At 36.0% G+C, this 72089-nt stretch overlaps 1 protein-coding gene across 1 annotated transcript; it reads left to right on the forward strand.

Annotated features, from left to right (window-relative positions):
- The first annotated feature begins 13686 nt into the window (after positions 1-13686).
- On the forward strand, positions 13687-56063 carry LOC106826097 (UDP-glucuronosyltransferase 2C1-like). The gene is made up of 6 exons (XM_070505720.1): positions 13687-14476; positions 36437-36585; positions 40701-40832; positions 47769-47856; positions 49197-49416; positions 53567-56063. Exons 1-6 carry the CDS (start codon positions 13756-13758, stop codon positions 53844-53846), a joined length of 1590 nt encoding a protein of 529 aa, XP_070361821.1. The 5' UTR covers positions 13687-13755; the 3' UTR covers positions 53847-56063.
- The last annotated feature ends 16026 nt before the right edge of the window (positions 56064-72089 follow it).

Genomic DNA, 72089 nt, shown 5'->3' on the forward strand with positions numbered 1-72089 from the left:
TGCTCAATACTTCACAATATGTACATATATCAAATCACCACATCCTACACTTTACATATAGACAGTTTTACTTGTCAGCTATACCTCAATAAAGGCGGGAAAAAAAAGAAATTCTTCTCTATCTCATTACCCTTGCCACTGGATTTTTCCCTTTTGGTCTCTTTCTCATCTTTCCAAATTCATCTTAAATTTCACCTTCTTTGGAAGGTTTTCCTCCACCTTACTATCTAGCATGGTTTTCTAGGTTATTATTATTATTATTATTTTGGGAGCTAACGTCCGATATTTATTTACATATGAAATCTGTGTAATAGAGTTATGATGATATAGTGCATAACACCTGACAGCAGCAGGACATTTTGAGGAAGTGAACATTCAATACATTATATAACACTAGTATCTATACACATACTAAAGAATTTATTTTTTAGTATATAATAATTGTAGGGATAAACACAAAATATAAAATGCAAAATAAAAAGTATACCAAAGAAACCCTAAAATATAATATAACTCTCTCAGAGAACTATAAATGGAAGAAGCAGAAGAGGACCTTTCAATAAAGCAGAACAGCACTTCAATAAAGCACTTCAATAACACAATAAGCAGATTTATTGATATTGTTTTACTGTCAAGAGTCAGAGACATATGTGATGTACATTTTTTGTCTGTAATATTAAGTAAATTACATGACAAAAACCTGCCTATATAAAATTATTGATCTAACTACATATTTGTAACTTTTACAGTAGTCCCAGCTATTTTATAACTTTATCTCCTCGTGCTCTTTAAACCAGGCTTGCAAATTGGCCCAGAAAGCAAGCCGTCCTCACTTTTCCTTTATAATATGATTCTTCCCCATTCTCTGAGAATAATTTAGGAAATCTACATTGCTTACTAGATTCTTGGCCTAAATCTTTATCTATCACTGGGAGAGAAACTACTTACAAGGCTATTTTAAACACTGTTTTGTGTGCCTTGAAAATCACTGTGATGAACCCATCACTGCAGTTGTGTATCAAATGTGACAGCTCTTACTTAGAGCGGGCACACTGAGGCTGGTGCTAAGATAATTAAAAGTTCGAAGTAGTTTTGAGACCCACAATCACTTGCAATTTATGTAGTAAAATCTAAAACCTAACACCCTAAAAAAGGCAATATCTTAAACTGTAATTAGTTAACTCATTAATTTCTGTAACATACTAAATGGTTTTTTTGAATTGAGGAACTGCTCCTACTATTAAGAACTCTGTCATAAAGAAATAGTAAAAAATAAATAAATAAATGAAATAACCCTTAAAAACTCAAAATATTTCCCACTAAATACTGATATGAACATGTAACAAAGACTATAAAAAGTTATTCATTTAAATCTATGCAAACTCTTTTAAGCCCAAATATTGTTTTAATAATACTCATCAAGGACATACATGAGATGAACAAGGTACATTGAAAGAGAATATATTGCAAAACCTAGACAATAGTATTAACTCTATGATGCTGCAAATGTTTTGTAATAAAAATGCCTTTTCATTCCCGTGTGGACAGGGATTTTCCTTATGGCCATCTGTAGCTATTACTCAGTGGAACTCATTCTTTTGGATTTAATGAAGGCCATGCCATGTGTGAATATTTGAGGCAACTTCAGCTACAAAAGTTTTTGTGCACACTTTGCATTTTCTGTTTGACACCACACCGTCAAATGAATTACCCTTGTACCCGGGTTTATTCTCCTCCTCCTTATCTTCCCCAGACCCATTCTGCTTGGGCACTGGCTGAGGTTCCTTCCACTTGTGTACACTGAAGAGCTGCCTGGATAGAGAGACATGGGACATATAACAGAGGCCACCCTTGGGCTCTGGCAGGAAGAACCACCTGATTTGTGCTGCAGGATGTACTTATAGAACTGCAGGAGATCTTTTGTGGTGAAGCGGCACACAGCACATTTGTGAACCTTAAAAACATTTCTTTTTTACTTTTCCACCGATGGAGTAATACTTACTCTGGGAGCTCTAAACTCTAAACCCCTTTCTTCCAGCTTCCCATTTAGAATGGGATCTTCTGTTTCTGTTTTCTACTCAATTGTCACTTCTTCCATTTATTACTTTTTAGAATCTCTTGTTCTTATCTTTTTGAGTCCTCAAAATTTATAAGTATGTAATGGAATGATGATTTGTTTAAAAATCCTTAACAATAATTATTGAAAGATATTATAGACTGTGCTATGCACTGTTGACAGAGAGAAACTAGCCAGAAAGGGCCCCTACTCCTTTTGAGTCACAGTCTACAAGAGGAGATAGCAAAAACAAACAAACGGGAGCGGCCCTGATGCTGAGTGGTTAAGTTGGCGCGATCTGCTTCCGGCAGCAAAGGGTTTCGCTTGTTTGGATCCTGGGCATGGACATGTCACAGCTCATCAAGCCATGCTGATGCGGCATCCTACATAGCAGAAATAGAGGGAACTGCAACCAGAATATACAACTATGTACTGGGGGCTCTGGGGAGAAGAAGGAAAAAAAAGATTGGCAACAGATGTTGGCTCAGGTACCAATCTTTAAAAAAAAAAAAAACAAGGAAAAAATGATCACAAGTGCTGTAAAGAGAACAAACGGAGTTGGAGAGGTGAGACTAGATTAGATAAAAATTGTTGGAATGGGAGTTTAATCTGTCATCCTCTCCCCCAGGTTACTTTACCTTCTATGAACACAAGCATCGCTACCTACCACACTGTCTCACTGTAAGTGAGCGATAAGTGAGTTGAATGAATAAATGAATGAATGGATGGCTTACAAAATGTAACATTTGTTGAATGTCTTCAAATTTCACTGAACTGAGTTCTTTGTGTACATTGTCTCACTTTATAATCATAACAACACTAAGTCAACCATATTTTATAGGTAGTGATAGTTTTGACAAATTCTTCATTATTTTAACATGTTAGTTTTCTCCTTTCCTCCACCTGAATTATTTCTAAGTCTCTATCTACATGCTCCCAAGGTGGGCTTTTCTTAATATGTGAGAATTTAAGGAATAAGTACCTCTGGACATATCTCAGGTAAACAAGAAATACCAACAACAAAATCTCCAAGACACACATATGAAATATTTGTCAAAGAACAAATTAATAAAATCAACACCAGTCAGGATTAGAAAGACAGATGTAACACGTACATGGCATCATTATATCCATTTAAATACCAAAGTAAGGCTGAACAATACTGGAAACTGCTGTCATTGACAAGATGTGTATCTTGTAAGCCTCAACAATGTAATAATGATAATATGTCAAATAAAAATTCAGATGTGAGGTTTAAGAGACATGGAGGAGAGGTTGAGAAATGACTTTAGATGAGAAGTCATTTCCTATTGACCAAAATTGGAAACATTTGGAAATAATTATTCTAATCTCTAAGGTCAATATTTGTTCATAGATTTATATGTAAATTTTAGTTAGTGATTTACCTATTAAAGAAATATTTATCCAAAGCCTGGCCATTCTTTTAATTTGACTATAGTTTCTCTTTCCTTGAACATATTTATTTGAACCATTTAAACTAAAGTAACACTAAAGGTAATTGTTAAGAATTTATTTTCTTAATTATTTATTTATGTTATTTTTATTTGAAATAAAACAGTATTACAAAGTAAAATCAAAATGAAAAGATTTTTTCCAGTTTTACTGAGACATAATTTAAATATAACAATGTATATGTTTAAGGTGAACAGTGTGTAGATTTGATGTCTACAATTAAGCACTTAAGTATTACATTATGATCACCACTGTAGCACTAGCTGATACCTCCATCACCTCACATAATTACAATTATCTTTGTGGTGGGAACATTTAGGATCTACTCACTCAGAAGCTTTCAAGTATATAATACAATGTTATCAGATTTAGTCAAATTTCTGTACAAGATCACTAGAAATTATTCACCTTATAACTGGGAGTTTGAGACCAAGGCATGGTGCTCAATCATCAGAAGTCAAGCAGTCACAATGAAAAACAAGATTAGAGTGGTAGCCAGGCAAGCCAAACCCTGAAAAGCTATGGATATGGTTATCCAACAGGCAGCCTTAGGGACAAAATGGATAAGCCACTAGACAGAGCACTGCTTAGGCTGTATTACCAGAAGAGTTCAAGGATAGTCATCTGAAAGTTGAGGATAATTTCTCACCTAAAATCACAACCACTTGCCAGTTTTTTGAATTTGAACATTTTTAGACCTGGAACTGATTGACTGATAAAGAGAATGGGTCCTCCCAAGGAAGAGTCTTGTAACATCATTCTACATGTACGTGCTTATGATTCCCTCAAATCTTTCCAAAAGAGACAGCAGCATCTCTGGAACAACAGATGACTTTCTCAGTTCCCAAAATATCTAACTGAGTAGATACATTTTGTCTTTGGGACAAGTCTCAAAAGGGATCCTTGGCCTATGGGATAGAGTCTATCATAGTGGGAAAGGCCATACAGAAGCACTTTGCATTAGTTTCTTAGGGCAGCTGTTTCAAATAACCACAAACCTGGTGGCTTAAAACAGTAGAAATTTATTGTTTCATACTTCTTGAGGCAAGAAGTCTGAAATTAAAGTTTTATCAGAATGCTTTCCTTCCAGAAGCTTTGAGAAAGAACCCGTTCCATGCCTCTCTCCTACCTTCTGGTGGCTGCTGACAATCTTTGGTGTTCCTTCACTATGGCTTCCCTCTAATCTCTGTCTTCATGTCATCTTGCCTTTATTCATCTCTAATCTCTCTCCATCTTTCTTTTTATATGGAGACCTGCCATTGGGTTTCAGTCCATCCTAAATCCACAATGAAGTTATATGGACATCATTAGCTTAAGTATTTTGCAAAGGCCCTTTCCCCAAATAAGCCCCCTTCCATAGTTTCTGGGGATTAGAACTTGGACATGTTTTGGAGAGGACCACTGTTCAATTCACTATATCCTTTAAATAGCTTCCTCTCAGCACTACCCTTACCTTTCACTCAAAGTGCAAATAAAAAATAACATCACAGTTCCAAGGATAGTGGGAATTAAAGATCTTAAAGATTTAAAGGATGCGGGATGATAGACTCTATTATATCTCCATTAATTAATAGTCTGGCCACAGCATACCCAATGGATCCAGGACTCTGATAATAGACTCCCCAAAACTCTACTGAGTAATTGCTCCACTCTCAGCCTCTGTGCCAGATGTGATATCTCTGCTAGAGCAGATTAACTCATCTTCAAGCACATGCATGGTATGAGGCCATTGCTTTAGTGAATGTGTTCTCTTCCATCCCTATCTGGAAAGACAACCATAAATGGCCCTCATTCTCTTGGAGCACATACAATATACATTTACAGATTTGATTCATGACTATATAAAATAAACTTTCTTCACTTTCTTCTCCTCGATCATTTGATAGCCCAAAGAGTTACATATTCTCTCGACATCCTTCAGAAAACTGTGCTAGCCAAGTTTATTGATGATATTATGCAAAATAGAAAAGATGAGCAAGAAGTGATCAGTGTTTTGGAGTACTGCATAACACCCATGAGCTCCAGAAATGGAGAGATAAAGTCTCTTAATACTAAACTATCTGTCACATCAATAAAATTGAGATGCAGTCATCAGGTGTATTTGAGGTCATCCTTTTTAAAGAGAGGATAGATTTTCACATTTTGCCTTTCTCTCCACAAAGAAGGAAGACAGTCAATTGCAGGCCTTTTCAGGAATTAAAGGAAGTATATTCCATACTCCGGCTCATATACCAGCTACTATGAAAGACTACCAGCTTTGAGTGGGCCTCGAGCAAGAAAGAATTCTACTGTGCATGTAGCCTGTGAATGGCTATATTTACTAGGTAGACTTTATGGTATTAAAAATGTCACTGATGAGAGAAGATTTTATGTGGAATTCATGGCAAGTGTAAGAAGAAAATTACAACTCTACAGGACAATGCCATCAGGATTGAAGAATTACATGCATTTGGAAAAACACATACTGATATGCTATGGGGCACTGTTAGATGAAACATTCAATCATGGGACACCATGCTTACACTTACCAGAGAACATCCATCACAGAACAGGTAATAAACAATAACGTAGTAAATAACAACAAACTGACTCAACAAGGTGACGTCAGCCAGCCTCTATCATCAGTCATCCCTGTTCTGGACCCAAGAGCAAACTTGCAAAGTGTCCATGTTGGCAGATAGTGAGGCTGTGTATGGACCCAAATGTATGAACTCACATTTGCCAGAACTGATCTAACTAAGCCCACCACTGTATATCCAGAGTGTCAATTCTGCTAGCACTAGAATGAAACACTGATTCCTTGATATGGAACCATTGTTTGAGTAGACCAACTAGGGACTTGTGGCCCAGTTTCCTAAATTGGACCCTTTTCACTCTGGCTATTTACCCTGACAGGAATAGCCACATATTCTGAGAATGACTTTATGTTATTATTTGCTTGGGTTCTGCAAAAAGGTCACATTTCACTAAGCTGGAAATTTAGCAGTTTAAAGAATTGATAAGCCTGAAAAATATAAAATCAGTATTAAAGTGAAGATATTTAAGGCCATGTGTGAAAATTGGTTTTAACAGGTCAAAATAAAGCCCACTCCAAGTGGCTTAATTTTTTAGTAGAAAATAGTGTGGGCTATGCTGAATTTCTAAATTTGTAGATCCTATTCCAGATGTCTAGTCTCCTCAAACTCCGCTTTCTTTTTCCTCATGCAGCGATAACTCCAGTTTCTGATAGATATCTTGTTCTTGCGATGTAATCTGAAAACTGGCTACAGTCAGGTGGAGAAATCTTAGGGTTCATTTCATTATTTTCCCTTCTCTTGGTAATCATATTTTTTTGAAATCTAATGTTCATTATCTGAAAATAATTTATATATATAATTTACCTAGTTTTCTAGTTGTTTATGGCAGAGGGTTAATCTGGCTCCAGTTGCATCATCATGTCCAGAAATAGAAGTCAATACTTTAATTCTTAAGCAGTTCAAACAACTTGAAACATTCTTTGAGGGGACAAATTGAAGCAGATCCTGTTGAAGCTTAATAAAAAGGGGAAATTTTGTAATGTAGACATGTAGTGACTACTGAACTCATATCTGAGGGACAATAAACCTTTTTATTTTTTCAAGACTTCCAAAAATTACATGAACAAAAATGAACACTTTTTTAATATAAAGAACAAAATGATTAACAAGCAGGCCATAATGTACCAAATAATATTGAGAGAGTAATACCGACAACGGATGAATTCATTGGTGTAGGTCAAAGGCATTTAGCTCTTCTGTGGTTAACAACAAATATAATTCAGAAGAATGCTTGATTTAGGGGATTTTTAAAATAACATTCTAGCATTATTTTAAAATCTTAAATTTTTTCCAGCTTTATTAAAATAGAATTACAAATAACATTGTATTATTTTGAAGTGATTTGCTACACTTATATATTGCAAATAATTACCACATTATTATTAGTTAACACCACTATAATGTCACATAAATACCATTTCTTTTTGTGGTGACAAAATCTAAAATTACTTTACTTATCAACTTTCAAATATAAAGCAGTAGTCCTAACAATAATCATTATGTTGTACTTTTGATCCCCAGAATTTATTCATCTCATACTTTAAAGTTTGTACCTTTGATAAACAACTCATTTCCTTCAAAGTCCAGTCCCTGTAAACCACTATTCTATCTCTATTTCTATGAGTCTGGCCTTTTCAGATTCCACATATATGTGAGATCATACAGTATTTGTCTTTTTTTGTCTGACTTGTTTCACTGACCATAATGTCCTCAATGGCCAGCCATGTTGAGGCAAATGGCAAGATTTTCATCTTTCTCATGGCTGTTTAATATCCTATTGCATACGTATACCACAACAACTTTATCCATTCATGTGTTGATAGACACTTAGGTTGTTTCCATATCTTGGCCATTATGAATAATGCTGCAATGAACATGGGTGTGCAGATATCTCTTCCATGTCCTGTTTTCATTTCCATTGGATAATCCCAGAAGTAGGGTTGGTGAATCATGTGGTAATTCTTTTTCTAGGCTTTTGAGAGAGCTCTATACTGTTTTCCATCGTTGCTGTAATAATTTCTTTTCCCAAGAACAGTGCAGAAGTGTTCTCTTTTCTCCACCTCCACACTAACACTTGTTATATCTTGTCTTTTGATGATTTTAACCATTTTAACAGGCATGAGATGATATGCCATTGTGATTTTGACTTGCATTTCTGTGATGATTAGTAATTTCAACCACATTTTCATGTATTATTTGGCTATTTTTACAAATTCTGCGAAAACTATCTATCAGTTCTTCAGTCCATTTTTTAATCAGATTTGTTTTTTACTATTGAGTTGTGTAAGTTCTTCATACATTTTGGATATTGACATCTCCTCCGATATATGATTTGCAAATATTTTCTCCATTCGTTGGGTTGCCTTTTTATTTTGTTGATTATTTCTTTTGTTGTGCAGAACTTACTAGTTTGATGTGGTTCCACTTGTTTCTTTTGCTTCTCTTGCTTGTGCTTTTGGTGTCATATCCAGAAAATCATTGGCAAGACAAATGTCAAGGAGCTTTTTTCTCCAGGAGGTTTACAATTTGGGGTGTTATATTTAAGTCTTTATTATTTTGTCTTAGTTCTTTGAGTGGTGTAGTGTAGGTGTCCAGTTTAATTCTTCTGCATGTGGGTATCAAATTTTCCAACCCCATTTACTAAAGATACCATCCTTTTCCCATTGAGTATTCTTGGCTCCCTTGTCAAATATTAGTTGACCATATATTCGAGGCTTTTGTTTTCTGTGCTCTGTGTGCTGTTCCATTGGCTTATGTGGATATCTTATGCCAGTACCATACTTTTTGATCACTACAAATTTGTAGTACAGTTTGAAGTCAGGAAGTGTGATGCCTTCAGCTTTGTTCTGGTTTCTCAGGCTTTCTATGGCTATTTGATCTATTTTATCTTAATGCATATATAAGGATTGTTGTTTCTATTTCTGTGAAAATGCTTTGGAATTTTTATAGACATTGTATTTATATAGATGCTTTGGGTAGTATGGACAGTCTAACAATATTAATTCTACTGATCCATGTATACAGAATGTCATTTCATCTTTTGTGTTTTCTTCCATTTCTTTCATCAGAGTCTTGTATTCTTTTGTTTTTTATTCCCTTTGCTGAGTAAGAATAGCCCTGAGCTAACATCTGTTGTTAATCTTCCTCTTTTTGGCTTCAGGAAGATTAGTCCTGAGCCAACATCCGTGCCAACCTTCCTCTACTTTATATGTGGGTTGCCTCCACAGCATGGCTGACAAGTGGTGTAGGTCCATGCCCAGGATACAAACCTGCCAACCCAGGCCACCAAAGATGATTGTGCCACACTTAATAGGCCACTTCTGGCCAAAAATCTTGTATTTTTCAGTACCATGATGTGTCATTTAATGATAGAGATACATTCTGAGAAGTGCCTTGTTAGGTGATTTTGTCCTTGTGGGAACATCATAGGGTGTACTTACATAAACCTAGGTGCTATATCCTAGTACACACCTGCACTATATGGTAGTAACCTATGGGACCATCATTGTATATGTGGTTTGTCATTGACTGAAATGATGTTATACAGTGCATGACTGTATACCGATCTCTCATGTCACTTGTAAAATTAATTCCTAAGCCTTTTATTGTTTTTTTTTTTCTTTTGAGGAAGATTAGCCCTGAGCTAACATCTGCCACCAATTTTCCTCTGTTTTGCTGAGGGAGACTGGCCCTGAGCTAACATCCATGCCCATCTTCCTCCCCTTTACATGTGGGACGCCTACCACAGCATGGTTTGCCAAGAAGTGCCTCGTCCGCACCCGGGATCCAAACCAGTGAATCCCAGGTCGCCATAGTGGAACACATGCACTTTGCTGCACCACCGGGCCACCCGATATTTTATTGTTTTTGCTTCTATTGTGAATGGGAATGTTTTCATTATTTCTTTTACAGATGTTTCATAGTTAGTGTACAGAAACATAACTCATTTCTGTATGTCGATTTTGTATTTTGAAAATTTACTGGATTCACTGATTATTTCTAACAAAGTTTTGGAGGAAATTTTAGAATTTTATCTATGTAAGACATATCTGGAAACAAAGAAAATTTTACTTCTTCCTTTCCAATTTGGCTGCCTATTATTTATTATTCTTTCCTGATTGCCCTCGCTAGGACTTCCAACACTATATTGAATAAAAGTGGTGAGAGTGGGCAGATGTTTTCTTCCTGATTTTAGAGAAAAAACCATTAGCTTTTCACCATTGAGTATGATGTTAGCTGTGGGTTTGTCATATATGGCCTTTATTATGTTGACATATGCTGATTTTATACCCAATTTGTTCAGCATTTTTATCATGAAAGGATGTTGTATTTTTCAAATGCGTTTTCTGTCCTTACTGAGATGATCACCTGATTCTTGACTTTCATTCTAATAATGTGGTGCATCAAATTTATTGATTTGCTTATGTTGAACCATCTTTGTATCCCAGGAACAAATATCACCTGATCATATTATATGATCCTTTTAATATGCTGTGAAATTTGGTTTGCCAATGTTTTGCTGAGAATTTTGCTTCTATATTCATGAGGAATATTGGTCTGTAGTTTTCTTTTCTCTTTTGAATGAATAATTTCAAATGACATCTTTGAGTTCACAGGTTCTTTCTCCTGCTTGATTGAGTCTGCTGTTGAGATATTTTTCCATCTTTTATTTAGTTCATTGTATTCTTTAGCTCTGAGAATTCTGTTTCTTCGTCCTCGTCTAAACAAAATGGTCTCTTTAATTTTTTTCAGCTTTATGCCTGATTCTTTTTATAATTACTGTGTGTTGAACCTCCCATTTTGTACATATATTGTTTTCATGATTTCATTGTCTATCTGTGTTCTTTTACAGCTGACTCAGCTCCCTTGAAACAATTTAATTTAAATCTTTTTCAAGCAATTCATAGATTTTCATTTCTTTGCTTTTGGTAGCTGGGAAATTATTTTGTTTCTTTGGTGGTGTCATATTTCCTTGATTTTTCATGCTCCTTGAAGTCTTGCATTGGTGTTCACATTTAAAGAAGCAATCACCTCCTTTAGTCTTTACTGACTGTCTTCGGTAGAGAGGTACCTTCATCTGTCAGTCTGACTAGGAATTCTGAGGTTTTCTAAGAACTTTTCCAAGGCTATCACTGCTCCACACATCTTGTTCCCACTTGAGGGAGATTTATTCAGATTATACGCCTCTTCTAGAACTCATAAAGCCAGACCTAGATTTGAAAGCTTCCCATTTGCCTTCTCTTGGCCTGAGGCCTGAATTCTCCAGTTTATGAGAATTCTCCTAAGCTCACCGATTAGGTTCAGCTTTCTGCACTTGCTTACTAGCCGTCTATATACCTCACCATCACTCTCAGCATCAATGGGAGCACACATCTGGAGTCACCAGGATAATGGGAGTGAAGTGCCTGGAGCATGGTGGGCATCTTTAGGCTAGTTGAGGGAGGTCTGCTGACAAGGTGTCTCCAGTGGCTTGTGGGCAAGCTTTCTAATGGAGTCCTCAAATTGTTGAGTAGCAAGTACCATGAAATAGTTTGTAGCATCCTTTTGATGAGTTCTGAGCTCTGGCTATGATCCCAACCTCTTCTAGCCCCTCAGTCTTGCAGATCACCTCAGTAATCTGAGTAAGGCAGAAAGAAGTGTGCCTCTCGGGCAGCATCCTACATGACTGGGGAAGCGAGGCTTTCACTCACATGATCACACTTCCTGCTGCAGCAGAAATCACAGGTGACTTTCTTTTCTTCTGGCACCGAGTCATGCTGCCTTGGGGGAGAAGGAACACAGACAAACTGAAACTGTTCCTTTTACCCTCTTCAATGCATCTATTCTTGGAGCTATTTGTTCTATGCTCAATTGAAACTTCTCCATTGGACTCCCAGATTCCCAAAGTACTCTCATCCCTGGGTGACTGTGAAAATCAATTTTCTGTCAGAGGTATGAAAGTAGATAACGCCTATTCTGCAATCTGCTGATGTCACTCCAGAAAAGAATTTCTTATGATCAAAAAGCTCAAAGGAAGGGGGTATGGACTCGAAGAGGAAAGTGGAAAAACATAAGATTAGAAAAGTAGTCAGGATCTTGGGGGCCATTTCAGACAGAGTAGATTTTAACCCATAGAAAAAAGAATGTTATTAAAATACTTTGCTCAGCAGTGACATTCTTTAAAGTAGATTATTTTGAAAATCAGAAAAGTTCATGTGTGGAAAGTGGGTTGCAGATGTGTAAAAGTGAAAGTAGGAATATCAGAAGTCTATTGCAGTTAATCTAGGTTAGATATAGAAACAGCCAGGGTCAGATTGACGATAAGTAAGACTGATAAAGGAGAGGAGAATGATTTTTATTTGGGGATAGAATTTATAAATATGATGCTCAACTGAATAATTGTTCAATCTTAATTTTTATTATCCAGTTATTCTTATATTAATAAAAACAATAGTGTTATTATCATTATATATTCCTATTGATTAACTACTTGAGGAAAAAGATCAACTCTTTTTTCATAAAGGTTGGCACCTGAGCTAACAGCTGTTGCCAATCTTCTTCTTTTTTTGTTTCCTGCTTTTTCTCCCCAAATCCCCCCGGCACATAGTTGTATACTCTAGTTGTGGGTCCTTCTAGTTGTGGCATGTGGGACATGGCCTCAATGTGGCCTGACAAGTGGTTCCATGTCCATGCACAGGATCTAAACCCAGTGAAACCCTGGGCTGCCAAAGCAGAGCATATGAACTTAACCACTTGGCCACGGGGCTGGCCCCCTAAAATCAACATTTTAAACAAAACTTTATAGATGAAGTTATTGTCCTAAATATCATTGGATCCATTTCTACATGAGGTAGCAGATTCCAGGTATGGGGATCCAAATGAAATAACAGAATTTTACAATATAAAATGTCTGTTAAATTGAGAAAGCAAGAAAAATAGAATGCATTGCCAGAAGATAGGATAAGATTATTGTTATCTTCTTCATGACTTGTCTTTTTTATTCTACTATCTGTCTTCACAACACAACATTAATCTAAGGTAGAATCAGAACCTGTACTCATACCTGCAGTAATAGTAAAAAAAAAATTTTCTTCTTTTGCTCTTAAAGATAAATGTGATTTAGTAGAAAGAGCACTAAATTTAGCATTAGAATATTTAGATAAGTCTTCCCTCTGCCTTAACACCTCATACGGTGCACATATTTTCTTCTTCTGGCAGTAGACGATAGCCTACTTCGTGTCTAGAATATCTAGCAGAGTTATCAGTAAGAGAAATACTAGAGAGACAATTCTGTTCAACTGAACTTCAAATGAAACCAGACAAAAAGTTAGAAAAAATCCAGTCTTAATTGAATATGAATTACATGGTGATGGCTTTTCTTACATTATTGAGAGTTTAGATTTGTGTTTGTTTCTTTATTTTCATACTCTCTAAAAGAAGTGTTGAAACTCTGATTATGAGTAGTTCCTTCCTAACTCGCTTTATTGACTTTATTGGCCTTTTCTTTATCAAAGCAATTGCATTTAATTGCAGTCAATAACACAAAATGTGCTGTTCAAAGTTCAGCTCAACCTACTATACGTTGGTTGAGAGGGTCAAGAAAGATGCATTTGGACTGTGAACTTCACGCACTTGATTTAAACCCACATTTTGTTAGAGCAGGATCTGATCATGAAGACTGTGGAAGGTTTCTGTGTCCTTTTCATGCTGCATCTGTGTTTCCTCCACTCTGGAAGGACTGAGAAAGTACTTGTATGGCCCATGGATTTTAGTCATTGGATTAACTTGAAAGTTATTCTGGAAGAGCTCCATCTTCGTGGGCACGAAATAACCCTCCTAGTACCCTCATTTAGCCTTATGATGGATCATACCAAGATTCCCTTTAATGTAGAGGTCCTTCAAGTTTCAGTAAGTAAAGAAACTTTCATGGAAGAGTTCAATACCTTTCTCTATACAGCAAGTTTTGAACTGCCAAAACTTTCATGGTGGGACAAGCAAGTAAAACTGACGGAAATTTTCAAGAGATTTTTAAGGACACAAAAAAGTGTATGTGATGCTGTTATCACAAATAAGGAGTTACTCAGCAGGCTGCAGGTAGCTAAGTTTGATATCTGTGTTGCTGATCCTTTAAGCTTTTGTGGGGAGTTGTTGGCTGAGCTTCTCAATATTCCATTTATATACTCTTTTCGGTTTTCTGAGGGGAATGCCATTGAAAGACTGTGTGGTGGGCTTCCCACCCCTTCTTCGTATGTTCCTGGAAGCACAACAGGACTGACAGACAACATGACTTTTGTACAGAGGCTGGAGAATTGGTTATTGCACGTAATGAGTGATGTGATGTACTTATATTATCTGTTTCCAGAATGGGATGAGTATTATAGCAAGGTTTTAGGTAAGAGAAATTTGCATGTAGTAAGGATTCTTATTTTGTACGTAAAATGTAAATATTTATCTGAGTGTATAAAAACTTTAAAAAGGTATTTTTAAATGAAGACTCAAACTCCTGTGGGGCTTGGAGTAGTGAAATTGAAGTTAAACAGTGACTGTACTGTTTTAGGCCAAAAAAATGATTCTTTTGTTTTTTTTGTTTTAGATGTTACAGTACTTATAATATATTAGAGAAAGGGATATTCTTTATATTTATACATAAATACTACTTGTTGCTCCTAATTTTTTTAAATATCTGGAAAACCTACATCTAACAGTGTGATTTCCCACACCTTGGTCTCTTTCTCTCTTGTTTACTTCTTTTCTACACTTTCCTTTCTTTCTGATTAACTTGCTATTTCTTAGGCTTTCTGTTTGCCTCATATCTAGGCTTGGTTGCTTCATTGCAGGAATTCTCATGAAGTGAGCACAAAACTAGAAAGTAAATAAATATATCTTGGTTCATCTGCTCTTGTCTCCCAAAGAGGAAAAAAATAGATTTTTCTCTGAAGGACCATGTTTCCAGATTTTTTAACTTATCTCGCTTTTTTGTTGTTCTCGTTCTTTTCAAAAATGAATGGGAGGGCATCTGCTGAGCTTTGATCCTGAGCACAATGTTTCTCTATTTCAGCAGGTCTTTTACTCCTTCTTTTTTCCTTTCACATAATTGATTTTTTTATTTAAGAAAGTGTTCATAAAACTCTATTAAGAATGATTTTGCATAATATATTAGTTATCTTTGTGGAAATAGTACCCTGCCTACGTTATTTAGGTTCTTTCTTTTTGTGAGACATAATTGACACATAACATTATATTAATTTCAGGTGTACAGGATAATGATTTGATATTTGCATATATGTTCAAATGACACCACTGTAAGTCTGGCTAACATCCAACAACATACACAGTTACAAATTTTTTTCTTGAGATGAGAATTTTTATTTTTTTATTTTTTTATTTTTTATTAATGTTATGATAGATTACAACCTTGTGAGATTTCAGTTGTACATTTTTGTTAGTCATGTTGTGGGTACACCACTTCCCCCTTTGTGCCCTCCCCCCATCCCCCCTTTTCCCTGGTAACCACCAATCAGATCTCCTTGTCAATATACTAACTTCCACCTATGAGTGGAGTCATATAGAGTTCATCTTTCTCTGACTGGCTTATGTTGCTTAACATAATACTCTCGAGGTTCATCCACGTTGCTGTGAATGGGCCAATTTTGTCTTTTTTTATGGCTGAGTAGTATTCCATTGTGTATATATACCACATCTTCTTTATCCAATCATCAGTTTCTGGGCATGTAGGTTGGTTCCACATCTTGGCTATTGTAAATAATGCTGCGATGAACATAGGGGTGCAAGTGACTCTTGGGATTTCTGATTTCAGGTTCTTAGGATAGATACCCAGTAATGGGATGGCTGGGTCATAGGGTATTTCAATTTTTAACTTTTTGAGAAATCTCCATACTGTTTTCCATAGTGGCTGTACCAGTTTGCATTCCCACCAACAGTGTATGAGGGTTCCTCTTTCTCCACAACCTCTCCAACATTTGTCGCTCTTGGTTTTGGATGTTTTTGCCAATCTAACGGGTGTAAGGTGATATCTTAGTGTAGTTTTGATTTGCATTTCCCTGATGATTAGCGATGATGAACATCTTTTCATGTGTCTATTGGTCATATTCATATCTTCTTTTGAGAAATGTCTGTTCATGTCCTCTGCCCATTTTTTGATCGGGTTGTTTGTTTTTTTGTTGTTGAGCCGTGTGAGTTCTTTGTATATTATGGAGATTAACCCTTTGTTGGATAAGTGGCTTGTAAATACTTTTTCCCAATTAGTGGGCTGTTTTCTTGTTTCAATCCTGTTTTCCCTTGCCTTGAAGAAGCTCTTTAGTCTGAAGAAGTCCCATTTGTTTATTCTTTCTATTGTTTCCCTCAACTGAGGAGTTATAGTGTCTGAAAAGATTCTTTTGAAACTGATGTCAAAGAGTGTACTGCCTATATTCTCTTCCAGAAGACTTATTGTTTCAGGCCTAATCTTTAGGTCTTTGATCCATTTTGAGTTTATTTTGGTGTGTGGTGAAAAAGAATGGTCAATTTTCAATCTTTTACATGGGCTGTCCAGTTTTCCCAGCACCATTTGTTAAAGAGACTTTCTTTTCTCCATTGTAGGCCCTCTGCTCCTTTGTCGAAGATTAGCTGTCCATAGATGTGTGGTTTTATTGAGATGAGAATTTTAAGATCGACTTTCTTAACTACTTTCAAGTAGACAATATAGTATTACTAACAATAGTCACCATGTTGTACATTACACGCTTGGACTTCCTTATTTTAGAAATGAAATTCATATCTTTTGAACAACGTCACCTATCGTATCCACCCTCCATACCCCAATATGACAACCACCAATTTAGTCTCTGTATCTATCAGTTTGTTTTGTTGGGTTTTTTTAGATTCCACATATAAGTGATATCATACTGTATTTGTCTTTCTCTGTCTGACTTACTGTGCTTACATAATTCCCTCTAGGTTCATCCGTATTGACAGAAATGATAGGATTTCCTTTTTTCTCATGGCTGAATAATATTCCATTGTATATACAATGACATTCTCATTATCCATTCATACATAGATGTACACTTCGATTGTTTCTTTGTCTTAGCTATTGTAAATAATGCTGCAATGAATATGGGAGTGCAGACATGTCTTTGGGATAGTGATTTCCTTTTCTTCGTATATATACTCAGAAGTGGAATTGCTGGATCATATGGTAGTTCTATTTTTCATTTTTTTAGGAAGGTCCCTAATCTTTTCCATAGTGGTTGCTCCAACTTACGTCTCCACCAACAGTGCACAAGGATCCCTTTTACTCTACATTCTTGCCAAGTTTTCTCTCTCTTTTTTTTTTGATGATACCCATCCTAACAGGTATGAGGTGATATCTCATTGAGGTTTTGATTTGCTTTTCCTGATGATTAGCAATTTTGAGCATCGTTTCATGTACTTGTTGCCCATTTGAATATCTTCTTTGGATAAATATCTATTCAAGTCTCTTGCTCATTTTTAATTGGATTCTTTGGCTTTTATGCTATTGAGTTGTATGAGTTTCTTATATGTTATGGATTTTAACTCTTTATCAGATACATAGTATGCAAAAATTTTCTCAAATTTCATAGGTTGTCTTATTTTGTTTATCATTTATTTTGCCTCATAGAAGCTTTTTAGATTGAAGTAATCCCTCTTGTTTATTTTTAATTTTGTTGCTTATGCTTTAGGCATCATATCCAAAATTTAATGTCAAGACTGACATTAAAAAGCTTTTCTCTATGTTTTCCTGTTGGATTTTTACAGTTTCAGGTCTTCCATTTAAGTCTTTAATGTATTTTGACTTAATTTTTGTGAGTGGAGTAAGATTCTGGTCTAGTTTCATTCTTTTGTATTTGAATATCCACTTTTTCCAGTATTGTTTAATGAAGAGACTGTGTTTTTTCCCTTGAGTATTCTTGGTTCCCTTGTCAATTATTAGTTGAATATATTTGCATGGATTTATTTTGGGCCTCTGTGATTCTGTTCCATTGACCTATGTGTCTGTTATTATGCCAATACCAAATGGTTTTAATTACTATAGTTTTATACTCTAGTTTGAAATCAGGAAGTGTGATCCTCCAGGTTTGTTTTTCTTTCTCAAAATTACTTTGGTTATTCGTGCTCTTTTGTGGCTCCGTATGAATTTTAGGATTGTTTACCTTATAACTAACTTTCAAATTTTGCTTTTATTCCAGTAGCATTGGATTATAACATTGTATAAATTTCAGGTGTATATCCTAATATATTTCAAATTCTGTGTAGATTACATCATGTTCACACCCAAAGACTAATTATAATCCATCACCACACATTTGTGCCTAATCACCCTTTTCACTCTCCTGTCTCCTCCCCTCCCCTCTGGTAACCACCAATCCAATCTCTGTTGCTATGTGTCTGCTTGTCATTGTTTTTATCTTCTACTTATGAGTAAGATCATATGGTTTTTGACTTTCTCCCTCTGACTTATCTCACTTAGTATAATACCGTCAGGGTCCATCCATGTTGTCACAAATGGCCAGATTTCACCATTTCTTATGGCTGAATAGTATTCCATTGTGTGGATATATACCACATCTTCTTTATCCACTTGTCCCTTGATGGGCACCTAGGTTGCTTCCAAGACTTGGCTATTGCGAATAATGCTGCGATGAACATAGGGTTGCGTGTGTCTTTATGCATTTGTGCTTTCAAGTTATTTGGATAAACTCCCAGCAGTGGAATAGCTGGATTATATGGTAGATCTATTCTTAAATTTCTAAGGAAACTCTGCACTGTTTTCCATAGTGGCTGTACCAGTTTGCACTCCCACCAGCAGTGTGAGGGTTGCCTTCTCTCTACATCCTCTCCAATACTTGCTGTTTCTTGTCTTGCTAATTATAGCCATTCTGACCAGAGTGAGGTGATATCCCATTGTAGTTTTGATTTGCATTTCGCTGATAGCTAATGATGTTGGACATGTTTTCATGTGTCAGTTGCCTATCCATATATCTTCTTTGGAGAAGTCTCTGTTCAGAACTTTGCCCATTTTTTTAATTGGGTTGTTGGTTTTTGGTTGTTGAGACATATGAGTTCTTTGTATATTTTGGTTATAACCCATGTGATATATGGTTTGCAAATATCTTCTCCCAATTTTTTCCTTGTTTAACTTTTTTTTTAATTTTTATTTTTTTTGGATGTACGTCATATTTCGAATTCTGTGTACATTACATCATGTTCACCACCCGAACACTAATTATAGTGCATCCCCTCAGATGTGACCCTAATCACCCCTTTTGCCCTCTCCCCTCCCCCCTTCTCCAATAGTAACCACCAGTCCAATCTCCAATGCTTTGTGGGTTTTTTTTTTTTGTCATTTTTATCTTCTACATATGAGTGAGATCATATGGTATTTGACTTTATCTCTCTGATTTATGTCACTCAGCATAATATCCTCAAGGTCCATCCATGTTGTCACAAATGCCCAGATTTCGTCATTTCTCATGGCTGAGTAGTAGTCCATCGTGTATAAATACCACATCTTCTTTATCCATTCATCTCTTGATGGGCACCTAGGTTGGTTCCACGTCCTGGCTATTGTGTATAATGCCGCAATGAACATAGGGGTGCAAGTATCTTTATGCCTTTGTGTTTTCAAGTTCTTTGGATAAATACCCAGCAGTGGAATAGCTGGATCATAGGGTAGATCTATGCTTAATTTTCTGAGGATACTCCAAACTGCTTTCCATAGTGGCTGCACCAGTTTGCACTGCCACCAGCAGTGAACAAGGGTTCCCTTCTCTCCACACACCCTCTAACATTTGTTGTTTCCTGTCTTGTTAATTATAGCCATTCTGACCTGAGTGAGGTGATACCTCATTGTAGTTTTGATTTGCATTTCCCTGATAGCTAATGATGTTGAGCATCTTTTCATATGCCTGTTGGCCATCTGTATATCTTCTTTGGAGAAATCTCTGTTCAGATATTTTGCCCATTTTCTAATTGGATTGTTGGTTTTTTGTTGTTGAACTGTATGAGTTCTTTGTATATTTTGGATATTAACCCCTTATCTGATATGTGGTTTGCAAATATCTTCTCCCAATTGTTAGGTTGTCTTTTCGTTTTGTTGATGGTGTCCTTTGCTGTGCAGAAACTTTTTAGTTTGATGTAGTCCCATTTGTTCATTTTTTCTTTTGTTTCCCTTGCCCGGTCAGACATGGAACTTGAAAATATGCTGCTCAGACCAATGTCATAGAGCGTACTGCCTATGTTTTCTTCTAGAAGTCTCATGGTTTCGGGTCTTACATTCAAGTCTTTAATCCATCTCGAGTTGATTTTTGTGCATGGTGTAAGGGAATGGTCTACTTTCATTCCTTTGCATGTGGCTGTCCAGTTTTCCCAACACTATTTATTGAAGAGACTCTCCTTTCTCCATTGTATGCTCTTGGCTCCCTTGTCGAATATTAGCTGTCCATAAATTTGTGGGTTTACTTCTGGGCTCTCAATTTTGTTCCATTGATCTGTGTGTCTGTTTTTGTGCCAGTACCATGCTGTTTTGGTTACTATGGCTTTGTAGTATAATTTGAAATCTGGGAGTGTGATACCTCCAGCTTTGTTCTTTTTTCTCAGGAATCCTTTGGCTATGCGGGGTCTTTTGTTGTTCCATATAAATTTTAGGATTCTTTGTTCTATTTGTGTAAAAAATATTGTTGGAACTTTGATAGGGATTGTGTTGAATCTATATATTGCTTTAGAAAGTACGGACATTTTAACAATGTTAATTCTTCCAATCCAAGAGCAGGGAATATCTTTCCATTTCTTTGTGTCTTCTTCGATTTCTTTCAACAATGTTTTATAGTTTTTGGTGTACAGATCTTTCACCTCTTTGGTTAAGTTTATTCCTAGGTATTTTATTATTTTTGTTGCAATTGTAAATGGCATTGTATTCTTAATTTCTCTTTCTGCTACTTTGTTGTTAGTGTATAGAAACACAACCGATTTTTGTACATTGATTTTGTATCCCAAAACTTGACTGTATTACTTTATTATTTCTGAAAGATTTTAGTGGACTCTTTAGGGTTTTCTAGATATAAAATCGTGTCATCTGCAAAGAGTGACAGTTTCACTTTTTCTTTTCCAATGTGGATCCCTTTTATTTCTTTTTCTTGCCTGATTGCTCTGGCTAGGACTTCCAATACTATGTTAAATAAGAGTGGTGACAGGGGGCATCCTTGTCTGGTCCCTGTTCTTAGAGAGATAGCTTTCAGTTTTTCTCCATTGAGAATGATATTTGCTGTGGGTTTGTCATATATGGCCTTTATTATGTTGAGGTATTTTCCTTCTATACCCAATTTATTTAGAGTTTTTATCATATATGGATGCTGTATCTTGTCAAATGCTTTCTCTGCATCTATTGAGATGATGATGTGATTTTATTCTTCATTTTGTTAATGTGGTGTATCACGTTGATAGATTTGAGGAAGTTGAACCATCCCTGCATCCCCAGAATGAAACCCACTTGATCATGATGTATGATCTTTCTAATGTATTGTTGTATTCAATTTGCTAGAATTTTGTTGAGGATTTTTGCATAGATGTTCATCAGTGATATTGGCCTGTAATTTTCTTTTTTTGTGTTGTCCTTGTCTGGTTTTGGTATCAGGATAATGTTTGCTTCGTAGAAGGAGTTAGGAAGCCTCCCCTCTTCTTCAGTTTTTTGGAAGAGTTTGAGAAGGATAGGTATTAAGTCTTCTTTGAATGTTTGGTAGAATTCACCAGGGAAGCCGTCTGGTCCTGGACTTTTATTTTTTGGGGGGTTTTTGATTGCTGTTTCAATCTCTTTACTGGTGATCAGTCTATTCAAATTTTCTATATCTTCTTGGTCCAATTTTGGAAAGTTGTATGTTTCTAAGAATTTATCCATTTCCTCTAGATTATCCAATTTATTGGTGTATAGCTTTTCATAGTATTCTGTTATCTTTTGTATTTCTGAGGTGTCCGTTGTAATCTCTCCTCTTTCATTTCTGATTTTATTTATTTGAGCCTTCTCTCTTTTTTTCTTGGTGAGTCTAGCTAAGGGTTTGTCAATTTTGTTCATCTTTTCGAAGAACCAGCTCTTGGTTTCACTAATTTTTTCTATTTTTCTTTGTCTCTATTTCACTTACTTCTGCTCTGATTTTTATTATTTCCTTCCTTCCACTAATTTTGCACTTGCTTTGTTGTTCTTTTTCCAGTACCTTTAGGTGCACTTTTAGATTGTCTATTTGGGATTTTTCTTCTTTGTTGAGGTAGGCCTGAATTGCTATAAACTTCCCTCGAAGAACTGCTTTTGCTGTATCCCACAGATTTGGGCATGTCGTGTTTTCATTTTCATTTGTCTCCAGGAATTTTTTGATTTCTTCTTTGATTTCTTCATTGACCCAATCATTGTTCAGTAGCATTTTGTTCAATCTCCACATTTTTGTGGCTTTTCTGGTTTTCTTTCTGTAGTTGATTGCCAGTTTCATACCTTTGTGGTCAGAAAAGATGCATGGTATTATTTCGATCTTCTTAAATTTATTGAGACTTGTTTTGTGGCCTAATATGTGATCAATCCTGGAGAATGTTCCATGGGCATTTGAAAAGAATGTGTATGCTGTGGGTTTTGGATGGAATGTTCTGTATATATCAACTAAGTCCATCTGGTCTAATGTTTCCTTTAAGGCGAGTGTTTCCTTATTGATCTGTTTGGATGATCTATCCCTTGGTGTAAGTGGAGTGTTAAACTCCCCTACTATTATTGTGTCACTGTCTATTTCTCCTCTTATGTCTGTTAATAACTGCTTTATATATTTAGGTGCTCCTATGTTGGATGCATAGATATTTACATGTGTTATATTTTCTTGTTGGATTGTTCCCATTATCATTATGTAGTGCCCATCTTTGTCTCTTATTACAGTTTTTGATTTAAAGTCTATTTTGTCTGATATAAGGATTGCTACCTCCCCTTTCTTTTCTTTACCTTTTGCATGGAATATCTTTTTCCATCCTTTCACCTTCAGTTTGTGAGCGTCTGTAGGTCTGAAGTGTGTCTCTTGTATGCAGCGTATACATGGATCTTATTTTTTTATCCAGTTGGCCCCCTAGGGCATTTGATTGGAGCATTTAATCCATTGACATTTGAAGTAGCTATTGATAAATATGTATTTATTGCCATTTTGTCACTTTTTGGGGGGGGTGTTTTAGTAGTTCTTCTCACTTCCTTTCTTTTTCTCTTGCTCTCTTCACTTGTGGTTTGATGGCCATCTTTAGCAATATGTTTAATTTCTTTTGTCTTAGTTTTTTTCCTGCTTGTTATAGGTTTCTGGTTTGTGGTTACCACGAGGATCCTATTTAATATACTATGCATATAACAGTCTATACTGAGTTGATAGACTCTTTAGCTTGACCTCTTTCTAAAAGCTCTACTTTTTCACTCCCCTCCTCCCACATTATATGTTTTTCACATCATATATAGTCTTTCGTTTAGTGTGTGTTTATCCATTACCCTCTTATCATTGAAATAGGTAATTTTAGTACATTTGTCTTTTAACCTTCATATTATCTTCACAGGTAGTTGATCTGCTGCCTTTACTATACTTTTACCTTATAAGTGATTTTATTGCCTGTTTTTCTTCTTGTTGTTTTGGGTTTTTTTGATAATTTTTTTTTCTTTTGTCTCTATTTGTGGTCATTGCTTTCCCACTTAAATAAGTCCCTTCAGCATTTCTTGTAGAACTGGTTTCTTGGTGATAAACTCCTTTAATTTTTGCTTGTCTGGGAAGCTCTTTATCTCTCCTTCCATTCTGAATGATTGCCTTGATGGATAGAGTATTCTTGGTTGTAGGCTTTTTCCTTTTAGCACTTCAAATATGTTGTGCCATTCTCTTCTCGCCTGTAGTGTCTTGGCTGAGAAGTCTGCTGACAGCCTGATGGGCTTCCCTTTATATGTCACTTGTGGCCTTTCTCTTGCTGCTTTTAGGATTCTCTCTTTGTCTTTAATTTTAGACATTTTGATTATAACATGTCTTGGTGTGGGCCTCTTTGGGCTTCTCTTGCTTGGAGCTCTCTGTGTTTCCTGAACTTGGATGTCTGTTTCCTTCCTCAGGTGAGGAAAATTTTCCTCTATTATTTTGACAAATAAACTTTCTGCCCCTTTGTCTCTCTCTTCTCCTTCTGGGACCCCTATAATCCAAATGTTACCACGTTGATATTGTCCCAGAGTTCCCTAACACTGTTCTCGTTCTAATTCTTTTTTCTCTTTTCTGTTCTGCTTGGGTGATTTCCTCTAATCTTTCATCTAGCTCACTGATCCATTCTTCTGCTTCCTCTACTCTGCTGTTGAGTCCCTCTAGTGAATTTCTCATTTCGAGTATTGTATTCTTCATTTCTGATTGGTTCTTTTTTATATCTTCCAGTTCTTTGCTGATGTACTCGCTGTGTTCATCCATTCTTCTCTGCATATCTGTGAGCATCCTCATTATATTTTGTTTGAATTCTTTGTCAAGGAGGTCACTAGTTTCTGTTTCACTTAGTTCTTTTTCTGGTGTTTTGTAGTGTTCCCTTGCTTGGAAAGTATTCCTTTGCCTCCTCATTATGCCTCTTTCTCTGTGCTATTTTCTTTGTACTAGGTGAGTTGGCTATGTCTCCTGATCTTGGAGAAGTGGCCTCATGTATGAGATGCTTTATGAGGCCCAGCAGTGTGCTTCCCTCTTGTCACCAGACCATAAGAACCAGGAGTTACCCCTTTGTGGGCTACTTGTGTTCTTCTGCTGTAGCAGGGTTGCTCCCACTGCAGGTACCCAGGGAGTCTGATCTTTCCTTCCCTGGCCAGCTATTTGCAAATCCGGTTTGGAGGGGCCTCAGCACTGTTGGCTACAAAGTCTATTAGCACACTCTTATTGCAATTGTCCTCTTAATTGGGTTGGTACCCAGTGCAGCTTGTTGCTAGGCTCAGGGGCGTACAGTTGTGATAGGCCTGAGGCCAACAAGGCTGTTGTCAGTCCTCTTAGGAGTCCAGCTGAGTGGGGCTAGCCCTTGGCATGGAGGCACTCAGTTGTTTCAGGCTTTGGAAGGTGGTGCTGATCCTTTTTATGGCTATTTGTGAAGCACAAGTCTTCTGCCACTGATAAGCCTCACCTCCCTCTGGACCACATACACTGTCAACACAGTCCTGGTCCATGAACACTTCCCAACCCCCTGGAGCATACCCCAATGCCACACTGCAGAGGCCCCCATCTCTGCCCCAATGCCCCCCACGGTTCACCTGGTCCTCACACAAGCCCTGCCCCACAGAGGCAGACACCCTTGCCTGCCTGTAGAGGATCAAGGCACTCAGTCAATGCAGGCTGAAAAGTAGACTGAGGGCTTGCTGTTAGGTGGGGCCAGTCCCTAGGGCAGGTTGCTTGCCCTGGCTGAACTGGATTAAATCTGTGCTCTAGTGGGTGTGGCAGACCCCTGGGCTAACAGCCCAAGGAACACACCTCAATGGCTCCCATTGGTGTCTGTATCAGCACACCTGGACCAGCTCAAAGCAATGGCCCCCACCAATGTCTCAGTCTCCGGAGAGGATCCTCCTCCCACCAAGATGCCCCCAGAGCCCACCAGGTGTGTCTTGTTTCACCAAAGGACAGTCAGCCTTCTCTCTGGTGATTTTAGGTTGCTGCAATGAGTGAGTTTGTGCGTGGGCCCTTTAAGACCTGGATCATTTTGGCTTTCAGCTGATAGCTTTTCTGGGGTGTCCTCACTGCAGTTAATAGCCAGCAAAGCCAGACAGTAAGACCCCCCTCTCAGTTGGGCTGAGTCCGAAGGATGGTTATAGCGGTATTGCCCCCACTCCGGACCTCACTCCTCCGGGGAGGGCTGTGTACCTTAGTGTGGCTCCTGCATGACCAGCTGAGAAGCGCCGCTGCTCCCAAAGGTGGTTTCTTTCCTCTCCTGCCAGAGTTACTGCCTCTTCTGCTTTCGTCAGGACTGTCCCTTGTCATGGGGGTTCTTTTTATTCAGTTTTCAGTTTTTAATCCAGGGTGATTCTTCCCAAAATTCTTGTAACCTGGTTGTGTTCATGTGAGGAGGCGAGTTCAACGTCTGCTCACAGCGCCATCTTGACGAGATCTTCTCCCAATTGTTAAGTTGTCTTTTCGTTTTGTTAATGGTTTCCTTTGCTGTGCAGAAAATTTTTAGTTGATGTACTCCCATTTGTTTATTTTTTCTTTTGTTTCCCTTGCCCAGTGAGAGATGGTAGTTGAAAATATGGTGCAAACACTGATGTCAAAGAGAATACTGCCTGTTTTTTACTAGAAATTTTATGCCTTCCAGTCTTACATTCAAGTCTTTGATCCATTTTGAGTTGATTTTTGTGTATGGTGTAAGATAATGGTCTACTTTCATTTTTTCACATGTGGATGCCCAGTTTACCCAACACCATTTATTGAAGATATTGAAGAGACTCTCCTTTCTCTATTGTATGCTCTTGGCTCACTTGTCGAATATTAGCTGTCCATAGATGTGGGCGTTTATTTCTGGGCTCTCAATTCTGTTCCATTGATTTGTGTGTCTGTTTTTGTGCCAGTACCATGCTGTTTTGGTTACTATAGCTTTGTGGTATATTTTGAAATCAGGGAGAGTGATTGTTCTTTTTCCACAGGATTGCTTTGGCTATTTATGGTCTTTTGTTGTTCCATACATATTTTAGGATTCCTTGTTCTATTTCTGCAAAAAATGTTGTTGAAACTTTGATGAGGATTGCATTGAATCTATAAGTTGCTTTAGGAAGTATGGTCGTTTTAACTATGTTATTTCTTCTAATCCAACAGCACCGAATATCTTTCCATTTCTTCAATTTATTTAGACAATATTTTATAGTTTCCAGTGTACAGATCTTTCACTTCTTTGGTTATTTTCATTCCTAGGTATTTTATTTTATTTTCTTGGCACTTGTAAATGGGATTGTATTCTTAATTTCTCTTTCTGCGACTTCGTTGTCAGTGTATAGAAATGCAACTGATTTTTGTATGTTGATTTTGTATCCTGCAAATTGACTGTATTCATTTATTATTTCTAAATTTTTTCGTGGATTCTTTAGGGTTTTCTATATATAAAGTCATGTTGTGTTCCAATAGTGACAGTTTCACTTCTTCTTTTCTGTTTTGGACCCCTTTTGTTTCTTTTTCTTGCCTGATTGCTCTAGCTAGGACTTCCAGTACGATATTAAATAAGAAAGGTGAAAATGAGCATTCTTGTCTGGTTCCTGTTCTTAGAGGGATAATTTTCAGTTTTTCTCCATTGAGAATGATATTAGCTGTGGGTTTGTCATATATGGCATTCATTATATTGAGGTATGTTCCTTCTATACCTATTTTACTTAAAGTTTTTACCATAAACGAGTACTGTATCTTGTCAAATGCTTTCTCTGCATCTATTGAGATGATCATGTGATTTTTATTCTTCATTTTGTTAATGTGGTGTGTCACATTGATTGATTTGTGGATGTTGAATCATCCCTGCATCCATAGTATAAAACCTATTTGATCATGATGTATGATCTTTTTAATGTATTGTTGTATTCAATTTGCTAGTATTTTCTTGAAGATTTTTACATTGTTGTTCATCAGTGATATTGGCCTATAATTTTCTTTTTTTTGAGTTGTCCTTGTCTGGTTTTGGTATCAGGATAGTGTTGGCTTTGTAGAATGAGCAAAGAATCCTCTCTTCCTCTTCAATTTGTTGGAACAGTTTGAGAAGGACAGGCATTAATTCTTCTTTGAATGTTTGGTAGAATTCACCAGGGAAGCCGTCTGGTCCTGGACTTTTATTTTTGGGGAGGTTTTTGATTGCTGTTTTGATCTCCTTACTGGTGATTGGTCTATTAAAATTCTCTACTTCTTCTTGATCTAGTTTTGGAAGGTTGTATGATTGTAATAATTTATCCACTTCTTGTATATTATCCAATTGGTTAGCGTATTGCTTTTCATAGTATTCTCTTATAATCTTTTGTATTTCTGAGGTGTCTGCTTTAATTTCTCCTCTTTCGTTTCTGATTTTATTTTTTTGAGCCTTCTCTGTTTTTCTTTCTTTTCCATTTTTTGAAGAAGATTAGCCCTGAGCTAACATCTGCTGCCACTCCTCCTCGTTTTGCTGAGGAAGACCAGCCCTGAGCTAACATATGTGCCCATTTTGCTCTACTTTATATGTGGGACGCCAACCACAGCATGGCTTGCCAAAGTGGTGCCATGTTTGCACCTGGGATCCAAACTGACAAATCCCAGGCTGCCAAAGCAGAACATGCATACTTAACCACTGCACCACCTGGCTGGCCCCTCTCTTTTTTTTCTTCTTGAGTTTAGCTAAAGGTTTGTCAATTTTGTTTATCTTTTCATAGAAGCAGCTCTTGGTTTCGTTGATTATTTCTATTTCTTTTTTAGTTTTGTTTTAATTTATTTCTGCTCTGATTTTTATTATTTCCTTCTTTCTGCTGATTTTGGGCTTTTTTTTTTTGTTCTTCTTTTTACAGTTCCTTTAGGTCCATGGTTAGATTGTTTATTTGGGATATTTCTTGTTTGTTGAGGTAGGCCTGAACCACGTTTAGAACCACTTTTGCTGTACCCCATAGATTTTGGCATGTTATATTTTCATTTTCATTTGTCTCCAGGTAATTTTTGATTTCTCCTTCGATTTTTCATTCACCTACTTATGCTTCAGTAACATTTTGTTCAATTTTCACATTTTTTTGGCTTTTCTGACATTATTCCTATAGTTAATTTCTAGTTACACCATTGTGGTCCCAAAAGATGCTTAGTATTATTTCAATCTTGATACATTTATTGAGACTTGGTTTGTGACCTAATATGTGATCAATCCTGGAGAACATTCCATGTGCATTTGAAAAGAATGTGTATTCTGTGGTTTTTGGATGGAACATTCTATATATATCTGCTAAGTCCATCTGGTCCAATGTGTTGTTTAACGCCAATGTCTCCTTATTGATCTTCTGTTTGGATGATCTATCCGTTGGTGTAATTGGAGTGTTGAAGTCCCCTACTATTATTGTGTCAGTGTCTATTTCTCCTTTTATGTCTGTTAATCATAGCTTTATATATTTAGGTGCTCCTATGTTGGGTGTATAGGTATTTACAAGTGTTATATTTTCATGTGATTGCTGCCTTTATCATGATGCAGTGCCCTTCTTAGTCTCTTGTTACAGTTTTGTTTAAAAGTCTATTTTTTTCTGGTATAAGTATTGCTGCACCAACTTTATTTTCTTTGTCATTTGCGTGGAGTATCTTTTTGTATCCCTTAGCTTTCTGTTTGTGAGTGTCTTTACTTTTGAAGTGTGTCTCTTGTATGCATCAGACATATGGGTCATGTTTTTTATCCAGTCAGCCACCCTACACCTTTTGATTGGAAAGTTAGTCCATTGACATTTAAAGTAGCTATTGATAAATATGTATTCATTGCCATTTTGTTACTTTTTTCTGGGTGTTTCAGTAGTTCTTTTCTATTACTTTCTTCCTCTCTTGCTCTCTTCCCTTGTGGTTTGATGGCTTTCTCTAGTAATATGCTTGATTTCTTTCATCTTACTTATTTGTTTATTTATATATATTTCTGCTTTGTGATTACCATGAGGTTCCTATATAATATTCTACATTGAGTTTATAGTCTCTTTATTTTGATTTCTTTCTGTGAGCTCTACTCTTTCATTCTCCTCTTCCCACATTTTATGTTTTTGAAATAATATCTAATGTCTTGTTTTGTACGTGTCTATCCATTATTCTCTTATCATTTAAATAGGTAATTTTAGTACTTTTGTCTTTTAACCTTCATAGTATCTTCATACACGGTTGATTTTCTTCCTTTACCATATTTTTGCCTTTACCAGGGATTTTATTGCCTGGATTTTTTTTTTTGATAGTTTTCTTATCCTTATTTGTGGTCATTGCTTTCCTACGTAAATAAGTTCTTTCAGCATTTCTTGTATAACTCGTTTCTTGGTGATAAACTCCTTTAATTTTTGCTTGTCTGGGAAGCTCTTTATCTCCTCCTTCAATTCTGAATGATAACCTTGCTGGATAGAGTATTCTTGGCTGTAGGTTTTTCCTTTTGGCACTTCAAATATGTCATGCCCCTCTCTTCTAGCCTGTAGGATTTCAGCTGAGATGTCCACTGACAGCCTTAGGGGTTTCCTTTGTATGTCACTTGTTGCCTTTTTCTTGCACCTTTTGCCCTTTGTCTCTCTCTTCTCCTTCTGGGATATCTATAATATGAATGTTAGTGTGTTTGATATTGTCCCAGAGTTCCCTCAGACTTTTCTCATTATTTTTAATTCTTTTTTTCTTTCATCTGTTCAGCTTGGGTGATTTCCTCTGGTCTTTTGTCCAGTTCACTGATCCATTCTTCTGTATCATTTAATCTGCTATTGATTTCCTCTAGTGGATTTTCATTTCCAGTGTTGTATTCTTCATTTCTGATGGATTATTTTTTTATATTTTCCAGTTCTTTGTTGATGCTCTCATTGTGTTTGTCCAGTCTTCTTCCAATATTGGTGAGCATCCTTATGAGTTTCTGTTTGAACTCTTTGTCAGGTAGATTACTTATTTCTGTCTCATTTAACTCTTTTTCTGGGGTTTTGTTCTGTTCCTTTGCTTGGAATACATTCTTTTGCCTCCTCATTATGCTTCTTTCTCTATGCTTACATCTATGTATTAGGTGAGTCAGTTATGTCTCTTGATCTTGAAGAAGTGGGCTTATGTAAGAGATTCCTTTTGAGACCCAGCAGTGTGCTTCCCTTTCATCACCAGTCCAAATGATCCATGAGTGACTCCTGTGTAGGCTACAGCTGTTCTTCTGCTGTGAGAGGGTTCTTTTACTCCAGGAACCCAGGGAATTTAGTCTTTCACTCTCTGACTGGATTTTTATAAATCACGTTAGGGGAGCCCCAGCACCACTGGCTACAAGTTCTAATAGCACATTCTTGTTTCAATTTTACTTTTGATTGGGTAGGTACCCAGTGTAGCTGGTTGCTAGGCTCATGTGCTCACATTTGCTGTAGGTCTCAGGCCTACAAGGCTGTTGACAGCTGTCTTAGGATTGCAGCTGAGTGGGGATGGCCCTAGGCACAGGAGCACCCAATTGTTCCTAGGCTTTGGAAGGTGGGGCTGATCCTCTTTGTGGCTGTTTGTGAAGCACAGGTCTTCTGCTACTGATAAGCTCCACCTCCCACAGGTCCACACACACCATCAACACAATCCTGGTCCATGCACAATTCCCAACCTCTGGGAACATACCCAGTTGTCTGACTGCAGAAGCCCCCACCTCTCCACGAATGCCCCCACAGTTCACATGGTCCTCACACAAACACAGAGACAGACACCCTGGCCTGCCTGTAGAGGATTAAGTCTCCCAGTCTATGCAGGCCTTCAATTAGCCTGAAGGCTGGCTGTTGGGTGGTGCCAGTCCCTAGGTCAGGCTTCCTGGCCTGGCTGAATTGGATTAAATCTGTGCTCTAGTGGGTGTGGCAGGCCCCTGGACTAACAGGTCAGAGAAAGAACTTCAATGGCATCTGCCAGCATCTGGGTCAGCATGCCTGCACTAGGTCATAACAATGTCTACTACCAAAGTCTCAGTCTCTAGAGAGGCCTCACCTCTCACCATGATGCACTCAGAGCCTACCAGGTGAGTCTCTTTTCACCAAAGGACTGTGCAGCCTTCTTTCTTGTGATTTTTAGCTGCTCTTTGAGATGGGTGAATTTGTGCATGGACCCTATAAGAATTGGGTATTTTTGGCTTTCATGTGATAGCTTTTCTCGGGGTATTCCCTACTGAAGCTAATAGCCAGCAAAGCAAAATAGTAGGACACTCATCTCAGTTGTTCTGAGTCTGAAGGGTGCTTATATTGGTAATGGGCCCCTGCTCAGGTCCCCACTCCTCCATAAAGGGCTGCGTACCTTAGTGTGGCTCTCACCTGGCTGGCTGTGGAACTTCATGGCTCACAAATGTGGCTTTTCTTCTCTTCAGAAGGAATTTCTGGCTCTTCTGCCTCAGTCAGGACTGTCTGTTGTTGTAGCAGTTCTTTTCATCCCGTTTTCAGTTTTCTCTCCAGGGTAATTTTTCCAAAAATAGTTGTAACCTGGTTGTGTTTGTGTGAGGAGGTGAGTTCAGAGTCTGTCTATGCTGCCATCTTCTCCTTGTTACTAATTTTAACAGAAGTGTTTATAATACCTTATCATTAAGTTTAAGTTTATTTCTTAAAATATTAATTTTTTCCTTTAGAGTTGTGGTCTCTTATTTTGTAAAGCAACAACTCTTTGTTTTTTCTGGTATCTATTCTAACTTTTCTCCAAGAAATCATTCCTCACAACTCACACAAAAAAATGAATGTTTTCAATAAAGTATGCTGCCAAGGAACATGCCATATGTTCAGGGATACATATGACCTCATCAAGACTGACACATTGCATTGAGGCTTTTTCTAGGCATTCTGTGATAGAAGCAGGTGCTTATTTCTTCAAGACTTGACCCTAAAAGAAATGTAGGCAGAGACTGCTGCACCCATCACTTATCCATGGTCAGAATCAAGCAGCAAAAGGCAAAACCGAGAAAAGATAACTTAGAATCTCATCTTGGAGACATTTTCTGAGTCATGGATTAGGCAGTGACTGATCAAATGCTGGATCAAAATTGTTTATTTACCTCTGATTCCAACGGTTTGGTACTCACTTTTGGAGGTTCTTACATAGGGAAACATTAGTGATAAGATATGACTCTGTCTGTATTCTTTCCCACCTCTTGGCATTCTAGAATATTCTTTTTTGGGAACATATTAATAATCTGAGAAAGAATAATGAAGATGATAAATAGAAGGAAAATGTTTCTTTGACTCTCATAAATTAAAAAAATGCTGTTAGCTATAGATTGTCATTTGGTTATTCAGAATTTAGGATCCTCACTTTAAAATGTATTCTACGTATATTTTTCTAATTTTTAAAACTATAACTCATAAAGAGTTATTAAGTGAATTATAATGTAGATAAATTCAAATCATTGAGGAAGAAATCAGTAAGATACAAATCAAGTTCAAAAAATATTTTGAAGAACTATTTACAAACATTTTTGGGAAAAAAAGGAATGTTAGGATAATTCTACTAGGTTAGACACAACTCTGGTTAATGTACTTTAGGACAATAAAATCATAATTTTTAGGGGATGTTCTTTTCTACCAGACAAAAATATACAAGTTAACACTACGTTACTGTAGCTGGACTCAAAAGTTCATAGTAAATCAATAACAAATTACCAAGTAAAACATAGAGACAATCTTCTAAAATTTAAATAATCCTTCTTTCCTTGATCAAAATGCCGCGGCATGGAATCAAAAGGGCATACCATAATTTCTTTTGATTTCCAAATTTGGAACATTTTCTCATAATCTCTTCATCCAAATCCATTACTTTTTACTCCTCTTGTCCTATATTGTCCTCATTTCACTAAGATACATTAAGTGCATTAGACATCATCTCAGGAGTAGATTTTTTTTTTTAAGATTTTATTTTTTCCTTTTTCTCCCCAAAGCCCCCTGGTACATAGTTGTATATTCTTCGTTGTGGGTCCTTCTAGTTGTGGCATGTGGGACGCTGCCTCAGCGTGGTTTGATGAGCATTGCCATGTCCGTGCCCAGGATTTGAACCAATGAAACACTGAGCCACCTGCTGTGGACCACGTGAACTTAACTGCTCGGCCACGAGGCCAGCCCCTCAGGAGTAGATATTTAATAGGAAATGCTATCATCTTGATATGAAAGAGAGTCAATCAACCATATGACTCTGCAGTTCTACTCTGAGGTATACATACGAGATAAATGAAAACATATGTTCACAGAAATATGTGCATGAATGCTCATAGAAGCATTATTCAAAGTAGCCAAAAATAGAAACAGCCCAAACGTTCACAACTGATAAATAGGTAAACAAAATGAAGTATACCCATACAAAGAAATATTATGCAGCAATAAAATGTAGGGAAGTACTGATAGATACTACAATGTGGACGTACCTTGAAAACATTATACTAAGTGAAAGAAGGTAACACATGAGGACACATAGTGGATAATTTCATTTATATGAAATGATATAAGATTATTCTGGAAGAAGCCAATAGAAGCAGAGTGTAGATTAATGGTTGTCAGGGGATGTGAAGAGGGAGAAATACAGCCTGACTGCCAACGGACATGGGATTTTTTCTGGGGAAATGAACATATTCTAAAATTAAATAGTGGTGATGGTTGTATAACTTTACCAATATACTAAAAACTACTCAATTGTGTTTAAAAGAAAGGCTTGTATGATATATCAATTATATCTCAAAGAAAACTATCATATAAATAATGAGGGAGTGAAACATCACATAAAGAGAATAAGATTATACCCATGGCTGACACCGATGAGCTACCAAAATGGGATAAATACAGAATATAAAACTGGATTTTAAATATCATTGTCATTACCATGATCAAACCCATAAATTATGGATATTTGCTTGTGATCTCTTATACAGATGGATTGTTTTGGTAACTTCAAAATCCCTTATATTTTCTGATCCAACCTTAGTGCACTTAGAACATCAAAGAGAATATTCAAAAGGCCACATGTTGGGAAACCATATAGTTATTATGATTTCCTCATATCAGTAATACTAAATGCATATTTCAGAAGGACACCAAATCTCTGAATAACCTTCCTTATTCCACAATAACTGAATAGAATTTAGAAATGAAGCTCTAACTCTAAACTAAGGAAAAATGATTTAATTCAGAGTCACTAATTTGAGTTCTTATTCAGTTAATGTTTAATGGTTACCACTTCAGTTGAAGGGTGCCCTTTTGTACTGTTTGCCAACTAAATATGTCAGAAGAGCAAATATTTTGCCTCCAGATTATTATGCAGTGCTATATCTTTACCAAAGAAGACAAAATTTTCTGAAACAGGAACTTTAATTTTGTATAGCAAAAAGACAATCACTTTTGAAAAGTTTGTCAAAAGATTTCCATTCCTGCGATGAACATAGGGGTGCATAGGACTTTTGGACTGGCTGATTTCAAGTTCTTAGGAGAGATACCCAGTAGTGGGATGGCTGGGTCATACGGTATTTCTATTTTGAATTTTTTGAGAAATCTCCATACTGTTTTCCATAGTGGCTGCACCAGTTTGCATTCCCACCAACAGTGTATGAGGGTTCCTTTTCCTCCACAACCTCTCCAACATTTGTAACTTTTTGTTTTGGATATTTTTGCCATTCTAACAGGTGAAAGGTGATATCTTAGTGTAGTTTTGATTTGCATTTCCCTGATGATTAGTGATGATGAGCACCTTTTCATGTGTCTATTGGCCATCTGTACATCTTCCTTGGAGAAATGTCTGTTCATGTCCCCTGCCCATTTTTTGATCCAGTTGTTTGATTTTTTGTTGTTGATCTGTGTTAATTCTTTATAGTGGAAGCAACCTAAGTGCCCAGCAACTGATGATTGGATAAAGAAGATATGGTGTATATATACACAATGGAATACTACTCAGCCATAAAAAAGGACAAAAGCGTCCCATTCACAACAACATGGATGGACCTTGAGGGTATTATGTTAAGTGAAATAAGCCTGATAGAGAAAGACAAACTCTGTATGACTCCACTCATAAGTGGAAGTTAACATATAGACAAGGATAACTGATTGGTGGTTACCAGGGGAAAGGGGGGGCTGGGGGAAGGCACAAAGGGTGAAGTGGTGTACCTACAACGTGACTAACAATAATATACAACTGAAATTTCACAAGGTTGTAAACTATCATAATCTTAATAAAAAGAAAAAAAAAAGATTTCCATTCCTGGTAAGATGTAATTAGTTATAGTGGCACACTTGAAAGCACCAGAGAAAGATAGATAAATTACAAAAGTCATTTTCCAAACACATCAAACGTTTTTTGGAGCACCAAGGGTGAGATAAATTGGAATTGGAGAAGAGGAGGAGACACTGCTATTGTGAGCTGAGGATCACTGCCTGAGTTCCCTGCTCCTGCTGGGAGCATCTGCCAACTCTGTGCAGGGACTAGGGCTCAGGCTTAGCTCAAGCAGAGAGACTGTATTGTCGCCAGGCTTTTTCCATGTTCTGGACTGAAATTCTAGTTTGGTTATTCATAATCTCACTATGGTATACTTTTGATGTGGGGGAGGCCAATTGGATTCACATGTGTTACATAGGCCCAAAATTGGTACTTTAAGAATTTTTCTTAGAAAATTGGATGGTAAAACATTTTGTACTTCACATCAGTTTGTTTTTCCTCTATTACCCTTCCTTTTTATTCAGGAAAACCTACCACAATATGTGAGACTATGGGGAAAGCTGAAATGTGGTTGATTCGAACTTCCTGGGATTTTGAATTTCCTTACCCTTATTTACCTCACTTTGAATTTGTTGGAGGACTACACTGCAAGCCTGCAAAGCCCCTCCCAAAGGTAATTAAATGTCTTTATGTTTGCTTCGTTGAGTATTTGTCTTTTGGAATGATTTCTAGTTTATTATTTAAAATATTTGACGTCAAACTAAAAACATAGACACAGGAATTAATGGACAGTATCCTTTTAGGCTATTATGCTGACAGAGGGAACTTTTAACATTAACATGGCAATCATTAGTTATGTTCATCAAGTATACCAGATACTTGATAGGAATGAAATTCCTAGCCCTGAACTTAGTGGAACCATGAAGTACTCTCTAGGTGATAACTATGAGCCAAAGTGTCATGGATCACTTCCCGATCCAACAACTAATTGTCAGGTCCAGATACTCTAGAATTTTCTTTTCCTTTGTTATGTCAACAGGCTGTGCTCCAAATATTGGCTACTCTGTCAATCTGAGTTCTGGATTAAAGAATATCTGTACCAACAGCAGCTCATTAAATGGACGTATGGCATGAGAAAGAAATAAATTGTTTTAAGACACTGAGATTTTGTAGTTGCATGTTATTTAACATAATCTCATCTTAGAATTGGAGAATTGTGAGGAATTATAATAATTTGAGAATAGATCAAACTGAGATATGAAGACCTATCTAAAAGATCTGGCAGAAGTGCAGTGATGATGAACAGTTTGGTTTGAACAAAGGAAATAAATTAGGCTAGAGAGTTAATTGAGGGATAGGTTATAAAAAATAATGAGCACTACTAAGTATTCTTTACTTCAAATTTAAGGTCAGTGAAGGATCAATGCAAAATTTTTAAGCAGTAACATGATGCATCTTACCCTTTCATAAAACTTGGCTATTAAATTTTTTGGAATGGAGCAAGATTTGAAGAAGGGAAATAAGCTAAGATATAGTTGCAATGCTTCCTGAAAGAGATTATAGAGATCCAAACTACAATATGATAGTGATTTGAGTAGGAGTGCAGAGATTTAAGAAAGATTTACAAAGAAAATCAATAGGATTTGGTTATTGATTGGAGGTGGAGATTAAGGGAGAAAGTTCAAGAACAAATCCTTGGCTTTCATTTCTTTGTATGTCTTTCCTCTATTGTTTCTTTTTATGGACACTTTATTGAGCATATTGGCGTTTGTTAAGGTAAGGAACAGTTGTGAGGGTAAATAATGTGTTTATATTTGGGCATGCTGAATTTGACATACCAATGCAGTGTCTAGTAAGCAGTTATTGAATTCAGTGTTCTTAATCTCAGGGGACAAGCCTATGTATTATTTGTGATAGACTTCTTTCTATATCCATTTACATTCACAGAAAAATTGAACAGAAAGTACAGAGAGTTTGACCTATCTCCTGTCTTCTTCCCACTCACAGCTTCCCCCCACCATCAATATCCCACACCAGTGTGGCACATTTGTTACAATCAATAGACTAACATTTACACATAAGTATCACCAAAGGCCAGTGTTTTCATTAAGTTTAACTGTTTGTGTTGTACTTTCTGTAGGTTTTAAGAAATGTAAGATGAGATGTATCCACACTGATAGTATCATACAGAATAGTTTCTTTGCCTTAAAAATCCCCTGCTCCACTTATTTATCGCTCCCTGCCCCTAAATCCTGGGAAATAACTAATTCTTTTACTCCCTGCATTGTTTTGCCTTTTCCATAAGCAGTGATTTAAAATAATGATGTCAAGGAATAAGAAGACATGATTTTGTATTGGTTAAGTCACCCTGGGTAGACGTAGAATTTGGGATGGACCAGAAGACTGTGAGCCAGATGGCAAAGGCTTCTGTGAACAGGGGTGTTGCTGAAAGTCTGACAGGTGACATAGTAAAAATAAAGTACTAAATTTGATGTAATCATATCCATCATTTGTACTTTATGGTTTGTACTTTTCAATGTCTCATTTAAAATATTTTTCTCATTTCTAATATTAGAAAGCTACTGTTTCATATTTTATTTTAATATGGATTCATGTATCCCATTTAGATTTTATATTAATGTATGATATGAGGTAAAGAGTCCCCTCCATTTTATGTCTAAGTAGTGAATATATTTCTATAGTGTTACCTAATAGTATATAATTGACTCAGTGTGAATTTTTCTCAATGGTTGTCTCAATGACTTGTGATATCACCTTATATATAGCAGGCTTTTAGATACTCATGGTTTTTTTTCTGGTCTCAATATTTTGTTTTTTTGTTCACTTTGTCTGTTAGGAGGTTAGTACCACTAAATGTATTGTATATTATTCTCTGATTTAAGAAGTCCCAGTATTTCTTTTTCTCTTTCAAAGTTCATTAATTATTTATAAAAACATATTCTATATAATTTTAAAATATTTGCCAATTTATCAATAAAATTATGCCATAATTGAAAATATAAAAAAATGATATTTTTATGTATTAAGTCAATCCATCTATATCCACAATATGATGATTAATTTTATGAGGTACCCAGATATGTTTCCAACATTTTCTGGATGTTTCTGCAAGGGTATTTTTGGATGAGATTAACATTTAATTAGTGAACTTTGAGTAAAGCGAATTGCTTTCCATTATCTGAGGGAGCCTCACTCAATTAGATGAAGGCATTAATAGAGCAAAAGACTGACCTCTCCCAACCTAATGCAGTGTCTGACAGCAGAAGGCCTTCAGATTTGAGCAACATTGGCTCTTCTTTGGATCTCCAACCCGATGCCCTACCCTGAAGATTTTGGACTTATCAGGCTCCATAATCACGTGAGCCAATTCCATAAAATAAATCGTTCTCGATAGATAGATAGGTAGGTAGATAGATAGAGAAAGAGATAGAGGGGGGAGAGAGAGATGGATAGATAGATTGATATAGATGGATAGATATACACACATTGTATTGGTTCTGTGTCTCTGGAGAACACTGACTAATACACACAATACATCTCTTTATATATTAGTGTCTTGTTTTATGTCATTTACTAGAATTTGAAACTTTTTTCAATAAAAGTACATTTGTCTGTACTCTTAAGCAGTTTATATTTTTTAATTACTATAGTGAATGATGACTCATTTTAAACATTCACATTGGCTACTGCTGTTGTGAGGAAATATTATTGATTTTTGTGTAGTGATTATGAATCTGACCAAATGTCACTTATAATGGTTTGCATATTGGTTATTTTCATTTCCCAATATTGTCATTCACAGCTGTACAAAGTTTATGTCTTCTCATTTAAATCTGACACATTTTTTTCTTGTCTCATTTGGTTGGCTTATTTTGGTTAGTACTTAAATATAGAGTGAAAAAACTTCCTTTAACTTCAGCATGATTAAACATACTATTTTTGTTTTCAATGCAAAGCAATACATTCCCATAATATTACTGTTCTCTCCTGATTGTGCATCATAGGTATTTCTACATCACTTATTTGATCAGTAAGTTATATGGCTACCTCATTCCTATATGTGTTTGTGGAAATTTATAAAAAGTACAAATGGAACCAAAATAAAGAAAAACTTGAAAAAACGGAAAAACAATGTAAACCTCCCATTAGCATGTCATATTACTGACTGATTCAGCATAAAAGTTAACGATAATCTTCAAAGTACCCAAGGTTAAATATGAAGTGAAGTAGCAGAGCTATTTATCTTAAAGTAGAAGTCAAGTCTTCATTTGGACCATTGAGGAGAGAGTTGGAAAGCAGAATAGAGTATTAAGTATGGTCATTGGCTTTACAATCAACAAGCTTAACTTAGAAATTCAGTTCTGCCATCCACAGCTGTGTATCCTTGAACCAAGTCCTTAATCTCTCTGAGACAGCTATCTCAGCAGCAAATGTATACATATCCCTTAAGATCACTGTGTATTGAAGTTAAATGCTACATATAAAGAGCTTAGCACCTGGCAAAAGATAACTAGTAGTCAATAATATGTAAACACAAAGGCACACCTCAAAAATCTTTAGAACAGCTTGATAGAAAACTTCTGTTTAAACCATTTTTAATTTGCCTAATAACCAGCGATTTCAGGTCATATTTCATACTTTAAAATGGTTAATGTATGAAAAGGTAGAACTGGTTTAGTAACTGAGACACATTGAGAAAAGTGTACGAATATTGTATTCTCATAACTCTAGACTTTCATATTACAAAGAGTCTTGTTTTCTTTACAGGAGTTAGAAGAGTTTGTCCAGAGCTCCGGAAAAGATGGAGTTGTGGTATTTACTCTGGGGTCAATGATCCAAAACCTCACAGAAGAAAAGTCTAACATGATTGCATCAGCCCTTGCCCAGATTCCACAGAAGGTCAGATAATCTTATTTTTTGAGGGGCAGCTAATCTAAAATCCATGAATGTCTCCTTAAAAGTGTACTTTACAAATGTAGAAACAGCTATTGGTATTGTTAGTGTCAATTTAACTGGTTCTTAAAGAAAAAATATTAAATGTTAGAAGAAGATAGCTAAAAACATTTGACTGCTCTCTTGCTTTAAATCTGGGGTTACTAACAGGAAAGCATTGCAGTATTTTCTTTAACTAGTGAATTACAACTAAATCTGACCTCAAACAATCTGTCAGCTTTATGGCTAGGTTTTAAGGCTTCCATGTAATCTAATCTAGTTTTGTTGTTGTTTTTTTCCTACAAAGATTGACCCTGAGCTAACATCTGTTGCACATCATCCTCTTTGTTGTTTTTTTCCCCCTCCCTAAAACCCCAGCACATCATTGTATATCCTAGTTGTAAGTCATTCTTGTTCTTGTCTGTGGGATGCCACTACAGCATGCCTTGACGAGCAATGTGTAGGTCTGCACCCATGATCTGAACCAGTGAACTCTGGGCCACTGAAGTGGAGCATGCAAACTTTACCACTCAGCCACAGGGCCAACATCTCTGGTTTGCTTTTTAAGTCTGAGGCATACATAGAGGGTACAACTAGCATGACAGAGAATAAAGGAAAAGATATTCAAAAACACAGCCTCAATTCACAAGGTCCTTGGGACCATATTTCCTTATAATCAATGATTTTGCACGAAGCCTTAATTGAGTCTGGTACTGATAGCTTAGATTCTTGGAGTACTTCTAAATAGTGATTCTTCTGTTTAAACAGTTAACACCTTTAGCAGGGGCAGGCCCGGTTGCCGAGTGGTTAAGTTCACACACTCCATTTTGGCAGCCCAGGGTTTCACTGGTTTGGATCCTGGGCATGGACATGGCACCACTTGTCATGCCACGCTGAGGTGGCGTCCCATATGTCACAACTAGAAGGACACACAACTGAAAAACATACAGTCATGTACTGGGGTAATTTGGGGAGAAAAGCCGGAAAAAGGAAAAGAAGATTGGCAACAGTTGTGAGCTCAGGTGCCAATCTTTAAAAAAAAAAAAACTTTTAGTAATATAGTAAAAGGTTTGCACAGTTCATGATATGATGCTCCTTTTAGATTTTTTGTATTAACATCATTCTAGATTATAACTGAGTAATGTTTTTCTCATACTGCCAGGGATAATGTTCCTTTCTAGTTTTAGGCAAAATACCAGAATATATGTCATTTAAGTTCTAAATGATCATAACAATACTTGTATTTATATCCAAATTTCTTTCAAAAGTTGTTTGCTGAAGTAATACTCATTTAAATATTTAATCTAGAAAGGATCTTCATAAAAATATTCAATTTTCTATTACATTAAAATACAGTGATTAGAGGTGACATGAGGATGGTGTAGGAAGAACCAAGGATCTGCCACTTAACCTAAAAACAATTATATAGGCAGAAACTGTTTGATGTCACTATTCCGGAACTCTGAAGTCCATCAGAGCACTCACAACTTCCAGGGGAAAGCTTGCCTGTTAAATAGTGATTAATTAATGTTGGTCAACTTCAGCCTTTAGAAGAACAGCAGAATCAAATCCTCCATCTCCCAGCCCCAAGCCAGGCAAAATGCCTGTATTCCTGGTATGATTTGTGGAGCCAAGGTTGGAAATAAGGATCATATCTTCCAAATATCGGGCTTCTGTATTCTGATTGTTGATTGTTACCTTTAATCACTGAGGTAGAGGCCTGGAAGTTGGTCATAGTTTTTTCAACCCCCACAAGCTAAAAATACTTCAAGAAATTTAAAGGAGCAACACTGTCTCTTTTTTTTTCCATATTTCCTTTTTTCTCCATTTAGGAGAAAGACAATAAAGAATGAGACCACTTTAAAACATCCTCACAGAGAGCAGAATTTAGAAAGCCATGTGCATGTCCAGCAAGAGACACAGGTTAAGAAAAGATCTGAGAAGATGTACAGCTTTCACCTCAGGCTGATTCCTGGCAAAGAGATACCCTGCAAGAACCAAAAAAAAAAAGAAAAATCAAGCCACAAGGAAAGAGGAGAATCTCAAATCCAGAGTTAATACATTATAAGAATCCAACGTCCAGTTCTCTACAAAAATAGCAATGCATACAAAGATACATGAAAGTATGGCTCACTCAAAGGGCCAAAATAATGTGAGAGAAAGTATCCCTGAGGAAGCTTAGATGTTGGAATTACTAGACAAAATCTTTGAAACAATTGCCTTAAAGATGATCAAAAACCTAAAGGAAGATATTGATATAAAAAAACACAATATAGGAACATAAAGAAAAGATCAATAAAGAGAAAGAAACTACAAAAAGAACAAAAAGAAATCTGGTGCTGAGAAGTATAATAATTGAGATGAAAAATTCCTCTTGGATTGAAAAGCAGACATGAACAGACAGAAGAAAGAACTGGCAAACTTGAAGACAAGATGACACAAATTGTTGAGTCAGAGGAACAGAAAGAAAAATAAATGAAGAAAAGTGAACAAAGCCTAAGGGACTTCTGAGACACCACCAAGTGGAAGAACACACACACTATGGAAGTCCCAGAAAGAGGGAAATGGTCAAAAATAACATTTTAAGTAATAGTGGTTGCAAGTGTCCCAAATTTAATGGGAGAAATGAATCTAGAAATCCAAGAAAATCAACAAACATTAAATAGGATAAACTTAGGGATGCACACCAAGACACATTATAATCAAGCTGTTAAAAAGCAGAGAGAATGGTAGAGTCTTGAAAACAACAAGAGAGAAGCAACTAATCACAGAAATGACCTCCATTTCTCATCAGAAACCTTGGAGGTCAGAAGGCAGTAGGATGATATTCTCAAAATGCTAAAACAAAAAATTCTCAACTGAGAATCTTACATCAGGCAAAAATTTCCTCAAAAACGAAGTATAAATTAAAACATTCCCAGGTAAATAAAAGTTGGGGGAGATCATTACCACTAGAACTACCCTTCAAGAAAGGCAAGAGGTAGTCTTTCATGTTGAAATGAAAGACTACTAGATAGTAACACAAAACCATAAGAACTAAAGATCTGCAGTAAAAGTAACTACAAAGGCAATTATAAAAGCTAGGAATATTGCATTTTTGGATGTAACTCCATATCTTCACTTTCTCACTGACTGAAAAGAAAAATGCATAAAAAACAATTATTAACCTGTATTATTAGGAACACAGTGTATAAATATGTAATTTGTGACATCGTTAATGGAAGGGGGGATGGAGCTATAAAGGAGTAGAGTTTTTGTATGCTATTGAAGTTAACAACCAGATGGTCAAAGGATAAATTACAGGGATAACTTAAAAATACTTTAAAATGAGTGAAAACTGAACAGACTGAACTTATGAGATGCAGTGAAAGCAGTTCTCAGAGGGAAATGTAGAGCTGTAAATGCCTATACTGCAAAAGAAGAAAGACCTAAAATCAATAAACTAATTTATATCATAAAGCATTAGAAAAAGAAGGCAAACTAAACCCAAAGCAACCAGAAGGAAGGAAATAATGAAGATTAGAGCAAAGATAAATAAATCAGAGAATAGAATAACAACAGAGAAAATTAATGAAACCAAAAGTTAGTTCTTTGAAAAGATCAACAAAATTATCAGAACTTTAGCTAGAGTGGCAAAGACAATAAATGAGAAAAAGTAAATAGCTAAAATCAGAAATGAATATGGGGAGAACACTACTGACTTTACAGAGATAAAAATGATTATAAGGATGTTATGAACAAGTGCATTCCAGAAAAATTGGACAATCTAGAAGAAATAAATTCCTTGAAACATACAAGTTGTTTAAACTGACTGAAGAAGAAATAGAGTATTTCAACAGACCTATAACAAATTAAGAGATTGAATTCCTAATCCAAAATCTCTGGACGAGGAAAAGTCCTGGATCAGATAGCTTCATTGGTAAATTGAATCAAATATTTAAAGAAGAATTAAAGAATTAAACTAATCATTTTCAAGATCTTCCAAAAATTTGCAGAGGAGGAATCACTTCCTAAATGGTTCTGTGAGGCCCAATTTACCCTGATACAGAAGCCAGATGAGGACATCCCAAGAAAATAAAATTACAGACCAAGATTCCTTGTAAATACAGCTATAAAAATCCTCAACAAAGTATTACACATCAAGTCCAACAGAATATTGAAAGGAGTATTCACTATGATAAAATGGAGTCTATCACAGGAATTCAAGAGTGGGTCAACACAAGAAATCTATCTATGTAATACATTACATTAATAGAATGAAGGATTAAAAAACACACAATCATTTCCACTTGCACCCAAAAAAGGAATTTGACAAAATCCAACATTCTTTCAAGATAATACCTCTCAGAAAACCAGGAATAGAGGGAAAATTCCTGAATATGGTGAAGCACATTTTTTGAAAACCCACAGGTAACATCTTACTCCATGGTGGAAACTGAAAACTTTCCTCCTAAGGTAAGGAGCAATACAAGGACACCTGCTTTTACTGGTGCTATTTAGCATTGTACCAGACGTTCTAGCTTAGGATCTTACACAAGAAAAAGAAATAAAAGGCATCCAAATTGGAAAGGAAAAGGTGAAACATTTTCTATTTGCAGATATCATTATCCTATATACAGAAAATCTCCAAGAATCCATAAAAAGGTACCAGAACTAATAACCAAATTCAACAAATTTGCAGCATACAAGATCCATACAAAAATCAGTTATGGTTGTACACATGATCAATGAACAATCTGAACATGAAATTAAGAAAACAATTCCATTTACAAAAGCAACTAAATGAATTAAATATTTAAGAATAAGTCTAACCAAGAGGGTGAAATGTGTATATGCTGAAAACTAAAAAACATTGTTACTGCAAGATATTAAATAAGATCTGAATAAATGAAAAGCCATCCTATGTTCAGGGGTACGAAGATTTAACATGGATAAGATGTCAACACTACCCAAAGAAATCTACACTCAATGCAATGCCTATCAAAATTGAAGAGTCTTTTTTGGAGAAATGGGAAATCTAATCCTCAACCTCATACAGAACTGCAAGAGCCACAAATGGACAAAAGAATCTTGAAAAAGAAAAAAAATTAGAGGACTCACATTTTCCAACTTTGAAATTTAATATAAAACTACCACAAATTATGTAGTACTAGCAGAAGAACAGATATGTAAACCAATGAAGTAGAAGACAGAGTCAAAAATTAATCCTCACATGTACGGTCATTTGATTTTCAACAATTGTTTAAGGTCACTCAGTGGAGAATGGACAGTCTCTTCAAAATAGCGCTGGTAAAATCTTGATATCCACATCCACAAGAATGAAGTTGGACCCTCACTTTACACTACATATAAACATTAACTCAAAATGAGCCAAACACCTAAACTGTAGACATAAAAGTATAAAACTTTCAGATGAAAGTGCTAGAGTAAATCTTCCTCACATTGGATTTGGCCATGATTTCATAGATAATGACATGAAAAGTACAGGCAACAAAAGAAAAAATAGATAAACTGGACTTTACCAAATTAAGGACTTTTCTGCATCAAAAGATACTATCAGGATAGCAAAATGCAATGTCTATATAGTGGTAAAAGTATTTGCAAATCATGTATTTGATAAAGAATTAATATCCACAATATGTAAAGAACTCCTATAACTCAACAAAAAGCCAATTCAAAAATGGGAATGGACTTCAATAGACACTTGTCCATAGAAAATATACAAGTGACCAATAAGTACCTAAAAAGATACTCAACATCATTAATCATTAGATAAATGTAAATCAAAAGCACAGTGAGATACCACTCCACACGCCTTAGGATGGTTACTATCCAAAAACGGAAAATAACAGCATCAGTAGGATGTGGAGACAAAAAGACTCTTGTGCATTGCTAGTAGGAGTAAAAAATGATGCAGCCACTGTGGAAAACAGTGTTGCAGTTTCTCAAAAAGATAAACAGAACTACCTGATGACCCAATAACTCCAATCTTAGCTATATATCCAGGAGAACTGAAAGCATGAACTTGAATAGGGTTTTTACACAATAGTCATAGCAACATCATTCACAATAACCAAATAAATGGATAAATAAAATGTAGTATGTACCCACAACGGAATATTACTAAATCTTCAAAAGGAAGGAAATTCTAATGCACTACAACATGAATTACGCTTAAGGACATAACACTAAGTGAAATAAGCCAGCAAGAACAAGACAAATACTATATGATGTCACTTACATGAGGTACCTAGAGTAGTCAAATTCTCAGAGACAGAAAGAAACATCAAGGTTACCAGGGACTGGGGAGTGGGGGAACAGGGAGTTATTGTTTAAGGGTGCAGTGTTTATGTTTGGGATGATGAAAACTTCTTGAGGTGTAGAAGGTGGTGATGGTTACACACATTGTTGATATACTAGACGCCACCGAATTGTACCATAATAGATTAAAATGATAAATATCATTATGTATATTTTACAATAGTAAAAATAAGACAATGTTTGCCTTTATATTACTGCCAAATAAGTAACAAAAGTTCAAAACACTAATTCTTAAAATGATTGTAAGTAACATCCCTCCCCCTTGCTTCTGATAACTCCACTTAAAACTTCCATTTACCAGAAAGGCCTAGTAACACCAATTTGTAATTATTTCAGATACAGATTTTTTTTTTCTTTATCTACCAAATGAGAGTTGTCCTGTTGATGACAGCCTATCTATCAGGACTATAGCAAGCAATTGAAGCATAGTTGCAGTTTGAACGGTTTAAAAACACCCATTACTTAATCACTTAGGGTCTCAGTTTGCTCATCTGTTATCTGGAGGCATTGAAGTAGATTAATTCTAAGTAACTGAATTCTGTGATTCTGAAAATCTTTTAATAAAGGCATTTATCTTAACAGGTTCTGTGGAGATACAGAGGAAAGAAACCAGATACATTAGGACCCAATACACGGCTATACGACTGGATTCCACAGAATGACCTTCTCGGTAAGACCAAAGAGAAGCAGAACAAAAGAGTTGAATGAGGGATAATCTGAATGATTACTCAATAACAAATATATCCAGCAAATTTGTATTCAAAACAAGCGAAAAAACCACTTCCAGTCTTCTTCACATTTTTTCTGAAGTTTCTTAAAGGAAAAAGTATTCATGACTCTCGTTAAAGACTGCAAGGCACACTATTGAAGGCCATCATGGACTTTTGCAGTGAGGCAGAGAGATTGGCCTCAACTCTGAATGCAAAAAGGAAAAGTAGAGATTTTATAGCCAAGGAGCAGAGCAGCAGAGGGAGCAGGGGGAGGGAGGGTGGGCACTAGATGGAAAATTAATCTGAGGAAACCTCAGGGGCATGGAGGACTCTGGATAAACTGACCTAACCAGATGCTCGCTGAAGGTAGGTCAGGGTGATGAGACATCACCTGGCAGATGCTGACAGATTAGGAAACTGATCAGATATAGAGGGTGATCAGATATTGAGTCTGGGAGAGTCTAGCTAAACTGACTTAGCAGGATTCTTGCTAAAATTAGACAATGCAGAGACAACACACAGAAGCGAAAATATCAGGGCCTAGTTGAGAATAAAGTTCAGAGGAGCCAGACTAGAGTTTGGTCGAGGAGAGAATTTATGTCCAGCTGTAACATTAATATGGAACTTATAATTCTCCAGTTTACTATACAATCTCCTTCTTCTCAGAATCAGAGTCAACATACCTTTAGATCAGGCTCTCATTAAATTTGGCATAGAATATTGCAGTATCTCCTGAGTCTCTGTATTGGTTTTCAACTGCCTCTCTTCTCTCTTCCCCACTATAGCTATTTGAAAATAAAAACCTGGTAATTCTATTTATGATTTTTAGTATTATAGATGACTCCATATTATAAAATCAAGTGCAAAATCCCATTTTCTTAAACAGAGTACTTCATGAACTTGTCCTAGTATTGTTTTCTAGCCTGTTAGTCCAACATCCTCCTGCTGAAACACTGCACATCTTGCTTCCCCTTCCCCATCCACACAAGACTCTCATTTCTTCAATCTTTCCATTATATCTTGTTAATATATTCCTTAACCCAACACCTTGTCCACCTGACAACTATTGTCCATCATTTAAACTCCACAGAAACCTTCTCAGAGATTTAGGGAATGACTTAATTGCTGGGATAACAAACTGCTGCTTTTTTTAGAGCTTATAGGAATTTATATATGGCCTCATGGCACAGAATTGTACAGAAGATATTGCCTAATTGAATCAATGTTCTGTGCAGTGGTCATGGTTTTCTGTTTCTGAAACTCTCACAACTTATGATAATGATATACTTTTTCCTGTTAGGTCATCCCAAAACCAGAGCATTTATTGCTCACTGCGGAACGAATGGAATCTATGAAGCTATTTACCATGGGATCCCTGTGGTGGGAATTCCAATATTTGGTGATCAGTTTGGAAATATTGCTCGTTTGAAGGCCAAAGGGGCAGCTGTTGAAGTAGACTTGCAAGCAATGACCAGTTCTGATCTACTTAACGCTTTGAAGGAAGTTATTAACAACCCATCGTGAGTATAGAATATACTCTTTACTGAGAAGCAAATAATATTTTAAAAGAAATAAACTGATTCATTAAATTTTAAATTGGTTACTTTTAAATAATCACCAACACCTTAATAATATCAAATAAAATTATCTTATACTTCTCAAATTCCATGACATTTTAATTCACGTATTGTTAATGAATAATTGATTACAACCTCAAAGAAACTCTAAATTTATGTAAAGAAAATAAGCTATTATTAAAGAGACACAAAACTTTATTTGTATGAATAGAAATTGTTGTTTGTTTCTCACAAATTGCTGGTAGTACCATTATAGAGAATTTAGGTATTATAACAAAAAAATAGAGACACAAAAATTAAAACTCACTTAATTCTCCTCGTGCAGCTATAACCAATTACCAATAGAGAAGTATTACTTGAAATATTTTATTTTGCTAATTTATAAAGGATAAAGAAAAGCATAAAAATGATTTTATAAAAATTGCATCATACTAATTTTTAACAAAAATGTTCTATATTGCTATATTTTAACTTAAAACAAGAGGAAGAAAATAAAGTAAAATTGGGAGGTCAAAATGGGGACATAGAATTCCCAGCCTGTCCCCCGACAAACATCAATAATTAGATAGCTATCCATGAACAAAATCAGCTCCGGGAGAGCTCTTGACTCCATGCAAGAAATTGTAGCGAGACAGTGAAACAAAAAAAACCGTGTAAACAATCACCGAAGAGAAGGAAGATCGTTTCCGTTTGCCTGCATTGTCCCATCCCCCAGCCAGCATTGCTTACTTACTGCCAGGAGGGAGCTGCTCAGCTAGAAAGAGTCCCTAACCAAGAAAGTAAGGGTGGGTTGAGTGACAGCTTCTCCAGCCTTTGGGGCACAGAAATAGAAAAAAAAACAACAACTCCTAATTTGATATGGAGCCACAAAGGATCCAAAATAGCCATGGTAGTCCTGAGAAAGAACAAAGCTGGAGGCATCACGCTTCCAGACTTCAAACTATACTACAAAACTGTAGCAATAAATGAAGGAATGGTACTGGCTAAAAAGGACACATAGACCAATGGACAGAATTGAGGGCACACAAATAAACCTTTCCACATATGGTCCACTAACTTTGGCCAAGTAGACAAGAATATTCAATGGAAAAGAATAGTCTCCTTAATAAATGATGCTGGTAAAACTGGATATCACATACAGGAGAGTGAAACTATGCCCTTATCTTACACCACTCACAAAAATTAATTAGAAATGAATTAAAGACTTAAATATAAGACCTGAAAACATAAAACTCCTATAAGAAAACATAGGGGAAAACCCCCTTTATATGAGTCTGGCAATGATTTTTTTTGGATACAACACAAACAGCACAAGGGACAATAGCAAAAACCAACAAGTGGGGCTACATCAAACTTAAAGATTCTATATGCAAAAGAAATGATCACAAAATGAAAGGCAACCTATGGAATCGGTGAAAATATTCACAGATTATATATCTGGTAATGGGTTAAATCCAAAATATATGAAGAACTCATATAACTCAATAGCAAAACAAACACACAGGAAAAACTAAGTAGATAAAAAAGTGAGCAGGAGTACTGAATAGACATTTTTTCAAAGACATACAAATGGCCAAGAGGTACAGGAAAAGGGGCTCAACCTCACTAATTATCAGGAAATGCAATCAAAACCACAATGAGATATCACCTCACACCTGTTAGAATTGCTGTCATGAAAAGACAAGTATAATAAGTGCTGATGAGTATGTGGAGAAAGGAGAACACATACTTTTGCTGGGAATGTAAATTGGTACAACCACCATGTGAACAGTAAGGAGTTCCCTCAAACAATTAAAAATAGATTACTATATGATTCAGCAATCACATTTCTGGTTAAAAATCCAAAGGAAATGAGGATAGGACACGGAAGAGATATCTGCACTCCCATGTTCATTGCAGCATTATTCACAATGCCCAAGATAAGGAAGCAACCTAAGTGGCTGTCAATGGATGAATGGATAAAGAAGATGTGGTATGCGTATACAATGGAATGTTCTTCAACCTTTGGAGAGAAGGAAATCCTGATATTTGTGACAACTTTGATAACCTTAGAGGCATTATGCTAGGTGAAATCTCAGACAGAGAAGACAAATACTTTATGATATCACTTATATTTCTAATCTAAAAGGCAAAACTCAGAGAAACAGAGAGTAGACTCTGGTGGCTATCAGGGCCTAGGAGTTCAGGAAGTGGACATATACTGGTCAAAGGGTACAAACATACATGTATAGGATGAATAAATTCTAGGGATCTTTGTAAACCATGGTGATTATAGCTAATAATATCGTAATACATGCTTGAGAGTTGCTAAGTGAGTAGATCCTAAATGTTCTCACCACAACAAAAAAACATGGTAATAATATGATGCGATGGAGACATTAGCTAATATTACAGTGGTAATCATATTGCAATGTATAAGTGTATAAGGTTATACATTTTACACCTTAAATTTACACATTGTTGTAGTTAAAATATATCTCAGTAAAGTTGTAAAAAATTCTTTCATTTTGATGTTACTTGGTAATACTATTTCATTTCAAGATAAACATAACTGTGACCATAAATAAACATAAATTCTCAACCATAAATGATTACATTAATTACGTTATTTTATTTAAAATAAATCAAATAAATATATTCAGGGAAAGAAAGAAACTATCATGAAACTAAAAGAATTGCCAGGCTTTGTATAAGTATTCTTTAATAGATAAATCTCTTACTAAAAATTACATATAGGTCCATGAACAAATATTGACATTAGAGATTAGAATAATTATTTTTTAAATGTTTCCAATTTTGATGAATATAGAATGACTTCTCTAAAGTCACTTCTCAACTTCTCATGTTTGTCTCTTAAACCTCACATCTTAATTTTTGTTTGTGGTCTTATCATTACTTCATTGTTAAGGCTTACAACATATACACCTTGTCTATGACCACAATTTTGTGTTGTTTAACCCTACTTTGGTATTCATACAGATTTAGTGATGTCATTCATGTTTTACCTCAGTCTTTCTATTCCTGAGTGGTTTTGGTTTTCTTAATTTGTTCTCTAACAAATATTTTGTTTAAGTCTCTTGGAGCTTTTGTTGTTTCTTTTTCTTCCTGAGATATCGCCAGAGGAACTTATTCCTTAAATTCTTGCATATTAAGAAAAGCCTGCCTGCTGTTTTAAAACCAAAGGATAACAGGGCTTTGTATAAGTTTTCTGATTGCTCATTCTCTTCATAAGAACTTTTTACATGTTGTTCCACTATTTTCTGCAATGTAATGTTCTATCTTCTCCTCAAATGATGATTGCACTTCAGTGTGGAAGAATTACCTCCTTCCTTCAACTCCTTTGCAAATCCAAGGAAATCCTTCTTCTAGGTCAGCCACCCAAAACCTTAAACCAAAACTCTGGCCTGGTCTTATGTTCCTTGAGTGAAGTTAGAAGGGTTAGTGTTCTCACTATTGCCGTTGTCCCTTCTCACCACAGGCACTTACATCCCTCTGTAGCTTGAAGCAAAGATTCCAGTCTCCACTCAATCTCAGGCCCTACTTTTTGCCCATAGGGTCACATTAACTTTTTGGTTTGTTCTCAAAGTCAGACTAGGAGAATCATCAACAGAAACCAATGCCTGCTACCATTGAAGACTAGCTTATTGTTAACACTTACACTCCAGATCCAACCTGTGGGGGAAGAGGGAGGTCTCTTTATCATAGTTTTGCTCCTCAATGCTACTTCCTGTCACTATCTTGTTCCTAAATCCACACTTAGCAAATGAAATCAAAATTCTTTATTCTTAACTGAAATGTCTACATTCATTTTTATGAACATTTTAAATGCTGTTTCCAATCAGAAATTATTTTCTCTCCTACCTCCAATTATTACTTAGACTATGAAATATTGAATAATTCCAACTGATAGACTGCCATATCTAGAAATTTCTCGTGAGAAAATAAACTGTCATATGCATTCTGGCTCTCAATGATATCATCTATGACAGGGTTATGATATAATTATGTAGTAACCTTTAATAACATTACATAATTTAGTATATCATGTTCTTCATAAATTTTTCAAGTTTCTGTCTATGTATCCAATCTTTAGCTATAAAGAGAATGCTATGAGGTTATCAAGAATTCACCATGATCAGCCCATGAAGCCCCTGGATCGAGCAGTCTTCTGGATCGAGTTTGTCATGCGCCACAAAGGAGCCAAACACCTGCGGCCAGCCTCCTCCAATCTCACCTGGTACCAGTACCATTCTTTGGATGTGATTGGGTTCCTGCTAGCCTGTGTGGCAACTATTATGTTTCTGGTCACAAAATGTTGCCTGCTCTGCTGCTGGAAGTTTGCGAAGACAGGAAAGAAGAAAAAGAGAATGTAGTTTTCTTTGAGTTTGTCTGGAAATCTTGATAGGGCCCATCCAAGTTAATCGAGCCACTGAGTTAAATAGATTCCTCTCCTACTCTTCCAAGCTCTTGTCCATTCCTCAGCTTATCAAGTCAGAGATTAAATACTCTTCCAAGGAGTTGGCCTCATGATTTAGAATTAAGGTTTAGGTAATCTAGTCTTTAAAAAGAGAAGATAAACATATAAACGCATGGGAGTTGCTACTATTGAAATCTTAGTGCTCTAGTTGATTCACTTGTTTCAGTTCAACACATTGAGATGCTGTTTGAAGCCTTAGGATCATAATGATTAATTCTGTATTCAGTATCCATCATATGGAACATTTTCTAAATATTTAACATCATTTTGGTTCCCATATGTTATAATTACTGCACATTCTCTAAAGCAACTAGACAAGAAGCAGGATAGAGGAAGCTGTAACAAGAGCCTCCCTTCCAATTAGAAATATCAGGAGACTTCTATGGTTTCTACTCTTCTGTGAAGCATGTTTATACCATCAGTTTCATTTCATATGACACCTCTGACTTTGTCCTCCTTGGACTTCAAAACGCTATTTTTTTATCTTTGATATGCAGGTTGTCTTGATTTGGATATTAATCATAGTAGTACCTGATTTGTATTGTAACACTTTGTGGCTTCAGAGAACTGGTTGATTTTTACAAGGTAGCAGGATGGATGGTATTGTAGAGCAAAAGTAAATGATTGGAATTTAATACTTAACCTTTTACCTAATTTAAATTTTCTTAAAAATTCTTTCCTACACTAATTTTACCTATCTATATTTGGAAAGAAGAGACAAAAGTACTTAGCTACACTTCAGATACTTTGGGGTAAAATGCATTCTCAGAAATGCTATTTGCTGTGGGAGTGATTTCTCCATTTAACAAGAAACAATGAGTTACCCCATTTCTTCTTCTTCCTTTCCTCCATCACTTCACCTGGGCCTCTCGTAAACAGTACCGTGACGACTATACCAGGCACAAGTACTTAGGATCCTTTATACCTAGCGTTGTCCAGAAATCTTCAGTCAACTTGAAGACATAAGTTGAATTTTAATAGAAGTAAGGCTTTCTCTTCCTGTCTTTTCTAAACACATTCTCTTGCAATATATTTGGCAATTCTTTGTCCTTAAGTTCAAGGAATTATTCAATATGTGGTAACATTGTCTATTGAGCAAGTTTAGTAAATGATTTACCACAGAGTTTGATATTTATAACCCAAGCTTGAGAGACCTAAAATTATGGCTCTGTGTTAGAATAATACAAATAACTAGGGGCGTATCTGTATTTTGCTGTAATAGTGACACAAATATGAGGAAGGTAACCAATTAATTCTTAGGTGAGAAATTAACTTTAAAGAAACATGGGAGAAAAAAGATATTTTCCCAATTTTATAAGGTTTTGAAATAATTGAATAATTATAATGATTTCAGGTGTAGAATTTAAAAAATGTAAACACAAACGCTGCTTGGTTTAAGAGCCAGTTAATGTAACCACAGCAATAATTTATAATGGTGCTGAATTATTTTTTCTGGCAATAAGATGATGCTCTTTCCTATCATAGTCTTTAAAATCATAGTTTAATCTTTGATCATTTTATGTCGAAGTCAAGATATCCTTTCACTTTTTTATTATTGTAAGATTATGTAACTTAAGTAGATAAAGTAAACTCAAGATTTGAAAGTTTGTTAGCAATTTCTGAGTTTATTCAAAAGAATTACCCTGACAAATAAATGAATATATTCTATCTTGTAGAGACAAATTCTTTTCTTAGAAACAAATATTTATCTATTTAAATCACCTATAGATCATTATATCAAATATATTAACATTCTGATAATAATTTTCAGTTTGCAGAGGCTAAATTTTTATAAGCTTACTGTATTTTTTCCAGTTTGAGTTTTAATAAGAATACATTTTTCAGGAGTAATGACTTCTGGCTCTCTTAGTCTGTTAAAATAACATATTTTAAAATACTTTATTTTAAAACTATTTACAATTCATATGTGACCATTTTGTAAAACTCTGCTCAGTTTTCTTCTGGATCATAACCCAATTGAAAGTCTAATAGGTAGATGAAAGCATTTTGTACATATTAGCATGCATATATGTATGAACAAACAGTTCTGTTGTAGATATCATAAATAAAAGTGATTCATATTGCTGTATGTTTTGATCTTTTAACTTGCTTACCTTTTACGAGGGGAGTATTTCTTTCTTTTAAGTTTTACATAGTTTACCAAAAATAATGATTCACCTGCAGACCCAGATCTACCATACTTCCTAAATTAATGGAATGGTATCCATGATATTTTAAAGTGTTATACAGCTGGGACTGAGAAGAGAGTCTGAAGAGTCTCTGTTTAGGAACAGAGAACCTAAATTCTGCAATGCAAGCTGAATCACTACCTACCTTCTACTTTTCCCTTTTCATTTTCTCCCACAGTTCTTGGCTTTTAAATCCCACTCCAATTCTGACAGTGTTCTGGATTCTGGCTGTAAACCCAGCTGAATAAACTGAAATCCTAATCTCTCACTCTCAGGTTCTGCCAATCATTTCCCCCAGAGAGGTCCTTTCATCAATTCAGATGAAATCATCTTATATATGTTTCTACTTAATCCATATGACATCATGAAATGAAGTCACCTATCTTTCACTCTTAAAGCAATTGTCGTTTCATAAAATAATGATTGTACTATGAAGAGAAGCCATTTTTTCTTTTGAGATCATTTGCCCTATTTAACATTCCTCCTTATAGTTCCTGTCTCTTTCTAGGAAATCCTAGACATAGGCTCTCATCACCCAGGTAATGATGAGAGTGGGGGTCCTAAAATTCCTGAAGAGTTTAGAATAAACTAGATTTTTCTTCCTTCATTGATATAAAATGCCTATTTCTTCAATAATTAATAGGAATTGAAGGAAGATTCACTGTCCAGGTGTCATAAAGTCATCAAATTGCTTGGGTGATAGGTAGAAGAAACCGACTCTGTTAGTATTACTCCTGAATCATCCCTTTGCAGCGAGATTTCATTCCAGATCTTCACAAAACCCAATGCCATACACCTGGAGAAACCTAAAATTTGAAATGTGAGTTCGCCTGTTATGTTTGTATGTTTACAAGACCAGATGATGAGGATGCTTGTCACCAAGTAGTTGATACTCTTAGAGCCTCACAGACATAAGTTGAGTACATTATCTGCTAGAGTTTATTAGAGAGCAGTGGTCTCACTACCCAATCATGCCCATCTCAGACAGATTATGAACATGAACTCAATCATGGACCTGTTCCTCATTCATGAGTCTAGATGATAGCCTGCTAGGAGCTGCTCTTCATTTTTTTTCTCCCTACTGGAAAGTATAATGCAATCTTGATCCACATGTTCTGAGTTCTTCCTTTGAGCATTTCTTATGACATCTTTATTCTAATTCTTTGTCTCCTTTGTGATGCAGCAATTTATCTCAACCTAAATTAGAAGTTAATTCCAGTTAAAATTCCAGATAAGATCTCTTTATTAGATTAAATTACACAGAATCTATTTACCATGGTACTTGCATTCAGGAGAAAGAGAAATATCTGGATCTTCTAGAGGTTATTCAATAATCACTTTGAACTGACACTAATCTCTGAAGACCCAAAGCACCACTGTGGTACAAAAAGAAGAGTGAGAATTCATAAAGGTCAAGTTATAGGTAAGGATTTACCCTCAGTTCTTCTTACAATGGATCCAGTATGATCATGGACTCATCTTAGATTATTTCTCTGATCCCAGAAGGCAGATACACTTAGCAACTGAGAGGATCTCCATGTGAGTAACCTCACCTGGATGATGATAGGCCTATGGTTATTTTCATGGAGGTCTAGAGTCTAGTATTAACTCTGGGTTGAGCTAAGGATGTGTGGCTAACTAATAATTTATGATTTGGTGTTTATCTTTGAAAGTCTTCCTCCACTTTTCCCATTAGCCTCCAAAGGCTAGTTTATTTATGGATTACAACTGCTATAATCCATGAGACAGGCTGGCTTAGTTAAAGGACTAGAGGAATGCAAAGGACCCCATTAGTTATTTTTGTCTTCTACATAAAATCAAACTTCATCATACAAATCTCGTTGGTTTATTTCCTACAACAAAGTGTGTCCTGTACAAATAAGAAAGGACCCTGGAGATCTGTGCCTGGAAGTCTTTTGGACTGTTGATGTTCATCTTTACTCTCTTTCTCTTACTTTAACTCCACAGGCTCTAATTATCCTGTGTGAAAAGCATTACCTGAGTATTCTTTATGGAGGCTTGTGAGGCCTTTCAATCACCCAAGCTAGAGATCTTCACAAAAGGCCAAGTGGAAGCCACTGGAATTGCTGGCTCCTCACCTTTCAACAAGATAATACATCACAAGCACTGTCATAACTCTGGGGATTTTTCAGATAGCCACGTACTGTCAAAGACTTGGAAGATACAGAGGTGAAGATTCCTATCACAATCTCATTTAATACACTTGTTTGGAGTACTAAAAGTTAAGTGAGTCATAGAAATGATTATAATTTTTCAGAAAATAATTTACAAAGCTAATCATAGGTTCACATATGATATCTTAAGTGTAGCAAATCAACACATCCCCTGGTATCAGGGACTCAGCTATTAATCTGGAAAATGCTTTTCTCCTCTATCCTTACCAACAACGAGCATGAGTGTCTGGGTTTACTGTGACAATAGACACTGTATATAGTATTCGGAGCTTGAAGATATTTGTGGTCCATGAAACGCTAATCAAAGGGCATCCACTACAAACGAAGCTCAGTGACTAGATGGAGATGACAGCCCATCCTGTAGATTTCAGTCAACTTCTTTTCCCATCCTCCCTGTTTCTTGTGAATACGCCCACATACAAAATGACCATGGAAGCATGGGCTGCAGAATATGCACTTCCACCTTTCAGTACTAAACTAGCTGCTGCCATTGCATGTGTCTAATATTCTAATACTTAAGACCAATATTGAGCCCCCAATTTTCACCATCATTTTCTGAGTGGAACAGCCACACAATTGGTATCAAAATGATACACAGGACTCCTTCCATGATGGAAGGGTCAGTTTTGGTCCTCATAGAGTGATACACATATTTAGACTACGTATTTGCCATTCCCTATCTTCAGATTTTCTTCCAGGACCACTATTCTTGAACACAGTGATTGTCTTTTCCCTTGTGATGGTATATCACACATCACCACACATGACCTTTGAATAGGCAGCACAGTTTACAACAAAGGAATCAGGAAAATGGACTTGCTGTTCTGAATATATGGGTTGTATTAAGGCTACAATTTTAATTTTACTCAGCAAAAAATCAATTAAGTGCCTGAAGCAGTAGATCCAAGAGACCACACAAACCACATAGTAAGCACGTATAGTTTAAGAATTTATTTCCTTTAAATCTAGGTTGGTAAATAATTGAAAAATACAAGACATGGGTATAGGACTCAAATCTCCAAATTCGTCTCTCTGTTTTAACTAACACCAGATGTCCTGTTTCTTACAGAGACTCAGGGAGCCAAGTACACATATTGTTCAATGGAAATAGCTTTTTGACATTGTGGCAGGTTGGGTTTTCATGCTAGTTAGGCACTGGATGTTGTTGTAACATCTCACATTCTTTGGTCAAAATTTTTTAATTGGATTACCTCATTAAACCTGCATCATTATTCTTAAATGCACCTGTGTTTGTCATATTTTTACCTCTCCAGGGAGAGATTATCATCTATTTATCAGGATAGTCAAATTCACTTGGGGTCATATAAACCAGTAAATGAACTTCAGGCCAAATTAAGTTCACTTCTAAGCAATTTTTCACATAAGACAATTATAAATACATGATGACAAGCAAACAGGATGAGTCAACCTTTGCAATATTTTGAAATAGACGTACAATAATATGCCCATTACCTGGAAACAATTGATTTAATACATTATTGGACAGGTCAATTAAAAGCTGAAAGATGGCATCTTTTGGAGGTCTGTCATACAGGAAGTGCTTAAGACCTTATTCTTGGGGTCAGTATAGGACGCCATTGCCTCCAAAACCAGAATATATAATCTGAGACCAAGACATGAAAGCAGCAGTTAATACTATTACAAGAAATAAATCTTTCAGTAATTTTTGCTTCCAGTCTCCATGACATTAGGGCTCGATGGATTTTAAGGTCCTATTTCTTGAAGAAGGAATGCATTTATGAGGAATTAATTTTGTGAAATTGAAAGCTGAGCCTGTCCTCTCTCATCTGCCTGAACCAACACACAGAGAATGAAATTAGGATGTTGCTTAACAATGAACAAAGAGCAATATTTTGAGAATCCAGGAGATACACTGTGATGGCTCTTAATACTACAATGCCCATTAGTACTTGCCAATGGGAAGCTGCAGCACCCAGTAAGGACAGTACCACTAAGAACTGGGCTCTGATTACCACAATATTCTCTTGATCTTTAGATTTTAGTTGATAATAGCACACCCAGTTGCTAGCCCCAAAATTCTGCATTATCCCTTGATGATTCCCCCAAATCCTGCTCCTATGCCCAGAAATAGTTACATAATTAAGTTGTTGATTAAGTATGTTTGTAATCATAGTACTGAAAAGAGGAAAATGCTGAAGAAGACATTAATATACTAGGTGAGATTCTGCCCTTTACACAAAATGTGTATGTATAGGTAAAAACTGTACTGCAGATAATTGTGTGTCTAGTGCTCTGTTCAATGATAACAGGACCCCAGTATGACTAGTGGATGCAAGAAGCCCCAAATCTAACCCTGAACCACAAATATCTCCCTGTGAGCACAGGGAATGTCAAGGCAATATGCACAAGAAAAAACAGTAAATGAAAAAGAAAGAAAGATCATCAGGTGTGTTTGTGCTTATAACCCCAAATATATAGCTCTCTGTGAAAATGATGAGTGCCTTTGGTCCAGATGTAACTGCTTCTCACAATCCCTAACATACACCCAAATTGACTACCAGAGATCAAGGTACTGAACAAATCTGTGGTGGTGGTAACATCAATGAATGTGTTTGTTAGTAGTTATTTAACTGTACACATATATTGGTGCATTTTATAGTTTGTAAATTATAACACAACAAAGATAATATAAAGAGGAAGAAGGCATGAATTAGAAATTATTACCATGTATGCTTGTAAAATTCATAATAGTTCTTTAAGCTTCAAACTACACAATCTCACCTGTCAAACTTGGAAATGTATGATGTTTATTGTATTTGTGGAGGAAATGTCTAGTTAAACATTACATTGTCTATAAAAGTTGATCTTAAGTGAGAAATAAGGTGAAGATTTCCTTAATCTTTGTCCTATAAACTCATATTAGTCCAGAGATAAAATGGGCTAGATGGTTTACCCAGTAATTCATTTCAAAGGAGTAAAATCTACCATCCTGATGATCTATGGACAAAATGTGTCAATCATTTACAAGCATGGCATTCAGTTCCCATGTAATAATTAGGCCAGTCATGAGCTATATGGTCAAATTGCTATCCCATTAGTTATCCAAAGGAAACAAACTGCTCAGTTGTTAAAAACTTTTGCCAAATGTGAAGCAGTTATTAAATGGCATGCCCATTTTTACTCTTCCATCTGTGTAAATATCATTTTCAAAATTGTATGTCTCTCTAAGGCAACTGATATCTTATCATAAGAAAATAGTGAATTTAACACCAAACAGACAGAAATTCAATGTGATTAACATACTGGTAATGTGGAAATTTGAAACCTCAGGAAGAGCATTGTGAATAAAGTTCTTATTTATTTGCATCAGAGTGATTTAACAAAGCTATTTTTTTTTTCCTTAAAACAAAGCAAAGGGATGTAAACTCTCTGGTTTTGGGTATTTGGAGAGATATGTAAGAAGCATTTACTAAAAAGAATCCTGAAAACCTACCCAGAAGAAAAATAAATCAGTAATAATAATTTTATCTGACTTATGAGGGCATGGAAGTGAACCTTGGGGCCTGACTATGGACAATCTCTTGTTCCTGCCTTCAAGGAACAAGAATTCATCTTTATCAATTGCTGGTGAATGTGGTTCATTTCCACAACTTTTCCACTAGTTTTATTTATCTATAGTTTAAGGGCTATAAATTTTATGTCACCCATTTCAGCTGAAGATGTTTAATGGCTTGGCATGTTAGATGGCAACAAATTATTAACAATTTATCTCTATTTTCAACTGCAGGCATCCATTTAAAAAAATATCCTTCTAACATATTTCTTACCTGGATGAGCAAACTTTTTCTTTACAAGAAATGGAATAATTTGTCCAGAGCTTTGGAGAATATGGTGTTCTGGTGTTTCCACTGGGACTAATCATCAAAATCTCACAGAAGAAAACACAAACATGATCACAGTTGGCCTTCCCCAGATCCCAAAGAGAGTCAGATAAACTTTAAACTCTTTATCATAACTATAAATTGCTTTCCAGAAGAGGAGGTAAAGTTTCAAAATGCACATGAGCCAAAAATCTTCCTATATCTATTTTGCATTATTTTTACACATTGGATTAAATTTTGCAAATCTTTCTTTGCATTGCTTTCATAAAATTATATAAGCATAAATTCAGGATCAGATTTGGATATTATGGGTAAGGACAAAACAATTTCTAGATTAATTCATCAGTCAGGCTTCATTCCACCAGATTTTCTAAATAAGGTATGGCACCTGAAATAGCATCAGATGGAGTCATTTTACCATTCCAAACACTTGTTACCTAGTGTAGAAATGGTAACATGTTTAGTTGACAAGCTCTGACTCCAGGCATAAAATGAGCTCTTACTTCCGCCTCTGCTCTGATTCCCTCATTTTCCCAACTGAATACTGTGTACAGTTTGGGAATAGCATACTTAAAATGTCTCCTGAGAGAGATGGCACGGGCCACTGTGAATCCTCTTTTACTCTGATTGTAGAGTAGAGGAGAGAGACCGAAATCCATTCCAAAAATACCTACTACTTTTTCTAGTTTCATTTGGGAAATAGCAACAGAAATGTTGGGACATAGGTTCCTAAACTTAATGTCTCTTCACTTGCCCATTTGGAATGTGACTTAATCAATATAGTTGCTTCTGAATAATCAGATAAACAGCTCCAACTTTCTAACATTGGGTAGGAATAGGCATGTATAAATTTGGGGGAAAAGTAAGCAGGTAGGAATAGGCATGTATAAATTTGGGGAAAAAGTAAGCAGAATCAAGTCTAACCTAGAAAAAAGTAAACAAGTTCGCTTCTTTTAAAATCTTTTTGTTTTGTAAAGTTATAAGATCAGCTTTGTCATTGCTTTTGAGCTACAGGCTAGGTTTATGCCTGTTCTGAACTCCTTCTGAGCAATCTACACTACTTTTATGACAGTGTTATTTCAGAACTGACCTGGCATATAGTACATAGCAACCTGCCATAAAAAAAAAATATTCCAGTAATCTAAAATTCCTTGGAATTTTATTCCATTGATATGGTTGCAGAATCAGGCTCTAGTTAGAATCACGGTCTGTTCAATCTTTTTTGTATTATAAAGTGGGATTAGATCACCTAACAGGATACCCCGACAATTTTCACATTTTAGCTAACGAAAGTCAATTGACTATAATGTGGGATCCTCTTTCTTGTGGATGTATCAATGACAATATTATGATTTCTGATAATTTCATGGGCTTTTCTTCTTTCTACCTCAAAACAAAAGAAAACAAGTGATTAGGCATCTAGTGGCAAAAATACATTAGATTCAATTCAATGATTTTTGTCTATGATATTCTAAGAAACAGTATTTCCCCCACTATATAATAAAAATTAAGTTTTGTTGCCTCTCTAAGAAGAATACATCTTATTTCTTACTCCTAAGTTAAGGACATTATATTATTGACTACATAGCATAGAAAGACATAAATCTTCAGCTGAATATCTATGGATAATAAAATGTAAGCAAATCATCCCTTATTTCTTTAAAAAAATGTGGGAGTAAGAATTGTGGTTGAGAAACCTAAATAGAAAACCTTAGAGAATACTGAAATCATAAAAAAGACTGTAAGCAGCAATATAGGCATTAATGTTGCTGCCAGTGAAGGCTCACAAAGAGATGAAAAATATATTACTGGAAACTGAGGGCAAAGGAATCCTCTAACTATAGAGTCAGACATCTTTGGGAAATTGTGTCCCATGATGATGTGGAAAGCAGGATTTCTAAGTGATTAACCCATGTGCTTAGTTGAAGATATTTTTCAGCAAAGTTTCAAGATTCTATGTGGGATTTCTTCTGCTGCTTAAAGTTAAATGTGAGAAGAGAGAGATAAATTGATGGAAGAACTGTTAAAAAACAAGGAGGTTGGGCTTGAAGATTTATAAAATTCATAGTCTGTCTAAATTGCTAAGGAAGCTTATATTAAGGGATTCACTGTGAGAAAAACATGCTCTAGAGGAAAAGCTGAGAGTGTGGCTTCGGAAGATTTTGCTAACACTTCAGAAAAATCAAATGGTTAGAGTATTCAGTCACACAAAAGACTGTTTGAAGAGATTGGGGGTATGACTCAATTGATTCAGAGAAAATCTAGGAAGATACTCCTCAGACATCTCAGTAAAAGTTAAGAGAGAGATTTAGCTAAGAAAGATCTATCTAAGAAGGAATGAGCCTCTTACCTAAGGGAATGACTCTCCATGACATAAATAGGAGACCCACAAAGTTATTGAGAATTTTATACCAGTAGAAACACTCTCAGCTTCAACCAAAAGAGAGTAGAAAATGAAAGAAAGCTGCCTGATCTCCAAATTTCTGCAAGAAGGAAATGGGCTTCTAAAACTACTTGGTTGCAGGACCAGCCTGGTGGTGCAGTGGTTAACTTCGCATGTTCCACTTTGGCGGCCCAGGGTTTGCTGGTTCAGATATTGGGTACAAATATGGCACTTCTTGGTAAGCCATGCTGTGGTAGGCATCCGACACATAAAATGGAGGAAGATGGGCATGGTCAGCATTCCTCAGCAAAAAGAGGAGGATTGGCAGCAGATGTTAGCTCAGGCCTAATCTTCTCAAAAATAATAAAATAAAATAAACCTACTTGGCTGCAAGTATGTGCTATCTTCTATGAAAAAGGAAAAATGGTGCAGAAGGGAGAGTCAGAAGGCCAGAGTGCAGAGTGATGGAGTACAAATCATCATCCCCAGTTCTTGAAATCTAGTGGTATTCCCCAGGTGGATTTTGCAATGGCTCGAAACAGCAACTCTTTTTTTTTTTTTCTTCAGGAAGATTGGCTCTGAGGTAACACCTGTTGCCAATCTTCCTCTTCTTTTGCTTGAGGCAGATTGCCTTTGAGCTAACACCTGTGCAAATCTTCCTCTATTTTGTATGGGATGCCTCCACAGAATGGTTTGACAAGTGTTGCTACTTCTCTCCCCAGAATCCGAACCAATGAACCTTGGCCCACTGAACCTGAGTGCATGAACTTACCCACTCTGCCATGGGACCTGCCCCCAGATTAGGGAATTTTGACCAGATGAGATTTTGGACTTTGACTTGAAGTTTCAATGTTTGAGACTTTGGGGCACATTAGGATATAGTGAATGCATTTTGCACGTGTGATGGACATGAATGTTGGGGCCCAGGGCACAGACTGTTATGAGCAGAATAATTTCTGTCAAATATATCGGAGCCCTAATCCTCAGAATCTGAATATGTGAGCATCCATGGCAAAATGAACTTTACAGCTATTGTTACTGATTTCTAATTTCATAAAATTGTGGACAGAAATGATGGTTGGAACTATTTCAAGCTTCTTAAATTGCTAAGACTTGTTTTGGGCCAATCATATGATCTATACTGTGAAGGTTCATGTCACTTAAGAATATATATTCTGCTGCTGTTGGATGGAATGCTCTACATATATATTTGTTAGATCCATATGGTCTAATGCATAGTTCAATCCAACATTTTCTTGTTGATTTTCACTCTGAGGGAACTATTCATAGCAGAAAGCAGGTTTTTGAAATCCCTTACTGCTTTTGTGTTGTCCATTTCCTCACTCTGATCTGTTAGCATTTACTTAATATATTTAGGTCCTTGATGCTGGGTGCATATATATTTAAAATTGTTATATCTTCTTGGTTAGCTGATCACTTTATCACTATATAATCACCTTCTTTGTCTCTTCTTACCACTTTTGGCTTAAAATATATTTTATCTAATATAAGTATAGCTACCTGTGCTATCTTTTGGTTTCGACTTGCAATGAATCCCCTTAATTTGAGCCCTTGTGTGTCCTTAAAGGTGAAGTGAATCACCTCTGGGAAGCTAGAGTTGGGTCTTGTTTTTGTTTCCATCAATACACCCATTCTGTGTCTTTTGATTGGAGAATTCAATTCATTTACATTTTGATGATTTACAGATATGTAGAGAGTAAGTAATGCCGTCTTATTAATTGCATTCTTACTCTTTTTAGTTCCGTTTAATCTTTTTTCCTTTCTTTCTTTCTGACTTTGTGAATTGACGATTTATTATGGTGGTGTGCTCTGATTTCTTTCTCTTTGTCTTTTCTGAATCTGCTAGAGGTTTCTGTTTTGTTGCTACCGTGAAGATTCCATAAAATATCTTATAGATAAAACAATTCATTTAAACTGATAGCAACTTAACTTTGATTGCATACAAATCTCTAGCCTTTTAGATCACCTTTTATGTTTTCATGTAACACTTTACCTCTTTTTACATTGTCTATTTGTTAACAAATAATAGTAGCTGTATTTGCCTTTAATTCTCTTTTCCTTTAACCTTATCCTATAGTTAAGTGGTAAACACAGCATCATATTACAGAATTGAAGTTTTCTAAATCTATCTGTATATTTACCTTTATCAGTGTGCTCTATATTTTCATGTTACTAATTACTTTCGTTCATTATTTTTTCATGAGGAAGATTGACCCTGAGCTAACATTTGTTGCCACTCTTCCACTGTTTGCTTGAGGAAGATTGTTGCTGAACTCACATCTGCACCAATCCTTTTCTATTTTGTATGTGGGATGATGCCACAACGCGGCCCAATGAGTGATGTGCAGGTCTGCACCAGTTATCCACACCCGTGAACCCCAGGTGGCCAAAGTGGGGAGCGGGAACCTAACCACCATACCACAGGCTGGTCCTTAATTAGCCTCTCCTATTTCAGCCAAAGAAATCCTTTAAGCATTTCTTGTAAGGTAGGTATGGGTAATAAATGCCCTTAGCTTTTATTTGTCTAAGAAGGTCTTTATTTCTCCTTCATTTCTGAAGGATAACCTTCCCAGACAAAATTTTTTTTTTTTGAGGTAGATTAGCCCTGAGCTAACATCTGCTGCAAGTCCTCCTCTTTTTGCTGAGGAAAACTGGTCGTGAGCTAACATCCATGCCCATCTTCCTCTACTTTATATGTGGGACACCTGCGACAACATGGCTTGACAAGTGGTGGGTAGATCCGCACCCGAGATTGGAACTGGCAAACCCCGAGCTGCCAAAGCAGAACGTGCATACTTAACCACTGCACCACCAGGCTGGTCCCCCAGATAGGATATTCTTGACTGGAAATATGTTTCTTTCAGCGCTATGAATACATCATTCCACTCTCTGGTGGGCTGCAAGGTTTTGTGCTGGAATGTCTACTTAGAGCCTAATGGGAGTTGCTTTGTAGGTTACAATTTTCTTCTCCCTTGCTACTTTTAGGATTCTCACTTTGTTTTGGATTTTTAAAGGTTTCATTAAAATATGCCTTGGAGAAGATTGTTTTGAATTACAGTATTGGAGTGATCTATTAGCTTTGTTAACTTGGATATCCAAATTTCTACCCAGGTTTGGGAAGGTCTCAACTATCATTTCTTTAAACAAACTTTCTGTCCCAATTTACAACTCTTCTCTTTCTGGAACTCCAGTTATTGTTTTGAAGATGTCCCATGGATCACACAGGCTTTCTTCACTCTTTTCATTTATTTCCTTTGTTTTCCTCTATGGTGTTATTTCAAATTTTCTATTCTCTAACTCACTGATCCTATCTCCTTTTGGGTCTATTTTGCTATTGAGTCTATTATATTTTCCATTTCATTCATTAAATTCTTCAGCTCCGGAGTTTCTCTTTGGTTCTTTTCATGATTTCTATCTCTCTGTGTTTCTTAAAATTTATTATTTATTTATTTACTTATTTATTGCAGTAACATTGGATTATAACATTGTATAACTTTCCGATGTACATCACAATATATTTCGAAATCTGTGTAGATTACATCATGGTCACCACCTAAACTCTAGTTACAATCCATCACCTAACGCACGTGCCTAATCACCCCTTTTGCTCTTCACCCTCCTCCCTTCCCCTCTGGTAGCCACTAATCCAATCTCTGTTGTTATGTGTTTGTTTGTCATTGTTTTTATCTTCTAGTTAGAGGGGAGATCATGGTATTTGACTTTCTCCCTCTGACTTATTTCACTTAGCATAATACCCACAAGGTCCAGCCATGTTGTCACAATTGGCCTGATTTCATCATTTCTTATTGCTGAGTAGTATTCTATTGCATATATGTACACCAAATCTTCATTATCCATTTGTCCCTCGATGGGCACCTAGGTTGCCTCCAAGTCTTGGTTGTTGAGAATAATGCTGCGATGAACATAGGGCACACTTATCTTTATGCGTTTGTATTTTCAAGTTCTTTGGATAAATACCCAGCAGTGGAATAGCTGGATCATATGGTAGATCTATTCTAAATTTTCTGAGGAAGCTCCATATTGTTTTCCATAGTAGCTGAACCAGTTTGCACTCCCCCCAGCTATGTACAATTGTTCCCTTCTCTCCACATCCTCTTCAATACTTGTTGATTGTTGTCTTGTTAAATATTGCCATTCTGATTGGAGTGAGATGACATCTCACTGTAGTTTTGCTTTGCATTACCTTAGTGATTAATGATGCTGAACATATTTTCATGTGCCTGTTGGCCATCCATATATCTTCTTTGGAGAAATATCTGTTCAGATCTTTTACCCATTTTTTTAACTGGGTTGTTGGTTTTTTTGTTGTTGAGCTGTATGAGTTCTTTGTATATTTTGGATGTTAACCCCTTCCCTGATATATGGTTTGGAAATATCTTCTCCCAATTTCTAGGTTGTCTTTTTGTTTTGTTGACAGTTTCCTTTCCTGTGCAGAAGATTTTTAGTCTGATGTAGTCCCATTTGTCTATTTTTTCTATTGTTTCCCTTACCGGGTCAGACATGGTATGTGAAAAAAATGCTGCTAGGAACGATGTCAAAAAGGGTCTCTGTTTTGTTCTAGAAGTTTTATGGTTTCTGGTCTTACATTCAAGTCTTTAATGCATTTTGAGTTGATTTTTGAGCATGGAGTAAGATAATGGTCTACTTTCATTCTTTTGCATGTGGCTGGCTAGTATCCCAACAGCATTTATTCAATTCTTTGTTCTCTTTGTGTGAAAAATGTTGGAAATTTGGAACTTTGATAGTAACTACAGTGAATCTATAGATTGCTTTAGAAAATATGGACATTTTAACTATGCTGATTCTTCCAATCCATGAGCATGGAATCTTTCCATTTCTTTGTGTCTTCTTCAATCTCTTTCAACACTTTTTTATAGTTTTCAGTGTATAAGTCTTTCATCTCTTTGGTTACCTTTATTCCTAGATATTTTATTCTTTCTGTTTTAATTGTAAATGGGATTCTATTCTTAATTTCTTTTTCTGCAACTTCGTTGTTAGTGTATAGAAGCACAACTGATTTTTCTATGTTAATTTTGTATCCTGCAACTTGCCTGTATTCATTTATTATTTCTAAAAGCTTTTTAGTGGATTCTTTAGCATTTTCTATATATAACATCATGTTGTCTGCAAATAGTCACAGTTTCACTTCTTGTTTTCCAACTTGGATCCCTAAAATTTCTTTTTCTTTCCTGATTTCTCTGGCTAGGACTTCCAATACTATGTTAAATAAGAGAGGTGAAAGTGGGCATGCTTGTCTGGTTCCTGTTCTTAGAGAAATAATTTTCTGCTTTTCTCCATTGAGAATATTAGCTGTGGGTTTGTCATATATGACTTTAATTATATTGAGGTATTTTCTTTCTATATCCATTTTATTTAGAGTTTTTGTAATAAATGGATGCCGTATCTTGTCAAATGCTTTCACTGCATCTATTGAGATGATCATGAGATTTTATTCTTCATTTTGTTAATGTGGTGTATCATGATGATTGATTTGTGTATGTTGAACCATCCCTGCTTCTCTGGTATAAAACCTAGTTGATCATGATGTATGATCTTTTTAATGTATTGTGGTATTAGAGCTGCTAGTATTTTATTGAAGGTTTTTTTGTTGATGTTCATCAGTGACATTGGTCTATAATTTTCTTTTTTTGTGTTGTGCTTGTCTGGTTTTGGAATCAGGATAATGTTGCTTTCATAGAATGAATTAGGAAGCCTCCCCTTCTCTTCAATTTTTTACAACAGTTTGAGAAGGATAGGTATTAATTCTTCCTTGAATCTTTGGTAGAATTCACCTGGGAATCCAACTGGTCCTGGACTTTTATTTTTTGGGAAGTTTTTGATAACTGTTTCTATCTCCTTACTAGTGATTGGTCTATTCAAATTTTCTACTTCTTGATCCAGTTTTGGAAGGTTGTATGATTCTAAGAACTTACCCATTTCTTCTAGGTTATCCAATTTGTTGGCATATAGCTTTTCCTAGTATTCTCTTATAATGTCTTGTATTTCTGAGGTGTCCATTGTAATTTCTCCTCTTTCATTTCTAATTTATTTATTTGAGCCTTCTATTTTTCTTGTTGAGTGTAGCTAAAAGTTTGTCAATTTTGTTTATCTTTTCAAAGAAGCAGCTTTTGGTTTCACTGATTTTTTTCTATTGTTTCTTTAGTCTTTATTTCATGTATTTCTGCTCTTATATTTATTTCCTTCCTTTTGCTGATTTTGGGCTTTGTTTGCGATTCTTTTCCTGGTTCTCTTAAGTGCACTGTTAGATTATTTATTTGGGATTTCTCTTCTCTGTTGAGGTAGGTCTAAATTGTTATAAACTTCCCTCTTAGAGTCGCTTTTGTTGTATGCCCTAGATTTTGGCATGTTGTATTTTCATTATCATTATGTAGTGTCCTTCTTTGTGTCTTGTTACAGTTTTTGTTTTAAAGTGTATTTTGTCTGATATAAGTATTGCTAGCCCAGTTTTCTTTTCTTTGACATTTGCATGGAGTATATTTTTCCATCCTTTCACTTTCAGTTTGTGAGGGTCTTTAGATCTGAAGAGTGTCTCTTGTATGCAGCATATATACGTCTCTTGTTGTTTTTGTCGAATTTGCCACCCTATGCCTTTTGATTGGAGCAGTTAGTCCATTGACCTTTAAAGTAGCTATTGATGAATATGTATTTATTGCCATTTTGTTGCTTCTTTTTCTGGTTATTTTAGTAGTTCTTCTCTTTTTCTTTCTTCTTCTCTTGCTCTCTTCCCTTGTGGTTTGAAGGCTTTCTTTAGCAATGTGTTTGATTTCTTTCCACTTCCTTATTTATTTATTATAGTTTTCTGGTTTTTGATTGCCATGAGGTCCATATATATAGTATTCTGCCTATATAGCAATCCATATTGAGTTGATAGACTCTTTAGTTTGCCCTCTTGTTAAAAGCTCTACATTTTTACTCCCCTCCTCTGAAATTTTATGTTTTTGATATCACATCTAATCTCTTATTTTGTGTGTGTCCATCCGTTACCCTTTTGTCATTGAAATAGATAATATTAATACTTTTATCTTTTAACCTTCATATTATCTTCACAGGTGGTTGATCTGCTAACTTTACTGTATTTTTGCCTTTACCAGTGGTTTTATTGCCTGGTTTCTTTTGGATAATTTTCTTATCCCTATTTGTGGTTTTCTCTTTCCCACATAAAGAAGTCCCTACAGCATTTCTTATAGAACTGGTTTCTTGGTGATAAACTCCTTTAACATTTGCTTGTCTGGCAATCTCTTTATCTCTCCTATCCTGAATGATAAACTTGCAGGATACAGCATTCTTGGCTATGGTTTTTTCCTTTCACCACTTTAAATATATCATGCCACTCTCTTCTAGGCTGTTGGGTTTTGATTGACAAGTCCAGTGATTGCACATTTTAATTATAATTTTTCTTGGTGTGGGCCTCTTTGGGTTTATCTTTTTTGGTGCTCTCTGTGCTTC

Source organism: Equus asinus, chromosome 3 (genome assembly GCF_041296235.1).
Source record: "Equus asinus isolate D_3611 breed Donkey chromosome 3, EquAss-T2T_v2, whole genome shotgun sequence".
NCBI classification, from domain to species: domain Eukaryota; kingdom Metazoa; phylum Chordata; class Mammalia; order Perissodactyla; family Equidae; genus Equus; species Equus asinus.

Coding starts and splice junctions, on each gene's coding strand:
- LOC106826097 (XM_070505720.1), top strand. CDS start 13,756: ATGAAGACTGTGGAAGGTTTCTGTGTCCTTTTCATGCTGCATCTGTGT. Junction 40,833..47,768: donor TTGCCCAGATTCCACAGAAG/GTCAGATAATCT, acceptor TTATCTTAACAG/GTTCTGTGGAGATACAGAGG. Junction 49,417..53,566: donor GAAGTTATTAACAACCCATC/GTGAGTATAGAA, acceptor TCCAATCTTTAG/CTATAAAGAGAATGCTATGA.